Genomic DNA, 71,882 nt, shown 5'->3' on the forward strand with positions numbered 1-71,882 from the left:
ATTCACCGCTAGACCACACTGTAGTCTCAGTCATGATTTTGGGTAATAGCACAATATTACAATCTGGAACTGTTGGTGATTAATTAAAGCATTCATGGTGTCTGTACAGGTTCAGGAAGGCACCTAGGGCAAGAGGTAACAGGCATAATCTACACCAGGGGTCTGCAACCTGCGGCTCTGGAGCCCCATGCGGCTCTTTCAGCCTTATACTGTGGCTCCACGTAGCCTGGAGGTCAGAGGGTAGCGTGGGCATGTCCCTCCAGCCCTCCAGAGAAGTGCTGGAAGGAAAGGTGAGTGGAGGGGCCGAACCGGAGGCGGCTCCGTGCGTGAGGGTGCCGCTTTTCACATCCCCTCCACTCACTTCTCCTTCTAGCACTGCTCTGGAGGGCTGGAGGGACACGCCCATGATGCCCTCTGACCCCTGGAGGTCAGAGGGTAGCGTGGGCATGTCCCTCCAGAGCAGCTGCCATTCCCCTTCTGCCATCCCCACAGCCGCCATCCCCCCTCTGCCCCACGGAGCAGGTGGCTGCCTGCTCCATGGGCAGAGGGAGTTTCCCTGCCTGGTACCACTGCCTCCCAGCGCTGGAAGGAAAGGTGAGTGGAGGGGCTGAACCGGAGGCTCCGGCTCGGTAGATCTTCGGGGCCATGGAAAATGGGTCCAAATGGCTCTTTGGGTGGTAAAGGTTGCTGACCCCTCATCTACCCACAATCCAGGGTCAAAACATAGATATCTGACAGCCAAGCATCAAACCACAAGTGCAAATTTAAACAGTACAAGAAAAAGAAAGTAGTAGAGTTGTATTTATATCCCCGCTTTCTCTCCTGTAGGAGACTCAAAGGGGCTTACAAACTCCTTTTCCTCCCCCCACACCCACAACAAACACCCTGTGAGGTGTGTGGGGCTGAGAGAGCTCCGAAGAACTGTGACTAGCCCAAGGTCACTCAGCTGGCGTGTGTTGGAGTGAATCCCCCAGATAAGCCCCCACAGCTCAAGCGGCAGAGCGGGGAATCAAACCTGATTCCTCCAGATTAGAGTACACCTGCTCTTAACCACTATGCCACTGCTGCTCCCAGATCCCCATCCAAAATCCAGAGTGCTTCAAGTAAGCTGTGTCCAGATCCGGGCCAAGATCTAACAAACTGCAGTCTAAGGCAGTGGTGGGATCCAAAAATTTAAGTAACAGGTTCCCATGGTGGTGGGATTCAAACTGGCGTAGCACCAATGGGTCTGGGTGGGGGACGATGGGGGCGTGGCCGGGCAGTCAAGTTCTGCGCGCTACTGCTGAGAGGAGGGGCGTAACTAAGGCAAAAATCACGTGGCAAAATCACCAATTAGTAACCCCCGCTCGGCACACACAAATAATTAGTAACCTACTTTCGGGAACCTGTGAGAACCTGCTGGATCCCATCTCTGGTCTAAGGTCCCTGCAACCAGCAGATACACACCGGATGTAGACATATTGTTTCCATGCTGGTTCCTGCTTTTCTGGCAACCCTGATCGAGAACAGGTTGAGCTCCTCAACCTGCTGAGTCATCCACTGACAGGTGCTGCTCACTACTGGCTGGGCAGCCTCAATGTCTGCCGGCTCCGATCCTGTGATGCCTCAGGCCGAACCCAAATAAGAAACGCACCAAGCATATTGATGTGAAATACCACATAGTGGGAAAGCTGCAAAAGGATGGCGTAATTCAACTGATCTACTGCCCTACCACTGAGATGCTTGCAGATATTCTCACTGAGCCCCTACCAAGACCCTGCTTTGAAGAACTTAGAAAGAAGATAACCCTGATGACCTGAGCCATGACACATCGAGAGGGAGTGTTGGAAGAGAAGGGCTTTATGCCGTTTCCTGCCTCAACCACAGAGGGGTTTTCCTAGTTAGCCAGATGCTAGATAGGGACCTAGAGGTTGACACCTTTACTCTATCATGCTGGCACTATCCCTTTGATGTTAGACTGAGACTCTCAGGGACTTCCTTCCTTCTGGCTCTCACTCACTTTCCTTCTTGCTCTCTAACCTTCTACAGCACCATGTGCGTAGAGAGGATGGAGGCAAGGTTGGTAAAATGAGTACCCAGTTTGCTGGGGTAAAGTGTAGACCGGTGTTTCCCAACCTTTTCGACGTCCCGGTACCCTTGACCTCGCTCTTCATATCTCACGGTACCCCGTGGGTGGTACATCTCTGCCACCCCCACCCCAGGTTTTTTTTTTAATGTTTCTAAGAATAGGAAATGAAATCAAAAATAGACTTTACTTTGCTCTGTTGATAGAAGAAGACTGGGAATGCTTGCTGGCTCCCACAGACAGGCAAGCGGGCCTTCTGGAAATGGGGCAGCTCTTGACAATGGGGCAGGGCCGACTTTTTGCACACGTGCAGGGAACCACTGTGGTATTCATGGATCAAACTATGTTTTAACTCTGATTAGCGCAGTTTAACATATATTGTGCGCCCAGACCTATTTGCCTCCGAATGGTATCAATTTCTTAAATCAAAAATCTACTCTCTAGGTTTAACAATTGAAGATCTCTGTATGCTGTCACCCAGAGAGATTCTGCAAACCTTGAAAAGCAGACTTCTAGAACAGGAATACCATATCTTGTTCGGGCAAGCAAATAAATCATGCTCACCCCTTTCTGTCGGCATAGTACCAGAACAGGGGCACATAGCCAAATATCTTGAACTATTAACTGAACCCCAACAGAGATGGATTATTACAAGGGCCAGATGCAATACTTTTCCATCGGCCATTACAAAGGGTCGCTACCTATCTATCCCTCTCCAGGATCGGGTCTGTCCACACTGTAAAAACTAAGTGAAGACTCTTGCTCACATTATACTTGACTGTCCGAGATATGTGGGTTTTAGGAATTTCTCTCCTGGGCTGGTCTTAGACAAACCTGAAGGAGACTCTGACAACTCTGTTGTGGAGCTTTTGTTAAATAACACAGAACTCTTGGGAAAAGTAGCAAAATGTCTTTTACAAGTGACAGAACTTTCTAAGTAATGTCCAATGCTAGATACAGTTTCTCTGTCTGTGTTTTGAATGTACTTTTGATTTGCACCTCAGAAATGTCTGTAACGCTCTGGAGCCTATTTTAATATGCCTAATAAAGGTTGTTGTATTGTACTCATGGTCGAAGGCGGGCAGGATGAGCTGGTGCTGCTTGAACCAGCTCTGCTCCATGCATGTGAGAGCTGCAAGGGGGGGGGGGGTTATTGCCACTCTCCTCTCAGGGTGACGCGGGGTGAGGGGCCGGTAGCATTCTGGTGGTGCCCCAAGGTACCACGGAACCCTAGGCGGTTGGGGAAGGTGACAGCAAACCATCACATAAACAGTCTACCTAGTAAACATAGTGTGTTGACATCACCCATGGGTCAGTCATGAGTCATGACCCTGTGCTTGCACATGGGACTATCTTCACCTTTGTGTAGAAATGGGGTAAACATCTCTCCAGCACAAGCACCCGACAGCTTGCCAGTGAATAGTGAAATCATTCCACAAGTTTGGGAATATTTTAAACACCAAAATGAACAGGGAAGCGCTCCCAGTGATCCTGACAACGAGGGGTGGGGGTGAACTAAAGAGAGAGAAATGGTTTTCTGTCAGATTCACATTTACTATCCTTCTCCGTCACTTAATGGAGGCTCACGTGTCTAAACGACATGAAGAAGGGCTTGAGAAACACTTCTTCACGCAACGTGTGATTGGTGTTTGGAATATGCGGCCCAGGAGGTGGTGATGGCCACTAACCTGGATAGCTTTAAAAGGGGCTTGGGCAGATTTATGGAGGAGAAGTCGATGTATGGCTACCTCCTTGATCTGAGATTGCAAATGCTTTAACAGACCAGGTGCTCAGGAGCAGCAGCAGCAGAAGGCCATTGCTTTCACATCCTGCAGGTGAGCTCCCAAAGGCACCTGGTGGGCCACTGCGAGTAGCAGAGAGCTGGACTAGATGGACTCTGGTCTGATCCAGCTGGCTTGTTCTTATGTTCTTATGACAAATCCCAGCATGGCATCTAGAAATCTCATTGAGACATCTTGTTATTTGCTGCAGTGATTTGATCTTGGCTTTCCACAACAGTTCTCAGTGGGAGTACAGAAGGGTGATTCCGACCAATCTGTCTGTGGGTGAAAAGAAGTGACGGGGATCTCCCAAGACCATCCAATGGTTATATTTAGAATGATGGGATCGGTATGTGTGGGTAAAGTACCATCAAGTTGCAGCTAACTTATGCCAGCCCCATATGGGTGCTTTGCCAGTGGCTGCCTCTGCTTAGCGATCTTTGAAATTCCCATTCCTGTACTAAGCAGGATTCGGAGATCTGGCGAGATCAGGTTAACCTGGGCCCATAACCAGGTCAGAGCTGGGCATGTATGGGTCCCATTTAAAAATAAATGCATCCGACATTCTTGACATTACTTATTTGTATGTAAACTTAGGAGAGAGTCAGCATGATGTAGTAGTTAACGTGTCAGACTAATGCCTAGGAAACCCAGATTCAAATTCCCACACACTCCATGGAATTTGCTGGGTGACCTCAGGCCAGCTGCACCCTCTCTGCCTTGAGGCTGGCTAGGATTTAGATGAGAGACCTCCAAGGAATACCAGGGGTGTGACATGGAGGCAGGCAATGGCAAACCACCTCTGAAAGTCTTTTGCCTTGAAAACATAAGAACATAAAAACTAGCCTGCTGGATCAGACCAGAGTCCATCTAGTCCAGCACTCTGCTACTCGCAGTGGCCCACCAGGTGCCTTTGGGAGCTCACGTGCAGGATGTGAAAGCAATGGCTGTCCGCTGCTGCCGCTCCTGAGCAACTTGTCTGCTAAGACATTTGCAATCTCAGATCAAGGAGGATCAAGATTGGTAGCCATAGATCAACTTCTCCTCCATAAATCTGTCCAAGCCCCTTTTAAAGCTATCCAGGTTAGTGGCCATCACCACCTCCTGTGGCAGCATATTCCAAACACCAATCACACGTTGTGTGAAGAAGACACTCAATGGCAAAAAACAAACTTCTCTTGATACCATCCAGAGGCAGCGGATGAGTTCATTTCTTAACCAGTTACTCTAAAAATCGAACTCCAGTATACAATTAAATGGAGTGTTTTAAAAGCAATAATGGGGCGACAAGAAATTCTGCAGGTTGGCTAGGGTTCCGGATTTATTTATACACTACAATGCGTCCGTCACAATGTTAATAACATTATGAGAAAGATTGAAGAGGTTAGAATTCTGTCCTGTGGTAGCAATAATTAAAAAATCTGGCCATTAAAATGTGAAGCCGTGGTGTAAATTTTATGGGGCTGGTTCCTAGAGCCAAAGGAAACTTGTCAAAGCCTGCCCTTACAACCACAGCTGCTTTATGCTGGAATGGAACTCCCGAGGATTGCGAGAGGTCTGGAATCAGGCAGCGAGCGGAATTCTTCCCTGGATTCCTTCAGGGCTGTTGCATCGGTTGCTCTATGCAGCCCTTTCCCTGGGACCAAACGCAGTATGGAAATGCCACTGACGAAGCAGCTCCGACTTCTCCCTAACACAAGAACCCACGTGTGAACGGCTTACCGTAAAGGCACACAAAGGAGCTGAGTCAGTTCCAAGTTGGGGGTGGAAAGACTGAGCCCGAGCCCCCACATCTGCTCACCACAAGCCCCCCCACCTCACCCTTTTCCCCACCCCATATATAAACCTCACTTGTCCATGCATCCTTCTCTGGTTTGTAAGCCTTTCTCACTGTCCATGCTCAGTTGTCCGGACATGCTTTTCCTGACAGCCCTGGCCAGCATATACAGATGGGAGTGCTGCTGCTGTTACTCCCAGGAGTGCCACAACTATGTGTTGCCCACGTGCCCTTCCTCAATCACACTGGGCATTTAGGAACATGGGTACAGATGGGGGCAGAGGAGGTGTGTGGGTGGGGATCGGGGCAGTTGGCCCCACCTCAAGAGATGCTAGTCCCTGCCCTGCAAAGGGTATCTGTGTCATGATATATATATAAAAAAGAGTAAAGGTTCACAAAAGGGTCATCTTCCAAGTTAGCAGAAGTTTGCCAACCCCAGAGGCCGGAGACAGTCAGTCTAGGGGCAAAGGAGCAGTTAACCTTTAACATGATTGGTGGGTTCAACTGTAACTCTAGACCAGGGGTCTTCAAACTATGGCCCTCCAGATGTTCATAGACTACAATTCCCATGAGCCTTACCACTTGGCCATGCTGGCAGGGGCTGATGGGAATTGTAGTCCATGAACATCTGGAGGGCCATAGTTTGAAGACCCCTGCTCTAGACCAATGAGAGGCTGATGCCGCCCAGAGCCCTTCGGGGATGGGGCGGTATAAAAGTCTAATAAGTCTGCACCGCCCAGAGCCCTTCGGGGATGGGGCGATATAAAAGTCTAATAAAATAAAATAAAATAAATAAAATGCCAGGGCGGGGAAAAGTATCCAGTTGGATGTATAAGCAATGTATTGTACATGCTAAGTTCAGAGAGAGTCTGAGTTAAGTTCTGTGTGTGTTCAACTTTGTTATTGCTGAAGAGTTCTGTATAGTCTTATAGTTTTGCATAGAATAGACTTGCGTAACCTTGCAACTGCTAAAATAAAACCTTCCTATGGAAAGAACATCTTGCGTGGAGAGTATTCTTTTCCTAAGTGCTAGGAGGTTGCAGTGAGTGCAAGAAGACTAAAAACCTTCTCATACCAGAGTGACTCCACTTTAAACTCTGCTGATAATCTGTTCAGGACTTAAAGCAGTAGTTTCTCTCCTACAAGCCTTGCCTCCCTATACTTGCAGCAAAGAGTAAGTATTTGCCGGTTACATTATCCCACGGATAGAAGACCTGGTAGACGGTGAACTGCACCACTATCGTAGCCTTGATCATTTCAAAACCTGACAGATCCCATACCTTCATATTCATGACTATTATGCTGAGTTCAAACGTCGTTTCCTTTCCTGTTTGTTGGACAACTGCCTGGCACGCATCCATAGGAGACAAGCCCTGAAAGGTAAACAGCGGAGTCTGTTTCAAACCAGTCTTTCTCACCATCTGTTTGCATTCACGTTATCTAGATGAATTTTGCTGATCTCTCCTGGCTCCTGTAACCGCAACGTGGGTAGCAGACGACAGAGTTAAAGAACAAGTCCTTTGTGGTGCTGACAGTAATGCATGACTTCCTACAGTGGAGGACAGCACGTCAGAGCCGTAGCGAGGGGGAACTGCGCCCGGGGCACATGTGCGCCCTGAGCCCCATCACGCCCCTGCACCGGTGCGTGCTCTGTGCATCACGCCCCCCGTCCCCTTGGTGCTACGCCACTGCATCTTGTGTTGGATTTCCAGTAGAGGGCACCTCACGGTTCCATCTGAATGGCTCTCTCTGCTCAGTTCATTTCCCAGTGTTACTTGGGCAGGGCAGATTGTTATCTCAGAACACAACTGTGAACAAGCAACCTGTTAAAACCAATAGACAGTTTAACAGGGCTGACTGGTGCCACTGATCAGCCAGTGGGGAAGAGGCAGGACTCCTCCATCAAGTGCTGGGCTCTGGACCGGCCACTCTCTTCAGCTCTCCCTTCCTCTCCCCCTCAAGCCTGCCATCTTGGCTGCTGCTTCCTCCTGTTTCTGCTTAGTGTCCTGCCTAGCCTGCATCGGTATCCTCCTTTTTTTAACCCTTGTGCTGCAGTTGTTAATATTAGTCTCTGGTAAGAGATATCTTCTCATTACAGCAGAACGCATAGAGGCAAAATACAACAGAAGTATTATTATGCGCTGAGGACAAAATAGGTCCCTACCAGTTTGTAGTTTCAAATTCATAGAGGACTCTATTTGAAGTCATTACGGCGACGCAATGAAGAGACGAGACGCAGCGATATCAGGAAACTGGTGGAGAGAAGCCAGCGGCTCGTCCAGCTGAGCTAGTTAGTCTGCTAGTCTGGCCAATCTGCTGAGCTGGGGTCCCTGGCACCTTTATTAAGGGTTTAGGGAAGGCGGGAGAGCGGGAGAAAGTTGCGCAATTCATGACTCAGTGAAGGGCTGCGTACGTGCAGGGGGAAACGTTCCTGTCTGGGTCGAATCCACATTCAGGTATCTTGTGACCTGGGTGTCTGGGAGATCTCGTGATGTGCGTACGTGTGAGCCCAGGAGGGGACAGATGGCGCAGGCATTCCTGTGCACTTTCTGAGGCTCTACTGGGTTCGCTAATGCACCCCTACATCTATTCTAGATAGGAAAGTTAAGAGATAGGTCCTCTATTCTAACTAGCTGGATGTATACAGGGGCGTAGCAAGGGGGAACTGCGCACAGGGCACGTGTGTGCTCTGCACCCCTGCCACACACCTGCCCGCCCCCAGAACGCCTCCGGAATGCCCCTGCTCACACACGGTGCGTGCCCAGGGCAAGATACCCCGTTCCACCCCCTGGCAGCTGGATGTATACTCTGTTTTTGGAGGGTTTCTTTGTTTCTCCACTGCTTGTTTTATAAAACCATGTAAGTAAGGCCTTTGTTGGCATATACAAGATGACACAATAATACTTATAAAATACACAATGAGCTGAAACACATTTCTTCAGCTAAAACAGTCCACTGGCAATAGTAAAATATTAATAGCAATTATATAGTATTGCTAGCAATATTAATATAATCTTGCTAACCATTTAAAAGTTAGTATTTGTCTAGGCTTTTATCTATAACATTTAACAGAAATTTTGCTATATTCCCACAAACAATGGGATATAAAACCATGTATTAGTTTTATTTTATCCCAGTTGTACAGGTTCCCAGGTCACACTGAACAATTTTATATCTCCATGTTGCTTACAGACACCAGTCCTGATATAACTTATGAGTGTGGCCAAGTTCTGTGCATCCGCCCACGAAATACATCGCGTGTAATAAAGTAGGCTTAGTGACTTGACAGCTAAGACTCTCAGTTTGACAATTTTCATGTCTTTTTATATCTATCCCATTTTAAGTTTTTAAAAAATCCTTTTTAGTAGTTATACTTACTGTTTCAACATGTTTTTCGCTGGTCTAAGACTGTAATAAAGATCTGGCTGATCTGGTTTCTCTTCAGGTCATATAAATCTTTTGGATGGCGAGACACGCCGTCTGCATCTCTGAACACACGGGGCAAGATGGAGATGTTTGCGTGCAGGAATGGTGGTGGGTGAAGGAGAAGCAGGAAGGAAGGGAGTTCCCCAGGAGCAGCAATCTACATATCAGACATTCTCTACTACGCTGACACTATATGTGCTCAGTGCCTTGACTCCTCTAGGCTAACTGACTCACTGATCAGACAGGAGACCGCACAAAGTCCTTCTCTGTGATGGGTCACAAAGAAAAACGCCATATAAGTGCTCGGGGGAAAAGCGGGGGAGAAATGCAGAATGCTCAAACTCATTCCTGCAAAACGAAATTATGTTGCAGAATGGGGGGAAATGGCTTTACGCTGTGGCCCAACCTGTAGGAGTTTCCCGTGCGTAACATCCTCCAGTTGCATGGATACGTTTCGATTGGTAAGGCCCGACAAGGTGGACAAGTTATTGGAAAGCGCGGAACCCACCACTTCCTCTATGTCTCTCTGTGATGGGGTGAACCGAGAATCCAACCCGAAGGGAACACATGCTGAATGCGAAGGAGACTTAAAGTGCATAATGACCCCCTGGTCTGGTTTTTAGTGGCTGATTGTATGACTGTTCATTGTTGATTGTTTTTATCCTGATCACACTCTCTCTCTCCAAGCGGCGCCTTTAACCGGCGGTCCTCAACCCTTTTGAGCCCATGAGCAACTTTGGCACGCTGACACAAGGTGGTAGGCACAACCACAAAATGGCTACCACGGGAGATGGAGCATTCCAGAATTCTACCAGCATACCACACAACACCCCAGTGATTCTGGCAGTGAAAGCCTTTGACAATACAACACCAGATAAGTCTCCACAGTTCAAGTGGCAGAGCGAGGAATCAAACCTGGTTCTCCAGATTAGAGTGCACCTGCTCTTAACCACTACGCCATGCTGGCTCTCTCAAAGGCTCGAGGGCACAATCTACTGCTTTTCCTCTGTGACTGGAACGTGCGCCAATTGACCAGAGCAGCACACTGTTCCATCCTCTATTTCAGGGCCTGCAACCTGCGGCTCTCCAGGTGTTCATGGACTACAATTCTCTCTTTTTTTTTAATATAATCTTTATTCAAATTTTTGTTTTAAAAACAGACAAACAAATAATAACTACTAACTTCTGATATACTTCTACTCCATATCAATAACATATATTTCTTTTAAATTAATATACGTTACTTTCATAATTCATGACTTCACCTTGTCCTTAAATATACTAACTTAATATTTCATTTACTTATATACATTATTTATAACTTCAAAAAGAAAAATTTTAAAAATTATATTCTTCTTTTCTTTCTTTACTTCTAACTCTTAATTCCAAATTCCTTCCTAATGCATTGCTTCTAAACATTTTTTTTTTTTATATTAACATTCTGAAGATTTACTAAGATACATAACATAAATTATTCCTGTTTCAATGTTGGTATATCTCTGTCATATCTGTACAACTATTTTGTTTCATATAATTCAATAAAGGTTCCCAGTCTTGCAAATACTTTTCTATAGGTCTTTGCTTTATGATAGCTGATAACTTATCATGTCCCATAATTTCCATTATTCTGTTCATCCATTCTGTTATTTCCGGAGGTTCGCTGTTCTTCCATTTCCCTGCTATTATCGTCCTTGCTGCTGTAATCATATGGAAAAATAATTTTCTATGTTGTATTTGTATTACTGGGTCTATCATACTTAACAGAAAAGTTTCTTTTTTACTTTCAAATGAATACCCCAAAATTTCTTGCATTTTTTCATGCATTTTTCTCCAGAAGTCTTTTATCTTATAACACTCCCACCACATATGCTCATAGTCTCCTTTTTCTCGAAGACATCTCCAGCACAGTTCAGATGTATTTGGATACATCCTTGCTAGTTTTACTGGACTTAAATGCCACCTGTAGAACATTTTGATTACATTCTCTCTTAGGCTTATGTTTCTTGTGAATTTTAGATTTCTATTCCATACTTGGTCCCATTGTTCCAAACTTACATTATTCCCTATTGATTTTGCCCAGATGATCATACTCTTCTTTATCCTTTCTTTTTCCGTTTTTTGGGTTAATAATAAATTATAATTCCTCTTAATCATTCCTTTCTCTTCTTTACACAGATTCTCCCATAACAAATCTTTCTCTAAATTAAACCCCTTACTTTTATCTTGTTCAAATTTGTCTTTCATTTGAAGGTAAAGATACCATTGACATTGTTTTCCATTTATTGGTATTTCATGTCTTTCTTTTATTTTAATTATATTTCGTTCCTCTTTCAAAATATCCCAATATCTTTTATATTTTATACTTCCTGTATGTGGTCTTAACACACTTGCTTCGTGTGGTGAAATCCATCCTGGCGTCTTAATTAAGAATTTAGCTTTGTAATTTTCCCATATTTGTCTAACTGCTCTCCTAACAAAATGATCGTTAAATTGTTTGTTTACTTTGCACTTATTATGCCAGAGGTATGCATGCCAGCCATACACTAAATCATGACCCTCGATGTTTAGTATTTCTCTATTTTCTAAAATCATCCAGTCCTTAAACCAAACCAGTCCTGCCGCCTCGTAATAAAGTTGCAGGTCTGGCAGACCCAAACCCCCTCTTTCCATCCTATCGCAGGTATTTACATAATTAATTCGAGGTTTTTTCCCCAGCCAAATAAATTTTGTAATTTCTCGTTTCCAGATTTCAAAGTATTTCCTCTTAATAATTATTGGTAAAGTTTGGAATAGGAAGATCATTTTCGGTAGCACGTTTGTTTTTATTGCTGCAATTCTGCCCAGCAGTGATAACTGTAATTTTCTCCATTGTTCCATATCTTTTCTAATTTTATCCCAGATTTTTTCATAGTTATTTTGGAACAGTAAGGAATTTTGTTTCGTTAAATTGATCCCTAGATATTTTACTTAAGTTCCTTTTCTTTTTTTTAAACTGGGTCTTCAAAACTTATTATTACAGTCATATTGAAAACATTATTTTAGATTTATTTTCATTTATTTTTAAATTTGAATATTTTGCAAATTCTTCTAGATCTAATTTTTAACGATTTCATTGTTTTTGGTTCTTCTACTGATATTACTAAATCATCTGCGAATGATCTGAATTTATAATCGTAATTATTTATTTGAATTCCTTTTAGCTGCTTGTCCTTATTCATTTTCTTAGCCAAAGTCTCTATAGATAGGATAAAGAGTAGGGGTGACAGGGGACAGCCCTGCCTTGTCCCTTTCCTTATTTGAATCCATTCTGATAGCTCATCGTTCACTTTGATTTTAGCTCTTTGTTGTGTATATATTGTTGTTATCCAATTTTGAAATTTTCCCCACAATTTCAATAATTTCTAATGATTTCTTCATAAATGCCCAATTCAAATTATCAAATGCTTTTTCAATATCGATAAATATAAGTGCTGCTTGTTTGTCTGCTTTTTTGTTCAAATATTCGATAATATCTAATATTATTCTTACATTATTCCTTAAGTGTCTTTTTGGGAGGAAGCCGTTTTGTTCTTTACCTATTACCTTTTCTAATACTCCTTTCAGTCTAGTAGCTAGGATAGTTGCGTAAATTTTATAATCTGTGTTTAACAGAGAAATAGGTCGAGCAATTTCTACTTCAGTTCTGTCTTGATTTCATCTCTTTGTATCAATCTAAGTACGGTGGCTTCCTCCACTCCATTCTGATTTGTTTTGATTCTTTTATCTTATTAAATATTACCTGCAGAATATCAATTAATTGATCTTGGAATTTTTTGAAAAATATATTTGGTAGCCCATCCGGGCCTGGAGCTTTGTGTAGTTTTAATTTATTAATGGCTTCTTTAATTTCATTTTTGGATATCTCTTTGTTTAGCTGTTCTTTATCTTCCTCTGAAATTTGATTTGTAACATTTTGCTGTATATAATCCTGTATTTCTTCCTTCCCCACTCTATCTTTTATATAATGCTGTATAATAGTTCAAAATTTCTTTTATAATGTCTCTCTCTTTGTTTGTAAAGCTTTTTGCATTTCTTTTATTTCTGCTATTCTGCTTTTGATGTATTTTCCTTAGCCTATATGATAACCATTTTCCTGATTTATTTGCATTTTCAAAGTGGTACATTTTGGCATAGTTAATTTTTTTTTCCATTTCGCTAGTTGTTAATACATTTATCTGATTTTGTAAATTTTTCATTTCATTTTTTACCCCTTCCTGCTGCTGGTTTCTTTCTATTAACTCCTTTCATTTTGAATTTTTCCCATTAATTCAGTTTCATATTTCCCTTTTTCTTTTTTCCATATGTTATTTTCTTTGATAAATAGTCCTCTTACAAAGGCCTTTAATGCATCCCATACTACATTGGATATAATTTCTTTGAGTCCACTAATCTTAAGAAAAAATCTTTTCAGTTCTCTCTTATTTCTTTCATTATTTTCTTTTTCAGTAGGTACCTATTTAGTTCCAACCTCCTCCTTCCTGATTTAATCTGTCCATACTATTGTTTCTTTGTGATCCGTTAATATTTTTTGGCAAAATCTTAATCTCTTTTGTTTTTATACTCAAGTCCTGAGAGCAAAAAATCATATCGATTCTTGAGTTTGTCTTATAGAAGTCCGATCTGTAAGTATAATCTTTTTCCCCTTCATTATGCTTTCTCCACACATCAACAACTTTCAGCTCATCTATCATTTCAAAAAAACTATTTGGTAGTCTTCCATTACATTTCTCATTTACCCTTTCCGATTGTTTATCTACCTGTGTTGAAATTACACCATTCCAATCTCCCATTAAAATAATATGAGTATAACCCAAATTCATTATTACATCTTTCAGTTTTAGGAAAAAAAATACTCTTATTTTGATTTGGTGCATACACTCCTAACACAAGTGTTTTTCTATCTAACCAATTGACTTCAATTCCTATATAGCGTCCTTCTTCATCATTCACTATTTTGCTATATTTTCCTTTTACATATAACACCACTCCTGCTTTTTTATTTTTTTCCCTTGATGACTTAAAAATTTGACCCAGTTTTTTGTTATTCAGCAGTGACTCATCTTTTTTTATTATGTGAGTCTCCTGCAAGCAAATCAAATCATATTTGTTTTTCTCCAAAATATGGAATATTTTTTTCCTTTTTTGTGGGAGATTCATTCCATTTACATTCCATGAAAATAAATTCAAATCCATAACAAAAATAATTAATACAATCCAGAATAAATAATTAATAAGGTTTTTCATCATCATTATTAATATCTTATACTAATAGTTTTTTTATACCCAGATGTCTTGATTTTACTTAACTCATTTTCTAATTGTTCTACTAGGTCTTTTCCTTGCTGTATTGACATGATTTTCAATTTCTTTTCTTTATATGTCACTGAAAACCCCTCAATGTCTTCCCATTTATATCTGATGTTCTCTCTCCTTAATATGTTGGTCACAAAGTCATATTCTCTTCTTTTCTTCAAGATTTTATATGGTATTTCTTTCAGGATGAGAATTTCTTTCGAATTTATCTTCAGCTTGGATTTTGCATTTTTCTTAAGTATCTCCTCTCTTGTTTTCAGCCTTGAAAAGAAAATCAGGATATCTCTATCCCTTCTATTGTCACCTTGTTTGGTGTTTATCCTGAATATTTTTTCTATGTCTTCCTCTAAGACATCCTCTTCTGTGTCTATATATTTTGCCAAATTTGTAATCATTTCCTTCCTTATCTTTTCTCCTTCTTTCTCTGGCACTCCTCTGAATCTTAATATATTTTGCTTTTGATGTAATTCTGTTAGGAGCATTTGATTTTCCAGCTTTCTGAATTCTTCTTCCCAGCTAACCATCTTTTTCTCATTTTCCTTCTGATGGTTTTCAATTTGCAAGCATCGTTGTTCTACTTCTCCTAACTTCTGTCCCAGGTCTTTAATTATCTTCATTTCATTTTTAAGTTCATTTAATTCTGTACTTACTTTACTGAAATTATTGTCCATTTCATTTAATTTCCCTTCCAGTTCATTGAAACGTTTTGTGTTGTCTTTTTGCATGCCATTCATCATTTCAATCATATAGTCCAATTTCGACTCCATCTCCGTTTTTTCTGATTTTTCAATTAAGCTGGCTTTTCTCGTTTTATTCATTGCTCAACTGGCTTCTTTTATGGCTGCTCCCTCAGCTTGATTTTAATAACTTTGCACCAGTTCTTATCGTTGTTTCCCCTTTAAATACTTTTATATGGAGCTGGCTCTTTAAGACTCTCCGCTTTTTTCCTTTCAGTTCGACGTTTGCGTCTCCGCAATAGTTTGCAAAGGACAGCTCTATATCTTCAGTTCTCTATCACACCGCCCGCTATCAGTATGTATATATATATTTTATTTCTCTCATAGTCATTAGGAAGCTTAACAAGTTCCAGTTGGTAAGGAATATTGGGACCGGCACAGTCGCCGCTTACCCCGCCCTTGGATGAGGCTCGCCCCGGCTTTGCTGTTTCAGCCTTCGCTCCGGTTACTGCGGGCGCGTTCTCCGGAGTGGCGTACAGACACCTGGCGACTTTTTGAAACTCCCTTTAATCCAGGAGTAGTTGCTGAAGTTTTGAAGCTCACCCCCTTCACTTCGTTGCGGGGTGAGACCCTTCTTTCCCAGCACAAGAGACGGGGTTTACGGAGAGCGATTTTCTCGCCTCCGTCTGCTTGCCGTCCCAACCGGAAGTCGGACTACAATTCTCATCAGTCCTGCCACTTGGCCATGGTGGCAGAGGCTGATGGGAATTGTAGTCCATGAACACCTGGAGAGCGGCAGGTTGCAGACCCCTGCGTCTATTTCCTTCGGAGTGGATCTCAAGTTTTCCGTTTGGCTTTTGTGGAGCCACAGCGCCCTCTTGAGGTCTTCAAACAAAGAGCATAATAAATGAATCAAATCTTAGCTGCTGTTTTTAGAGTTTCAAGTGGGAAGCCGGGTTGGTCTGCATCACAAGAGAATGATTCAATGCCAGTAGCACCTTAAAGACCAACACCCAGCGGTGGAGTTCAGGAGGTTCGAACTACTTCGGCAGAACCGGTTGTTAAAATGGTGCTTGTGAACAATCAGTTGTTAAATTTATTGTTGAAGGCTTTCACGGCCGGATTCAACATGAAGATGCCAGCCACAGATGCAGGCAAAACGTTAGGAACAAAATCCACCAGACCACAGCCACACAGCCCGGAAAACCCACCAGAACCAGTTGTTAAATTTGAATTCCCACCACCAGAAGCGGTTGTTAAATAATTTGAATCCCACCACTGCCAACACCCTTCTCACCTTCTGCTTGGATTTATAGGTCCAGGCATCTCGCTTGTATCTGATGAAGGGAGCTTTGATTCTCAAAGAGCCAGTGTGGTGTAGCGGTTAAGAGCAGTGGACTCTAATCTGGAGAATTGGGTTTGATTCTCCTCCACACGAAGCCTGTTGGGTGACCTTGGGCCAGTCACAGCTCTCTCAGAACTCTCTCAGCCCCCACCTTCCTCACAAGGTGTCTGTTGTGGGGAGAAGATGAGAAGGAGCTGGATCAACTGCTTTGAGCCTCCTTTTGGTGGAAAAAGTGGGGCAACCATAAGTCAAGACTCTTCTTCAAAAGCTCATCACCTGAAAAATCTAGTTGGTCTGGACTCAAAATCTTGCTTTTAAAGTGGAAGCCCCAGGAAAAGCCCCAGTGAGCCCAATTCACGAGCACAGACCTTTTCCTGGATTATGCCAGGCTTTGGGAGGTCAAGCACGAAGTTAACCTTTGGTATATCGAGGCAGCAATAATAATAACAATAATGCATCACCTGCAGTACTACTAACAGTAATAAGAGGAGCAATAGTGAATAATAATAGTAACAACTTCCGAGGCCTCTGGGTGGTGAGGCTCGAATTGTAATGAAAGGCCAACAGCCGGCTAAAGAACTGGCAGGTGTGATATCGCACAGCAATAATAATGCACCTCCTGCCACAGCCTCCTGGAGGCAGGCAGTCGCCGCGGCCACCTGCAGCGACCAATACCTCATCCTCCCCACAGCGGGGAGGGGAGAAGGCCCACCCACGTGCCCGCGGCGGCTGCCATGGCGACGCGGGACCAGCCGGAAGTGGAGGGGGCGGTGGTGGAGCGGCGCGAGCCCGGCAAGGCCTGGGCAGCCGCCGGGCGCTGATTGGGCAGCGGAGGCGTGGCGGCGACGTCCGCTGCGGGAGGAGGCGGCCCTTAGCGGGGCGGGCCCCCGTTTCCTCCTGCTTCTCTTCCGGGGCATCTCCTTCTCTCCCTCTCTCGCCTTTTTCTCAGTCTCCCCCTCGGCGGGCGCCGCCTTCATTCCTGTCAGCCGAGATGGACGCGCTGGGGCGGAAGGTGGTGGTCTGCGACAACGGCACCGGGGTGAGGAGAGCGGGGCGCGGGGCCGGGCTGGTCTCCTCCCGTGGACCCCTTTCCAGGGGTAGCAGTCCTTGGGCTTACTCTCGAGTAGTCGTGCATGGGAAAGGCCGGGGGGGGGCTGTGTTTAAAAGCAGGGTAGGCACCCCCCCAGTCATTTCAGCACCTAAGCAGCATAGTGAGCTGTTTGTGTGTGTGTGTGTGTGTGTGTAAAATGTTTGAAAGCATTATTTATTCTATTAAATTTGTTACCCCGCCCTTTCCTATCCAGGGCGGCTCACCTACCTAATTTAGGAACAGTTATGAAACCAGTTAAAATGGCTTTTTTTGAATGTAAGCCTCTCTATGGGGGAGAGCGGCATATAAGTTTGATGAATAAATAAATATGAAATAAATGAACATCATAGTACGCATCCAGCAATCTTTAAAACACTATAAATATCAATGATGGCATAACCTGGGTGTCCATAAGGACCCTTGCATGGCTTGTGATACATTATCAACCCCGTCCCGGTCATGTCTCAAATTGTTAACTCTTGGGATGTGGGCAGAGAAGGTCAGACTGAATATGGAATGCAAGATTTATGAAAGCTTGACCTACCCATGGAAATCACAGTCTGTTGTGAAATGGGGAAAAAAATCCCAAAAATGCTTGACTGCACGATTTGTGTTAAAATTGGAGCATAAGGAATATGTGGAGAAATGCTTTAAGACTGCAAATGTTGAGTGCATTTATTAATGTATTGGAACATTTTTCACCCACCTTCTCCTGATGGCAGCTTATAACAACAGCTTTTGCTGGTGGCCCCGTAATTGTCACTGAAATTGTAATCATTCCTTCTAAAGAGACTGAAATTGATGAAGACTAATCTACCTGCAAGAATTTAGTACTGATTGTGCAGTTGGTAATGGATTTTTGAAGAGACTATTCATATTTTCCATTTCAAAGCATATTTATACACAGGCGTTTTCTTACCACAGGATGACTGAGTAGGAAGTGAGAGAGTCAGTCAGAAACCACAGTGTTGTGTAGAAAAAGCTATATATGGTAAAATATATGCTTGATTAATTTAGAAAATTTTACTACCCACTTGCGTTTTTTTTTTAAATTTAAGCAAGGTATTGTGTGTGTTCACACTTGTAAGCTTTGTGGTCCAACTTTAGAAAGGGTAACAACACTTAAATATGTATGTATGTGTATATAGGTGTGTGTGTATATATATATATATACACACACATATTTAAGTGTTGTTACCCTTTCTAAAGTTGGACCACAAAGCTTACAAGTGTGAACACACACAATACCATATACATATATTCTTTCAACTTTTATACCGCCCCATCCCCGAAGGGCTCTGGGCGGTGTACAACAGACAGTCGCATAAATAAAACAGCTAAAACCATTAAAAGCAGCGCAGCGATAAAAATAAAGGTTAAACATAACAACTAATTATTATGAATAAAAGTGGCGTCCAGCAACCCCATTTGTTTAAAAAATCCTCTCTCAGGAGGGAGGAGCGGCAAGTCCCAAGATGGCAAAAGGCCCAGATGTAAAGGGCCCGGGGGGGGGGGGGGCTGGTCCCATCAACAGCTGGTCTCTCCAAAGGCCCGGCGGAACAACTCCGTCTTACAGGCCCTGCGGAATTCAGTAAGGTCCCGCAGGGTCCGGACAGCTGGTGGGAGAGTGTATTTTATAAATACATATTTAAGTGTTGTTACCCTTTCTAAAGTTGGACCACAAAGCTTACAAGTGTGAACACACACAATACCTTGCTTATATATGTGTGTGTGTGTAATAAGCATATGTAGATAAAATACACTGAAAAATTAAAAATCACAATTCAGAACTCCTGGTAAACTTAACCAAATGCAGTCCTAAATAAAAATATCTTCAACTACCACCCAAACATTGAAATTCTTCAAGACTTTCTAATTCCTTAGCTCCATCAGCAGCCAAAAAAGAGACTGCAACCAGGAAATCAAAAGGAAATCGAGACTGGGAACGATAGCCATGAAGGAACTGGAAAAGATTCTTACATGTAAGGATATGTCAGTGGCATATTAACTCATGCCATAGTTTCCTTGATTACTACACCGCCCAGAGCCCTTCGGGGATGGGGCGGTATAAAAGTTTAAACAATAAATAAATAAATAAATAAATACGTATGGGTGTGAAAGCTGACAGGAAGAAAGATTCCTTTGAGATGTGGTGCTAGAGGAGAGCGTTGACAGGTTCTGTGGACTGCCAACCCCCTGCCTCCCAAATCGGCGGGTTCTAGATCAGATCAAGCCTTAACTGTCACTAGAAGCCACAACTGGGGTTGTTGTACTCTGGTCACATAATGAGAAGACAGGAGTCACTGGGAAAGACAATAGTGCTAGGAAAAGATGAAGGCAACAGGAAAACAGGAAGACCCAACATGAGTTGGATTCACTCAGTGAAGGATGCCGTGGCTCTCAGCTTACAAGACCTGAGCAAGGCTGTTAATGATGTGACATTTTTGGACGTCATTGATTCATAGGATCGCCATCAGCTGCATTGGCCACACTTAACACACACAAGCCTCCTAAAGGGCATAAGTGAAGGGGCCAGGCCAGGAATGCATCTCCTCTTCTGTCAGATCACAGAAGCTAAGCAGGGTCAGCTGTGGTTGGTATTTGGTGGGAGACCATCAAGGAAGTCCAAGGTTGCTATGCAGAGGCAGGCAATGGCCACTCACCTCTGCCAGTCCCTTGCCTTGAAAACCCCATAAATGGTCACCAGAAGTCAGCTGTGTCTTGATAGCACTTTACGCACACCAAGATCATGATAGAAGAGACAGTGCAGCCGCACTTGACCAAACATTTCAGTTTCCCCAGTAGCTACATGGGTATAATCCAGAGGTCCTCAACCTTTTAGCGCAGCCATTCTCAACCTGTGGGTTGCGACCCCTTTGGGGGTCAAATGACTCTTTCACAGGGGTCACCTAAGACTCTCTGCATCAGTGTTCTCCATCTGTAAAATGGATAAATGTTAGGGTTGGGGGTCACCACAACATGAGGAACTATATTAAAGGGTCGCGGCATTAGGAAGGTTGAGAACCATTGTTTTAGTGACTCCAGGCACCTTTGGATCTTTAGTGTGGTGTGGTGGGATCCTCTGAAGATGCCAGCCACAGATGCAGGTGAAACGTCAAGAGGAAATGATACTGGAACACGCCATGTTGCCTGGAAACCACACAGCACCCCTGTGCTTCCGGCTGTGAAAGCCTTTGACAAAACAACCACAAAATTGCTGCCTCAGGAGGCAAAATCAGTCACAAAATAAATGTTGCACCCTATCTTTGGTCACATGGTGCGAATCCTTGTGCTGTGGTGGCAGCGGCTCTCAAAGCTATGTTTTCGCAAATCTGCACAGCCACTCAAATCTCCAGTGGCCAATCGGAAGCCTTGCTGGGCCAACGCCCCACTTGACCCCGCCCAGACGGCATTTCGGAGGCATGGCTGACACCAGTTGGCATCCACCTGGACTTTGTCTGCCGGAACGCCAATGGCTTGGGCTTACTTCACCTGTAGATGCCCATGAAAGGCTTTTTGGTGATGGGAAGAGGTTTTCTGATTTTTGCCTCCCTCTGCCACTGAGAAGCCCTCTTGGAGGCAGCAGGGCAGCGCCGAAGCAATTCTGTGTCCCGCTGCTGGGAGCTCTGGATTTGGCTGCCCATCTTTAAAAAGCGGGGTGTAAATGTGGATCAGGGGGCATAGCATCTAACAAAAATGGTTTGCTGTCTTCAGATGAGAGACAGCGACGAGTAGTGGTTGAAGTGTTGGACTAGACTCTGGGAGACCCCAGTTCAAATCCCCACTCGTGTTGCGGAAGCTTGCCATGTGACCTTGGGTTTCCTGGATTTGTATGCTCATGAAGCTATGCAGCCTTAGGAAAAACTGTAATAGAACTTCATCTGAATAATTTTTTAAAAATCAAATATTTGCTTAATGGCGTTTGTGGAGCCAGGGAGGGAGCGGCGTATCTTGTTACCTGGCCAGCTCTTAGAGTGTCACAAAGCGCTTTCAAATCTGTATCCCAAAGACCGAGAAACTTGCTTTAGAGTGGGAGGAGAAGCTGTGGTTCTCCGAAGTTGTGGTTCTGTGACTGCAATCAATTGCTCTTAACATTTCGCAGGACCAGAAGTTATAAACTGTGCTGTTCCCTACAAATCATGCTTCCCACCACCCTCCTTCATTGTCCTGGTTCTTTCAGGGGGGCAAAGTAGATTTATTAGAGCCTGATAAAATGTTGGTGCACAGAGCAAGCAAGTACAGGATAGAGTCCAGTCCAGGGATTCCCAACCTTTTTGAGCCTGCCAGCACCTTTGGAGTTCTGACTCAGTGCCGTGTGCACATCAACAGAATGGCTGTCACAACTTCCGTCAGGCAGATTTTAGTGCTGCAGTGGCACCTGCTTCCAAAATGACATTTAAAAACTCTGTGCAGTCTGAATCTCCAACAGCTGATGAGAAACCTTGCTGGGCAAAAGCCCTGCCTGGTCACAACCACTGTTTGCAAACTCTTGGTGGGCACCGTGTTGCAGACTCCTGTTCTAATCTGATAGGACTGTAGGAAGGGGAGAGCAGTTTTTGACATCAAGGGAAACGGAGCTGTACTTATTTTGCTTGCAACTTTCTGAGACCCTTCTTGGCAAGAAGGAGTTGAAAACCTGGTAATTTGATCTGAGTGTTCTATTTCTTGCTACTTTTTTTGGTGTATCTTCAACAGCGAATTCTTCTGTAATTGTACAATGTTAAAGGCTGGATAAGTTGTCTTCTAATTGTCTCTCATCAGATCTCAGCAGCTAAGGAGCGTATTTAGATGGCAGACCTTCAAGGAATACCATGGTCATGATGGGGAGGCAGGCAATGGCAAACTATCTCTGAATGTCTCTTGCCTTGAAATCCCTACAGGGATAAGTCAGGTGTGCCTTAATGGTACATTCCACCACCACAGTTGTCTCTACAGATACCAACAGTAGTCAAATTAACCATGCTTTGCAAACCATTAAGGTTGGTTGCTGTATATTGGATCGTTCATGACACTGTTTAACATTACACCATGAATAATGATGTCCAGAAGAGGAGGAGTTTAGATTTATACCCTGTCTTTCTCCTGTAAGGAGTCTCAAGGAGGCTTACAAACACCTTTTTCCTTACTTTCCCCGTAACAGTCTCCTTGCGAGGCAGATGGGACTGAGAGAGTTCTCAAAGAATTGCGACTGGCCCAAGGTCACCCAGCAGACTTCAGGTGGAGGAGTGGGGAAAATAAACCCAGTTCGCCGCATAAGAGTCCGCCGCTCATGTGGAGGAATGAGGAGTCAAACCTGGTCCTCTAGATTAGAGTCTACCTGCCCTTAACTGCTATACCACGCTGCTATAACTGCTATACCACTGGAAGGCAGAGACGACACAAAAACATTCCTGATCCCGTGACCTGCTGTTGATCTCTTAAATAATTTTAAGAGATCAGAAACGTTACAGCTGGTCCACTGCTATTTCATCTCAATATAATTGTGTTAGCTGCAGCTTGAGTGAGGCCATTTACTTTTTAAAATAATGTCTTTATTAATTTTCAAGTAAGTTTACAAAATAGTTAAAATTATCAAAGCAAATGCCATTCATGTAAATGTCAGCATTGAATCCATTTGTATGTTCCTCAATAACAGGTGAGCGTTAGACCTTTCTTACTAGTGAAAACACAAAGACTTTCCTATCAAAACCTTAGGAGAGGCCTGCTCTTAGATCTGGCTCCTTTTGAAGTGTTGGACAGGCAGGACAATTTAATTCGTGTTGATAGTACTGAGTTTTTAATCTTCATTAAGATATTGCCTTGTTAACAGAATGCGGGTCCGACCCCCTCACTCTATTCCACAACGTTTCCCTCCAACAGAGACATGCTTACTTTAAGAAAGAGAGACTTGCCTCCATCAGGGGAAGTCCTTTTCTACTAGATGGAGTCTTTATTTCTTGAAGAAAGGCATGACAGAAGAGAGACGTGGGATCCATAGCTAAAACAACGGACTTGAATGTACTCAGTCAGATAAAATCATCTCATATCTTTCCAAAATTTCAAGTATTGTTGTTTTCCATTAAAAAAACACCTGGTAACTTAAAATATTGATCGTTGAGATTCATTTTCATATTATCAAATGATTTGGGAACATGGCTGGCTGATAACAACAATTTTTGTTGATTTTTAGATTTGCGTCGAAGTAACAAGCGCCACTAAGCATCTGGGATGCTCATCGTCAAATTATCTCCTTTCTTTTTCAGTTTGTGAAATGCGGATATGCAGGCTCCAATTTCCCAGAGCACATCTTCCCGGCTTTGGTTGGAAGGCCAATAATTCGATCGACTGCCAAAGTGGGAAACATTGAAATTAAGGTAATGTCAGAAATCTTTGCGGCATGGCGCTCTGCTGTGTGCCTCCCCTAAATAAAACCTTATGATGGTCAAAAGGCTTAAAGAGTGCAAATGGAAATTGAACAAAGGTGCCCAGGTGACACCCAATAGTTGTAAGTATGGTTTTATGTAAACTTGGGAACAGTTGTGTGACATCGCAGCAGTCTCTTAAACCCTTGTTTTCAAGTTGTTCAAATGAACAGAGCCGACGTCTGTGGAATCCCCTTCATGTGTCCTAAGCAAAACTTAACTGTCTAGTATGCAGTGCCTGAATCTGGGAGATTTTATTATGAACAAGTGATGAACATTAGAAAGGAGAAAGTAGGAATCTAAAAGCCCTGGCCTGGATGGCCTAGGCCAGTGATGGCGAACCTTTTCGAGACCAAGTGCCCAAATTGCAACCCAAAACGCACTTATTTATCACAAAGTGTCAACACGGCAATTTAACCTGAATACTGAGGTTTTCGTTTAGAAATAATGGTTGGCTCCGAGGCATGTGTTACTTAGGAGTAAGCTTGGTGGTAGTTGGTGGCTTTGCTTTGAAGCAACCATGCAACTCTTCCAACGACCCTAGGAGGGTTTATTCAGAAGCAAGCTCCATTGCCAGCAACCGAGCTTACTCCCAGATAAAGGATCACACTTTAGTTCTTTGTATGAAAATCAGTGGGGTTTAACAGCGCTTAACAGGGTTACCTACACTGCTTCCCCAAAACAGCATTAACTTCTCTCCTACATCTTGGCTCAACCACCTCAAACAAATTCCGTGCTCTCTCTCAGCAAAGCCATATGTTAGCCAAGGAAAAAAAGCACGTTTCTCATGAGAATGGGACTTCATTTCTTAGGAGACACAACAGCACCGCCCTGTGCATTTTTCAGAAATGCCGGGAAAAATGGTGCTCATATCACCTGTCAATAGAAGAGCACCTTTGTAGGACACCTACATCTGGATCAGAGGGCAACAAGCATCACAGTCCAAGTACGAGACTGCTAGTAACTTATTTTCCCTTTTCATGTTCCTTTCCCTGAGCCAAGATGTAGGAGAGAAGTTAATGCTGTGGGTAGGTTGGGCCCAAGCCCCTTTGAGATGTGAAGTGAGCCCCTCGAATTGCAAGAGAGTAGCTAACAGGACAGCAGCAGAGGTGTACGGCCTATAGGGAAATGGGGTCACCCGTGTCCCTGGGCGCATGCCACCAAGCCCCTCCTCTCTGCAAGTCAATTCAGAGGCCAGCTGGAGCTTTTGAAAGCCGGCTTTTGAATGCACGAAGGCCAGGACCCTACCCCTGAGCCCCCCCGGCCGTGCTTTCAAAAGCTGGCCCGCACAGAAGCCCGGGCGGGGGGAGGTGCCCAGAGAAGGAGTTGTCGCTGAGCGCCATTTCCTCCTGATATGCCTCTGGACAGCTGTGCCAAATGTGGGACCACAAACGTCCCATGGTGGTCCAGACCCCAACAGAAAGGCCGGTGTGTTTTATATTGGGTGTCTGTTGAGTCTCCCAAGCAAGGGGTGCTAGATGTTGGCTTTATTGACTTTGTTGCTAACTAAAGATGCTGTGTAAGGCAAATGTACTCTAAAGAATGGGTGCTCTTGAACTGTTTTACCACAGCCAGTGCACTGGCTAAATTGTGGAAGAGGACTTCACTTGTTCAAATCTCACCCTTGCCAGTAACTCATTGGGAGACCTTTAATGATCTCTTTTGGAGCATTGTCGACAATACTTGGATAACGCGTATCTTGCAAGTTGGTTGTAGCAATTGCAGGTTATTTATCAAAGCATTTATATTCCACCTTTCTTTGTGGTTCCACATAGCTTACAATTATACATACGAACATTTTCAGTTTTAGAAAAATATATTTATTTATAGTCCGCGTTTCCCACATGGACTCAAGGTGGATGGCACATAGCGAGTCCGAAGAATCAGTGACACAGAGACAGCGTGGCGTAGTGGTTAAGATCTGTGGACTCTGATTTGGAGAACTGGGTTTGATTCCCCACTTCTCTACGCGAAGACCTTGGGCCAGTCAGAGTTCTTGCAGAATTCTCTCAGGCCAGATGGAGGCTGGCAGTGGCAAACCACCTCCTAGCATCTCCTGCCTTGGAAACTTTACAGGATCGCCACAAATAAGCTACGTCTTGATGGCGTTCTCCACCAACACAGAAAGTATTGTGGACCAATGGTTAATAGCAGTGGAGTAATCTAGAGAATTGGGTTTGATTCCCCACTCCTCCACGTGGAGCCTGCTGGGTGACCTTGCGCCCATCACAGTTGTCTTAGAACTCTCTAAGCCTACATGGAGGCGGGCAAAGGCAAACAACCTCCAAACATTCCTTGCCTTGAACAGAAATCACTGTGGGGCCACCATAAATTGGTTGCAACACACAGACACAGGATCAAGAAAATGCATCGTGTGGGTAATGAAACTCTTTGAAGTTTAGATATCCTTTTTTTTTTCTTCATAAGAGGGAACAAAACGGCCAGGATCAATAGCTACTCTACTTGCTCTCAAAGCGCCCTATAAATAGGGGAGAGCAAAGGTTTGAAGCGGGTGTCCAGAGAGTCTTTTCTGGCTCTGCACGCTCTAGATCACAGCAGCTTTCTAAAATACAGTGTTTACTGGAAGCTAGAGGCTAATTTCAGTAACACCAGAGTGCGTAAAAATGTGCAGAAGTCGCATCCATGCATACCGGAATATTGCCTGAGACAAACACGTTAAATTAAGATTCCATTGGAGGATGCCAGCAATGAATCTGCTTGCTTTAATAATTCGGCTGTTATTAACAGCATGCTAGGGCACTGAAGTAACAACCTTGTATAAGTTCTCTGTCTCATTCTCCCCCCACCTCACCCCCCCAGCTGCTGAAAATCATCCCTGTTGTTTTCTCGGCATTTATAAAAGGGTGGTTCGGTCCTGTATTCCAAATACAGTGCAAGGAAGCTATTCAGTGAAACTGGTTTGTGCTGCTTTAGTTCCTTCTCATTGCAAAGAACTAGCTAAGCAATTCCAATACTATTTCCTGTTGCATGTAAACCTCCCTGCCCATGAAAACAAACTTTAAAAAAAAAGTAGCTGTAGAACTTTGATAAGGGGGGGAGGGAGTGGACTCTGATACTGTATGCATTTTTTTTCCTGACAGGATGGGAGAATATCTTCTTTCTTGGATTTTTCATTGAAGTATATCCAGGAATCAAACCTTACTTTTATGTAAACGGCTTTCTGCGTAATTGGAGACCTGATTTGCTCATAAATTAGCAAATTGAGGGCCAGTGGTTAAGAGCAGCAGACTCTAATCTGGGTCGATTCCTCACTGGTCAAAAAGCGCGTACTAAGGAAGCGAATAAACACGGTTTGGGGGCAGACTTACCCACGATGTTCCGGTTGAACCAGGTTTCGCCACTGCTTCTCCCCCTTAGCGTGCGCTTTTTCCGGACCTGGATGGAAGTAGACCTTTTGAAAAGACATACGGCGAATGTGGAGCAGAGGGGAAGAAGGCGGGGGGGTGAATCCAGATTTAAACTACCCACCCTTGCGAGTGACGTGGAGCCTCCCATCCAATCAAGACACAGTGGGTTGTGCGGGATGCTTTCGCAGCCCTTTTTTAAGAAAAAATTCTCGGAAGAAAGATCCACATCAATGTGAAGCGACGTGGGGCTGGTTTCCTCACTAAAGAAATACACAGCCACAGGGAGACCTAAGTAGGATTTTCCCCAGCTTTAAGCCAGCAGCGCTTCCATAGCATAGTGGTTTGAGTGTTCACCTGCTGAGCCTAAGGGTTGCTTGTTCAATTCCAGCCAGGAAAAAGTTGTTTTAATGAAATATGGAAGTGTATGCTTTTGTCTACCTTGCATTCACTGTCTTGAACGATTACAGATGAAGGCACGTGGGAATGGGGCTTTGTTCTAATTGCCTGTCCCCATGTAGTTCTTCTGCGCATGCTCGCAGAGATGTGGATCCGTCCTTTCAAAGAAAAAGAAAAATTCCCGCCCCAGCTGCCCCAGAAACTTTTTTTAAAAAAAATCTGCACAGCCAATCAGAGGCCCCTCTTGGCCCAGCTGATTTTCTAAAAGCACTTGGCACATGCCAGAAGAGTTTTGGTGGGCACTGCGTCGGAGACGCCGGAGATAGATGGAAAGCTTTCAAGAGTGTGTTTCGTTCGCCACCTTTTTGCTTCCTTCTAGTCCGATTTCTTCATTTTACAAACTGGAAGAAATGTTGAAAGCTGCCGAGCTTATCTGCATTATTTGAGTCACAATTTTAATATTCATTTCCCTGCTTTTAACATTCGTTTTCCTAAAGGATAGAGGGTGACACATGGCTGTTACAATAGATAAGACTGGTGAGAAGGCTGCTGTGGTAAGGTTCCTGGCTTAGCAGAACTGAGCCCCGTTCACAGCACATTGTCAATGCAGCCAATTGCTGACCTCTGCATGTGCAGAATTCGGTTCCTCCCGGAACTGTTTCCACGGGTTTGTTTTGCCAGAGCGTAGTTCGTGCTGGGCCATTCTGCCCTGAATCTATTCCTAACTTCTTGAGGGACCCCTTTCCACCAGAGGTGTGGATTCCAGCAGGTTCTCAACAGGTTCCTGAGAGAGTAGGTTACTTTACCATTTGTGTGTGGGGTTACTAATTGGTGATTTTGCCACGTGATTTTTGCCTTAGTTACGCCTCTCCTCTCAGCAGTAGCACGCAGAACTTGAAGCAGTCTAGCAGGAGGTGCAATCCGCGCAAGTATGTGGCAGCCTGCGCCTAAGCGCCAAGCATTCTGCTTCCCACCGCCCTTGCCATAGTCTCGCTTCAGGGACTGCTCCCCATTTGTAACTGCCTCCTGAATGCCTGCTGACCATCACTTCACAGCTGTGCCCCGCCCAGCCCCATTGGCGCTACACCACAGTTTGAATCCCACCACCATGGGAACCTGTTACTAAAATTTTTGGATCCCACCACTGCCTTCCACCTCCCCCTGCATCTGATTGTCTGCTTTATTTCTGCTGTGTATACTTAAATGATTTGAATTGAGGATTCCATTTAGACTATTTCTGATTCTCTTGCTTCTGCTTTTCCTTCATTTTTCTTGACCTGTTGAAGTAGAATATCACAAAGATGGTAAGTGAGGCATACACCCCTTCCATCACATGCTTGGTACCCATGTAGCCTTCATGGGGTGGGGGCAAGTTTGGTGCTTTTTTAATTTTACCATGTCATTGTCAATTTTGAGCGCATACCTCCTTCCTTCATTGCTTTGGTTTGTTGGCTCTTAAATTGTTGTACATTTCTTCCAATACGGCATTCCTCTGAACGAAGCCTGCTGGGTGACCTTGGGCCAGTCGCAGTTCTCTCCGATCTCTGTCAGCCCCACCTACCTCACAAGGCGTCTGCTGTGGGGAGAGGAAGTGAAGAAGTTCGTAAGCCGCTTTGAGACTCCTCGCAGTTAAGAAAAGCGGGGTACAAATCCAAACACTTCCTTGTCTTCTCCGTGTTCCGAATAAGGGCAGCTGCCTGCAGGCACGGGCTGTTTGGCCTAAATGTCAGTACTGAGTTTAGTACAATGCTCACACGCCATTTTATCCTCTAGGCCAGCAGTTCTCAACCTGTGGGTCGCGACCCCTTTGGGGGTCGAACGACCCTTTCACAGGGGTCACCTAAGACTCTCTGCATCAGTGTTTTCCATCTGTAAAATGGATAAATGTTAGGGTTGGGGGTCACCACAACATGAGGAACTGTAGTAAAGGGTTGCAGCATTAGGAAGGTTGAGAACTACTGCTCTAGGCCACAGATGTCAAACTCGCGGCCCTCCAGATGTTATGGACTACAGTTCCCATCATCCAGATGTTATGGACTACAGTTCCCAGCATTATGCTGGCATGGGATGATGGGAACTGTAGTTCATAACATCTGGAGGGCCGCGAGTTTGACACCTATGCTCTAGGCCAGTGTTTCCCAACCTTTTCGAGGTCAGGGTACCCTTGACCTCACTCTTCATATCTCACGGTACCCCTGCCGCCACCCTCCACCGTCCCCTCCCGTTGCCCCTGCTTGCCACACACCCCACCTTCCCCTCCCAGGGTGAAGGGAAGCACTGGGGGTGGTGGTGGCTGCTGACCTTGTGGCAGGCCCTGCCCCATGGGCCAGCTCCATGTCCTTGCTGGCGCCGGTGGGAGACACCACAAAAATGAGGGGGGGGGGTAGTGTTGCCGCGGTACCCCTGGGACATGCTCACGGCACCCCAGGGTACCACGGAACCCTGGTTGAGAATGGCTGCTCTAGGCATTAGTCAGGTTCAGAGGGGGCTGTTAAAATTATTGCAGCTGGTTCGCGCATCCAGACTAATGCTCAGTTTCCTTCACGGGATTCCTCCAGTAGTTCCTGGGAATAGGATTGCATGCTAAAATGTAGCATGAATGGGTGGCAAACCACCTCAGGGGTCACCGACCTTTTTGAGCCTGTGGGCACCTTTGGAACTTTTGGATAGCAGGTACAGCTAGAAAATGACTGCTAGAAGAGGTGGAGCCAGTCAGAAAAAGGCCTTCAGTCCCACAGTAATGATCCTTGTGCTGTGATAGAAGCAACAGTTTAAAACGTTTGCAGAGCCGATCACATCTCCAGCGACCAATCAAAAGCCCCTCTTGGCTTAGCCACTTTCTAAAAACACTTGGTGGAAAGCAGGCACCATGGGGACCCCGGTTGTCAATGGATTCATTGCTGTGACTTCTGAGATGGCAGCTTTTCCAAATGCAAAAATTGCTGCATTTCCCCCCTTTTCGTAGTGAAGTTCACACACTTTTTTTTATCACACAAGCTTATATCAAGGGATAGTTGGGAGGGCCGGGGGTGGGGGTGGGTGGGGGGTAAGATGGGACTGACTTGCATGTGTGATCCCGCACTTGATATATTCCGTGTTCTGTGGGGGAACATGAGATTACACCCAGCTTTTCCGTTTTTCTTGAAGCCCGTGTCTTCTAACGCTTTCCTGGTGCAAGTTCAGAAGCATGTCCTGTGGGCAGAACAGATTTTGGTTTCATTGCCTTTCTTTTAATTGGCAGGTGTAGGTGGTAAAACCAAGAATCTGCAGGGTGAAATATATGCAGTGTGTACTTAACCAGTGTAAATCTTTCCAAGGGTTTGCTTCTGAATTTGCTAATTGATAGACCTGCAGTATCCATTCCAACTAAATTTTAGATAGGTTTTTCTAACTAAAACCAACATGGAATGGTAAGTGTGAACTGCCTTAAGCCACATGAATGAAAATACAAGGTCTTTCTTTTAAAAAATAAAGGTCTTACAGGGGTATGACATGAACAGATTTCTTCTGATTTCTGCAGATAGTTTCAGAATTAGTAGTTTTGGTCTGCAGAAGAACAGCTGGATTCAAATAAAGCAGCCCTTTCGAGATCAATGAGATGGGGGGAAGGGTTTCCTGAGCATTTGAGAGTCAAAGCTTCCTTCATCAGATACAAGTCAGAACAGAGATCTCTGAGTCCTGTTATCCCAGTCTGGAAGTGGAAAGGATTTTGCAAAGAAAGTAGTCAGGACGCAGAGGAAAAAGGCACATTATAATCAGTTTGATAACAGCGGAGGAAGCCTAAGGAGCAGAAGGTTAGCAACTGTAGTCAATAACAATAATTATGTTTCAGTTCAGGCCTGGGGGGAGCATCATTCTGAATTTGTGAATGAACACATCTTTTAATCTGTTGTTGAAATCTCCCTTTGAAGCTTCTCTCTTGGAGGACTGCCGCTATTTCCATAATGCTGATTGTCTACCCCTAAACATTCCTCCCCTGTGCTGATCGAACTGTTTACATTGCAAATTGTACCTCTGCATCCCAATTCCTTTCTTTACAAAATCCCTCCCACATTCCGACTGGGATAAGAGGACCCAGTAAAACCTGTTCCAGTTTGTAGGAGGTTTGACTTTCAAAAACTGATACCCTGAAAATCTTGCTGGTCTCGAAGGTGCTGCTGGAGTAGAATCTAGTTCTTTTTTTCTGCACAAAACATGTTTCTCTGTCTATAGGGAAGTTTTGTGCTGAGGGAAGACGTAGATATCTGTGGTTTAGACACTATGTTGTGCTCATTTGCTGAAGATCATTTACACCCCCCTTATTTGTCCTGTGTGTGATAATTTAGAAACAATTCTTTTGGCAACTTAATTTACAGGCCTTGCTAATTTTAGTTTAAAAGCGTGAGGACGAACTGAACTTTCTTCATTTGGATTGCGTGCAAAGTTAGAACACTGGTGGACACAGAACAGAGGTCGCCTGTTTTATTCCCATATCGTGTAATAATATAAATAATAATTCAGCATCTATGGCACAAACCAGCTGAGGTCGTCTGTGGTAATTGGCACCCTGAGCGCCATTCCGAAAACGCCAGGGCAGCACTTGGAAAATCTTCAAATGACAAAATTAACATCTGTCAGATTCAGAAGGCAGCCCTGCTGGGATCTACACAAATACTACACTGATACATTACAACTCTGGATGAGGCTCGGATTGTAATGAATGGCCAACAGACAGCTAGAGAACAGACATATGTGAAATCAAAGAATAGTAATAACAGTGAAGGCCATAGAGAATTGCAGCACATATCAGTGTATGGCATTTTCTGCAACTTCTAAATAGATCACCAGACACACGGTCATGTTAAAAGAAAATTGCATGATTGAGAAACCACATATATCTTCCCCTTTCAGGGGAAATGTCAGGTTGCATAAGCTTCCAGGTGGGGTCTAGAGTTCTGAAATTCAAGCAGTGTCTGTCCTTCAGAGACCAACTCCCCTGTAGAAAATGGCGACTTTGGACGGTAGACTCTGAATGCAATCCATACAAGGTGTGGTGGGAGAGGAGTGCTGCAGTGGCCGGGGGTGGCGTGGCGAAGGCGGTGCCATGCTGCCTTCAAAGGGGCTCCAGGCAGCAGAGAAATCCAAAATCCCTCCAGCTGCCTGAAGAACTCCATTGAAGAAATAAACTTACACCACCGTGGCAAAGTGTGAGGGCTGCGCAAGGGGTATTCCTGGCACAAATGCCTTGTGGAAGCTGGCTAACATTGAGCCCACCCCTGGGAATGCCCCCAGCCGCACTGGTATTTACAAGGATACCAATGCAGCTGTGCAAGCCGGGGTCTCTCTTGGGTCCGCGGCGCCTGCCCACCTCCCAGTTTGCTCTCCCCGGTGGCATAAGTGCAGCTTGCCCCTGCAGGGTGGGCAAACTCACTGACTCCGAAATCCGCCCCTCCCTCCAAAATTGGGTTGTTGGCCTTATAAATCACTCAGATCCCACCTTCCCCAAGCTCCACTCAAAAATATCTAGGGAATTTCTCCACTTTTTCTATCTTCCAGTAATTGTGCAGGCCAAACCTATGCCTGCGTGCTTTGAATTTTCCCGTTGTGGCGAGCAGGTTAACCGGCCAAGGATTTCAGGTTTACGGTGCAACCTTCAGGAGAGTTACTCTCACCTAAGCCCATTCATTTCAGTGAGATTACACTGGAGTAACTTTCTTTAGGGTGAACTAGAGCTTCTGCCTCCACCACCCGTCTTCCCAGGGTGTGTGCAACCTGCCAGTCCCTGACTTGCTTCTGCTACATGTTCTCTCCGCTTCCGCAGCCCTTTGTGACTCCTGTTTGGTGCTGTGCGCAGAAACATGACAACGTGCATGGAAAGTGGATCCTGCTAAGCCCGCCTTCTTATGTGCAATTCCATATCACATACCCCTTTTCATACAAATGTGAGATGAAACAGTTCTGCCATGTTCGAGAAGCATTTCATGTAAAGCTAGCCCTTTTGGTGTCCTGGAGCTACGGTTGTCACTTTCTTCTGTGTGCAGGTGGTCGTGGAACCCGCTGCTCAAGCTGAAAGCCGGGCGATAGCTGCTCTTCTCCGCCGCTGTTCTGCATGGCTCCATGAGTGGAGCCAGTCTCGGAAGCCACTCTTCGCCTCTCGCCCTGCAGGAAGCAGGGCGGCACATCTTCTAGCCTGCGTGCCGGGTGGAGGCTTCAAGCGCTACGCAGGCTTTTTTAGCCTCCCGCTGCCTCGGCCCCTGGGCTGCTAGGCTTAAGGGCGGGCGCCTCCCGGGCTGGCCGGTAGCTGCCAAGCCGTCGGGCCCCACTTCTCGGGCCTCGGGCCTGGGCAGCATCTTCTCAGCCATCGGCTTTGGCTCTCCTGCCCCGCCCTGCTGCTTGCGGGGCGGGCGCTCTCCCGGCGGCCGGGCAGGCCGAGCCGCCGGGCCCCTCTTCACCCGCCCTGCAGGAAGCAGGGCGGGCACATCTCCAGCCCGCGCGCGGGCTTTGCCTCCTGCCCGCCCCGCTGCTTTCGGGGCGGGCGCTCTCCTGGTGGCCGGGTAGGCCGAGCCGCCGGGCTTCCACTTCGCCTCAGCTACTGGGCATCATCTCCAGCCCGCAAGACGGTTTTGCTTTTGCCTCCTGCCCGCCTTCTGGGCTGTTTATGCGGGCGGGAGCTCTCCTCATGGGCGTCGGCAGGCCGAGCCGCCATTGGGTTTCGCCTCGCCTCTGTGCAGGAAGCAGGGCGGGCACATCTCTAGCCCGCGGGGGGGTGGGGGGTGAGCGGGCGGGCGGGGGAGGGAGGGCGAGCAAGCAAGTCGGCGGGGGAGCGGACGGGGGGCGAGCGATTGGGTGGGGGGGGTGTGAGCCAAATGGCTCTTTGGTGGTGAGCCAAATTTGGTGGTGAGCCAAATGGCTCTTTGAGGGGAAAAGGTTCCCGACCCCTGCTTGTGTGCAACAGTGAACTGACATGCCTTCCAGAATGTGGGGCAGTGAGGCCTGGATTTGCTGTCACGGAACTGAAATCTGTGAGATTGACACAGATGTAGCAGATTGTACAACTGAGGCTATTTTCCTTCCACCCCTGAACTTCCTGACCTGGTCTTCAATTGAATACATTAACCTGTTGCTTTGCCCATCTGCTGTGCCCCAAAGACTGTTATCTGGGGATGCCGGCCTTCCAGTGGGACTCAGGGATCCCCTGGAATTACAGCACATCCCCAGACTCTAGAGACCAGTTTCCCTGGAGAAAAGGAAAGCTTTGGAGGTAGACTCTGTGGCATTATAAATCCCTGAAATCCCCGTCCTTCTTAAACTCCCATTCCCAACTATCCCAACCTGGATCTGTCGGGGGCACGTGACAACCCGTCACAAGCCTAAATTTAAAACAGCCATTTCTTTTGTATGTCTTTTTTTTTAAATCACAAAGCAGAATGAATTTTTTGGGGGAAAAATGTTGATTTACCAGTTTCCATTTATACCCTGTAGGATCTTATGGTAGGTGACGAAGCAAGTGAGCTGAGGTCCATGTTGGAAGTGAACTACCCGATGGAGAATGGCATCGTACGGAACTGGGACGACATGAAGCATCTTTGGGACTACACCTTTGGACCAGAAAAACTGAACATCGACACACAAAACTGTAAAATACTGCTGACAGAACCTCCCATGAACCCAACAAAGAACAGGGAGAAGATTGTGGAGGTAGGTACTTCATGCCTGACTGAAAAGGGATCATCCAGTGCTATAATACCCCTGTATAGATCTATGGCGTAGCCTCATTTGGAATAACTGCATGTGGTTCTGGTTACTGTTATCTAAAAAAGGACATTGCAGGGGGGGAAAGCACAGCAAAGGGCAACCAAGATTAGAGCGTCAAAGCACTTTCCCTGTGAGGCGAGGCTAGAGATTCTGGGACCTTTCAGTTTAGAAAGGGGGTGACTAAGGGGGTTCATGATAGAGGCTTATGAAGTTCTGCACAGGCTGGAGAGAGTTGACAGAGGCCGATTCTGCCCAAGGTGTCTGTTGCACGATAGAGGTGAATGTCCCTCGCAGCAAGATTTCTCATAGGGATGTATTTTCTTGAGCCCCACTTTCACTTTCCATTCCCTCCACTGCAAGCGAAACCTAGCACTACTTTTAATTGGTTTCACAGCCAAAAGCAGGCAGATTTGCCAGGGGTTTGTGCAGCTTGTGCTCCCCAGACATCTTCCCTCCAGCTCCAACATCCATCTAGAGCTCTGCCTGGCTCTCACCCTCCCGGCCCGCCTCCCTTCCAGACTGCTCGGCCCCACAATAGCCTTCTCTCCGTCAGCCTCCCTCTCCATGTTGTTAGCTCCTTCCTACTTCTCTAAAAGCTCATATCGAGATATCAATATCTCAGTATAATAACAACAACAGAGAGTTGGTTTTTCAAAGAAACAGTATAAGCACAGTCTCTTTTTGTTATTTCAGTAAGCTGTGTAAAGCTTGACTGAGTCTGTCAGCTGACGAGGGCTCCCTATTGACAGATTCTCCCAGCAAAAAGCAAAGCCTTCCCCGAAGGGTGCAACACTCTAGTTACCACCTTGAACAAATATATCGTTCCAAAACCAAAGGTCAGCCTCCTGGAAACATCTTTGGCTCTTTCTCAGAGAGTAGCGCTTAATGCCATGTCCAAGAGAGAGAATTCCCATACAGTTGTTCTTTTAATTTCCTTCCTTTTGTATAGGAGTTGCAGGGACATCTCACAGAGAAAACAAAGAATTTGCGCTGAATGTAGGCTCACCTGTAATGCATTAAACACAGCATCCAGGAAAAGTGTGATATGATTATATATGCATCCATGTGAAACTCAACAGCATGCACCGCCGTGCTATCAATGACAGAATTGATAATGGATAATGGAATTTCAAATACACACTCAGTGCAGTTCAACAGCATGCATTGAAACTAGTCCTTCGAAGGACTGGTTTGAGGAACGCTTGACAATTCGCCGTCCAGCTTGAAATTTTACTTGAACCAATTGTTATGTGACTTTCTACAAGAATATTCATTTGACATAACCAGAAGCCTTTGAAGTTTGTATTTGGGGTCAGATTTTATCCAGAGGACTGACTAACTCTATGGTTTTTTTGTTATTATCATTCCAATGTATGTTGTTGGACAACACTGAGTGTGTATTTGAAACTGTGCTCCATTATCAGTTTTGTCACTAAAAGCAGGGTGCATATTGTTGAGCTACATATTTATGAATATATAATCATTACACACTTTTCCTGGATGTTGCGATTGATGCAGGTGAGCTTACGTTCTTTCTCTTGCTACTGGTGCACTAACCCCCAAATTCGTTTACTGTGGTGTGTTCAGAGAACACTGCAGGTGTGAGGCTCTTGTTTACATTCTCCTACACGCATGGGTCTCCTCTGTCTCATTGCGACTGATGAAATGTTTGCATTACGAGACAGTGCTCTAAACTGTTCATATTAAACTGTTCATGCTCCTATATTAGTTGGGTTGGATCCCAACTATTCTGTTTGTGAAGAAGCATGCTGACATTCACTGATTTCCTTCTTGTTCCAGCTCATTTTCCCCTTGTAATTTACTTGGGGGAGGGGGGATCTTCTCATCCTCTGAGCAGCATGTCAAGGATATCAGTAGTGAGGGAAAGTAAGGAAGTTCTGTTCTTCTAACTGAAATGCTTTTTAATGGTCAAAGATAAGGCAAAGCAACTTTCAACACTCATCTTAGGCAAATATTGCTTTTTTTTTAAGTTGTGGGAACAGTTTTGGGATTTAAGCGATACCTGATCATCATAACCTGCTAGCAAATACAGAATTGCACTTGAGAAATTTTCAACAATATGTTAAATGTCTGCCACCTATCAGGTTTCACAGCACCAAAATGTCTTGTAATGAACTTTTGGCAGTGAGAAATTTGACCAGGGTGTGTGTGTGTGTGTTAAAAGAAACCTCTGGAAAGCTAGTGTATAGTGACTTGTTTATCAAACTGGAAGAATTGAGGAGACCTGGCTTCAATTCCACACTCTGGGCCAGCCACATGATTTTAGCCTAACTTACTCCATGAGGATTTAGGGATAAAACGGAGGAAAAGACCCATGTGTGTTGATCTCACCTTATTGAAGGAAAGGTGGGGTTTTAAAAAAAATGCATGTTTTTATTTTCCAGGTAATGTTTGAAACATACCAATTTTCTGGGGTCTATGTAGCCATTCAAGCGGTGCTGACTCTTTATGCTCAAGGTAAGTCAAATTCTGCTCTTAACTGAGTGCCTTAAAGAGACTTGGTGCAAATGTCCGTTTTTTTCTTTCCTCTGGCAGAAATTCCTGGCAGTTGGTGCCTCTCTTGGTTGCTTTTGTTTGCATTTCCTTAAGGAACATTGCTGGTAAAACTGGCATTTCCTCAAAGTTCAGTCTCTCTGTGTGTACAAGCATATTAAACTGTAACCATATTTTAACAGGCTTGTGTTAGATAGCAGCAGAAGTGGGGAGAGTTAGGTGGAAGGAAAGTCTGACTGCCTCAGATGGGTTTTGGAGAAGTGACGCGAAACAGGAACAAGCTACCAGAAGTATAATTAGATAGCCAGGTTTTGCCAGGTGAAGAAAAAGATCTCCGACAACTATAGTGTACGTACACATGTCTCAGTGGCCCATCTAGAGGCAGGAATAGAACAGGTGTCCTGTGTTACTACGATGGTTGTGCTTTTGTATCATTTTTCCCTCTTACCAACCACCACTAACAGTCCCGAGGGTTATGAATTGTCTGTTATTTTTTCTGTTTCACACTTAAAACTTTATAAAAGTCAGAAATATATGGCACGAAAGAGGCTTATTGAAATAGGGGTTTTTTTTCTCTCTTTTTGAGGAAATGGAAAAGTGAGGTTAGCAAGGAGGTTTGAGAAAATAATCTTGGCCGGTAACAAAACAACAGGAACAAGAAAACTTGGGTTGTGTATACACAAGAGATGTTTTGTAATCAGGATGTATTTCACAGACAAGTGTTGATACTTTCGATATGTACTGAGGTAGAGTTCCCTTGGCAGTCACCGCTTAGTTAATAACCATAAGCTTCTTGAAACAATGATTCTTAAGTTGGAGGAAGTAGGAACAAACATACAATTTCCCCTGGTTTTCTTCCTTAAAACTGGGTAGGGATCATCCCTTTTATTTATGAGCTGTTTCCTTTAGGAAAGGACCTCAGATCACTCACTTCACACCCAGGTACCTTCTTGATCTGATACAGGTATGTTCCTCTCACTCCAACCTCAACTGTCAGATTCAGCCGTTAGTTCTGAACTATCCATTTCTAATAGTCTCTCAACTGCCTTTTGTAGAATTCTCAGTTGTTTTTTTCTCTTTGAACTTCCTGTCATATAAGGTTCCATGATCAGCACAATTCATCCTTGTGCAGCTGACCATCACAGTTACCTCATGGAAATAGTGGGTTAGTTATTCGTGGGGTGGAGGGTGGGGGGATTGAGGGAGATGTTCCCAGAAACAAGCTAACACTAATGTCAAGGCTGAGATTCTTGGTCCTTCTCGTACCTCCAACAGGAATAACCTGTTATTTATGTAAAGCCATGTTCTAGAGCAGAACTTCTGCCCTCGCTTATCACAAAGGGTTGATGCCTTGTTACATTCCTTCACTTATCCAGCAAACTGCTGAGTGCTGAGCACAAGCCCTTCTGAAGAAGAGAAAAACTTATTTTTGAATTGGGAAAATAAGGTGTGGGTGAGTGTATGAGCCTGTGATGTTGTTCTGGCCTCTCGGTAGCTTTGCATGCCAGATAACAAACGGCTTGCTGACTTCTCTAGCAAGCTTTCTCCCAGGCTTCCAAAGAAATAATCTCTTCTGTAGGAGTTTCCTCCTCCAGACAGAATAAAACAACACAAGAAAGCTCCCGGCTTCAAGATGTTAAGAAAGTCCAATAGCTTTTTTATTCAGGAACCAAAGGAAGTCTCTTTAGGTCAGTGGTGGCGAACCTTTGGCACTCCAGATGTTATGGACTACAATTCCCATCAGCCCCTTCCAGCATGGCCAATTGGGGCTGATGGGAATTGTAGTCCATAACATCTGGAGTGCCAAAGGTTCTCCATCACTGCTTTAGGTGATCAAGAGAAACTGGATAATAGTCCTCAAGAAGCCAAACCTCTGAGCACATTTTAGCAAAGATGACCCCAAGCCTTGATGTCCTCCTCAGTTATCTGATCTTCCTAGCCCACAGCTGGTGCTTGTTATATCAGCCATTAATCACCCTCAGGTGTTTGCATACTAGGAGATAGCCTCCATTCCTACAGGCAGAGCCCCAACTGGTAGTGATCGAGGCTGCCGTGCAACTCCTACATGCAGTGAGGATCAATGCAAGAGAACAGGGGTGGGGGGAACCAACAGAAATTACCTCAGATTCCTATTCTGCCTCCCCAGTCCTCCTCTGCCATCGCAGCATGTACCCCAGCCTAGTTATTTATTCACATTGCATTCAAGGAGCAGCAGTGGCACAGGAGGTTAAGAGCTCATGTATCTAATCTGGAGGAACCGGGTTTGATTCCCAGCTCTGCCGCCTGAGCTGTGGAGGCTTTTCTGGGGAATTCAGATTAGCCTGTACACTCCCACACGCGCCAGCTGGGTGACCTTGGGCTAGTCACAGCTCTTCTGAGCTCTCTCAGCCCCACCTACCTCACAGGGTGTTTGTTGTGAGGGGGGAAGGAGATTGTCAGCCCCTTTGAGTCTCCTGCAGGAGCGAAAGGGGGGATATAAATCCAAACTCTTCTTCTTCTTCTTCTTCTTCTTCTTCATTCCTAACCAATTGCAAACCCACACCGTAATTAAAAGCAATTTGACCTCTTCTTATAGGAAGGTATGATGTGTATGGGTGGGGAACCAAGAAAAAACGCATGGCTGTCACACTGTGACCATGTTTTATAACAAACTAGGGCCAAGTAGTTGGATAAATTCATATGTAAGAAGGTGGCCCTCGTCCTGCTATTTTTAAAAAAAAGTTAGCAAAGGCATTTTTGTCTTGCCCTGCTCACATGGAGTATTACAGCATATTGTCTAAACCAGTGATGGTGAACCTTTTCGAGACCGAGTGCCCAAATTGCATCCCAAAACCCACTTATTTATCGCAAAGTGCCAACACGGCAATTTAACCTGAATGCTGAGGTTTTAGTTTAGAAAAAATGGCTGGCTCCGAGGCGTGCATTACTCAGGAGTAAGCTTGGTGGTGGTTGGTGGCTTTGCTTTGAAGCAATCGTGCAACTCTTCCAATGGGTGAATCATGACCCTAGGAGGGTTTACTCAGAAGCAAGCCCCATTGCCAGCAACCGAGCTTACTCCCAGGTAAAGGATCGCGCTTTACTCCCAGGTAAAGGATTTAGTTCTTCGTGATAAAAAAATCAAACCATGGGTTTTTAACAGGTTACTCTTCTAATCTGCTTCCCCAAAACTAGGTCTTAGGTTTAATGCTAATAATTCCGGTTTCTCCAGCCGCCAGCCCAGATATGTAGGGGACTTCTGTTTTATGGCGCGTGTGCCCACAGAGAGGGCTCTGAATGCCACCTCTGGCACCCGTGCCACAGGTTCGCTATCACTGGTCTAAACTTTACTGTATGTCAGGTTGTGGATGTAAGTACTCCCTGGGAAATGGTCGGTGTCTATTTCTTTTATTCCCACTCCGCTTCACAAGCGTGGAAGTGGTTTTTTGTTGACTTGAGAAAAAGGGACCAATGCAAACCATCTTCAACAACAGAGAGCCCATAAAGGAAAGGACGGCTGTAAAAGAGGACATCAAGATTCAGCTGCGACACATTTACTGGAACAGTAAAGATTCTTTCCAAACGGCCGCACGGAAGCCTTGAAGTGTCCCGGTCGCTTGCCCCTCCCTTTCTGCTCGGAAGCGTGGGAAACCGCACTTCTTGAGGGCGGGTTTTACAAAGATGGATTCCAGGTTCCTCTCCAGTGTTCAGCATTGAGCTGGATATTTCATAAGAACATAAGAACTAGCCTGCTGGATCAGACCAGAGTCCATCTAGTCCAGCACTCTGCTACTCGCAGTGGCCCACCAGGTGCCTTTGGGAGCTCACCTGCAGGATGTGAAAGCAATGGCCTTCTACGGCTGCTGCTGCTCCCGAGCACCTGGTCTGCTAAGGCATTTGCAATCTGAGATCAAGGAGGATCAAGATTGGTAGCCATAGATCGACTTCATAAATCTGTCCAAGCATCTTTTAAAGCTATCCAGGCTAGTGGCCATCACTACCTCCTGTGGCAGCATATTCCAAACACCAATCACACGTTGCGTGAAGAAGTGTTTCCTTTTATTAGTCCTAATTCTTCCCCCCAGCATTTTCAATGAATGCCCCCTGGTTCTAGTATTGTGAGATTTCCTAGGTCTGTCACTGTGATATCAGAAGCAGAATGCCTGTTTTCCATCTAAAGCTCCTTGCAAGAGGGATCATGGGCCAAAGCAATTCCTGCAGGATCCCGGCTTCATGGGTTATTAATGAAAGGTCACTGGGGACAGTTCCCACTTCCCATTTCCTCCCAAACATTTGATTGCTATACTTTGTCTCAGAAAAAGATGTAAGTATGGTCAGTTCAGGTGCAGCGTTTGAGAAAATGGTATGCTTCCGCATTAGATTATATTCCCAAACAAATATGAGAATTATCATTCATTTTTACATGCTGCCTTTGCCAGAACCATTATATTGTGCATTATTGAACATGGTATTTTGATACAATCAAACTGAACCAAAACTTTTTTTTAACTTTCAAACTTTTCAATTTAATTTTATTACATTTATATTCTCCCCCACCCCCCGGCCAAAGTCGGGCTCAGGGCAACATACAAACATTTTTAAAACAGTTTTACAAATACATAAAATTCACTATGCCTGTCATTAAACTCACTAAAAGCACAAGATGGCAAACAAACGAATTTCAGTTTATTGTCAACGGCTTCCACGGCTGGACTCAACTGGTTGTTGTGGGCTTTCCGGGCTGTGTGGCTGTGGTGTGGTAGATCTTGTTCCTAACGTTTCGCCTGCATCTGTGGCTGGCATCTTCAGAGGTGTATCACAGAGAGAGGTGTGTTACACACAGTGTCAGTCAGAATATTTAGTGGGGTATATATTGTCCGTGTCCCGGGGTGGGGAACCAATCAGTAAGTGGGTGGAACTTACTATGCAAAGTTGTGGTTGACTGCATTGTATTGCAGGTGGGGTTTCATTTTCAGCCCATGAAAATCATCTGGCCCAGCTCAGGTACAAAGTCTCCTACAAGCTACCTGAGCATGGGCCGAATCAAGAAGGGGCTTTGCTGCGTTAACTGCACATTGATTATTGTAGGATTAGCCGGCTGGCTCTGGTCAAGGCCAATGGCACGTCCCTGGGGCCAGGGACTACCAGAAGGTTTTTATCTGAGGACTGGAGTGACCTCCACAGGCATAAAAACATAAGAACAAGCCAGCTGGATCAGACCAGAGTCCAACTAGTCCAGCTCTCTGCTACTCGCAGTGGCCCACCAGGTGCCATTGGGAGCTCACATGCAGGATGTGAAAGCAATGGCCTTCCATGGCTGTTTTTTTTTTTTCGCTCCCGAAAGCACCTGGTCTGTTAAGGCATCTGCAGTCCTCAGATCAAAAGAGAGGATCAAGATTGGCAGCCACAGGTCGCACTCTCTCCCCCATAAATCTTGTCCAAGCCCCTTTGGAAAGCTGCTATCCAGGTTAGGTGGCCATCACCACACTCTTCTGTGGTAGCATATGGTCCAACACCAATCACACGCTAAGTGCAAGAAGTGTTTCCTTTATTAGTCCCCTAATTCTCTTCCCCCAGACATTTCTAGCTTAAATGTACGCTTCTGGTTCTAGTAGTGCATTGTGGAGAAAGAGAGAAAAATGTCTCTCTGTCAACATTTTCTACCCCATGCATAATTTTGTAGACATCAATCATATCCCCCCTCAGCCGCCTCCTCTCCAAACTAAAGAGTCCCAAACGCTGCAGCCTCTCCTCATAAGGAAGGTGCTCCAGTCCCTCAACCATCCTCATTGCCCTTCTCTGCACTTTTTCTATCTCTTCGATATCCTTTTTGAGATGTGGCGACCAGAACTGAACATAGTACTCCAAGTGCGGTCGCACCACTTCTTTATATAAGGGCATGACAATCTTTGCAGTTTTATTCTCGATTCCTTTCCTAATGATCCCCAGCATAGAGTTTGCCTTTTTCACAGCTGCCATGCATTGAGTTGACATTCCCATGGAACTATCAACTAAGACGCCCAAATCCAATATGGGGTAACACGGTTGCACAGGTTTGATGGTCCCAGGCTGCTCAGGTTCCTTATTTTTTTTCTTTAGCTTTTTGAGACTCGGGCTGCTTTCTGTGATTTATAGCCCCATTCTCATTTGGGGGGATGATGTGGAGGTGGCCGTCCCTTGGACCTAATTCAGAATTCCACTGGCAACCAGTGCAGCTGCTGAAGCACAGGTGTTATATGCTCTCTCCCCAATGTACCGGTGAAGAGTCTTTCAAACGGAAGCAGGACCCAGACTGAACGTTCTACAACAAAGGAGGTCTGGCATGTTGAGTTCTGTGGCGGAGGAGCGTACAACCCTGCTAACATATTTTTCTGAGACAGACTATAGAACTGTGGTGGCGAACCTATGGCACTCCAGATGTTCATGAACTACAATTCCCATCCCAATTGGCCATGCTGGCAAGGGCTGATAGGAATTGTAGTCCATGAACATCTGGAGTTCCATAGGTTCGCCCCCACGGCGATCGAAGATCTGTGTATCAATTAGGTATCTTGACTTTTTTTTTTGGTATGGGGCCTGCGAACCTCCAGTGTGATAAAGTGGTTAGAGCAGAGATGTCCAACTCTGGTGCTTCAAGATGTTCATGGACTACAATTCCCATCAGCCCCTGCTGGCATCATGCTCTCATCATGCATGATGCCAGCAGGGGCTGATGGGAATTGTAGTCCATGAACATCTGAAGCACCAGAGTTGGACACCTCCGGGTTAGTGTGTCAGGCTGGGATCTGAGAGTCCCAGGTTTGAATTCCCATGGAAGCTTGCTGGGTGTCCTTGGGTCAGTCATAGCCTCTCAGCCTAATGTACCTCACAGGGTCGTTGTGAGAATAAAATGGAGGAGAGAAGAATGGGGGTCCCCATTGGGCGGAAAGGTGGAGTACCAATGAATTAAATAACAGGGAAGGAGGAAAACAGAGGAGAAGAGGAAATGTTTCTTACTCATGCTCCTCCCCCCATATCCTTCAGAAGTGCCCCCGCACAGGAGCATATTTTGTCTACTTCCTGTTCCTGTGGGTGCCTGCGTGCATAACTCCATTTCACTAAAAGGTGAAATGACTAACATTTTTAGAATAGTCACGGATAAATCATGAGGCTGAAGATAAACACAACGGATACAGAATACACGGAAGTCTAGGATCTGTTCCATATCGATCCTTCCTATAACGTCAAGGAAATGCGTGTGCCGGTTTATTTTAAAAACTGGTTCCTCTTGCTGAAACACAGTCAACTCATACCAGCGAGGAAAGTCAAACCAGGTGAAGTTTTAAAACCTCATCACCGCCTTCCAATATGATCTCAAGTTATTCCAGTTATGCCACTTCCGTTCTCATTAAGTGATTCCCCCCCCCCTTTTGCTCTTCCTGTCTAGGGTTACTGACAGGTGTTGTTGTGGATTCTGGAGACGGAGTGACCCATATCTGTCCAGTTTATGAAGGTTTCTCCCTTCCTCATCTCACCAGAAGGCTAGACATCGCCGGCAGAGACATCACCAGATACCTAATCAAGGTAATTAAATCCACGTTGAAGTCCACGTCATCCAAATACAGCTTTGTGCTTTTGTTTGCTCAAAAGACTGTTTAAGAACAAAACAGAAACCATGCCAAGGAAGTCGTTATTCTACAGAAGATTAAAATCTGTCAGGGAAGAAAGAGGGATTCCAAGATACCCAGAGGCTGGGACTGAACTTAGTTTCTTCTGGAACTTCTTGAGTTCCAAGCTGTCTCTATATATCTTTTTTTTTTACCCTTGACCCTTCAGTTTGCATGGGCCACCAATATGCGATTAGAGCAGAGGTCTGCAACCTGCGGCTCTCCAGATGTTCATGGACTACAAATCCCATCAGCCCCTGCCAGCATGGCCAATTGGTCTGATGGGAATTGTAGTCCATAAACATCTGGAGAGCCGCAGGTTGCAGTCCCCTGGATTAGAGCCAGTGTTTCTATAGAAATTCACTGGCCTCCTCTGCATCAGGTGTCAAATACTCACCTTCCACGAGAGGAACTATCCTTTTTTGTGTGACTTTCTTCCAGAAATGCCTATAACATTCTTTTAAATAGTTGGCCAAAGCTTTGAACACAGCAGCATAGCTCCTCAAAGCCGCATTGCACCTGCGGCTTAAAGTAAAGCTATAGGTCCGCACAAAGTTCGAAACATCAGTGGGGAAGGGGGCATTACAGCAAGATGCTACAGAGAACCAAGTGAGTCGCTAATCGTGGCTTACAGTTCAGAAGATGTTTGGTGCTAGTTATTGGGAGGGACGCTTGGTAAACCAAGGGCCACAACCAAGAAGGCCCTGACTACTTTAGACACCTGCCTGGCTTCGGAGGGTTGAGAATTAGGGGCTGCAAAGGAGACCCCCCCCCCTCAAAAAAAAAATTAGCAGGCAGTTGTAGAAGCGAGGAGACGTTACCTGCAACCAAACACCACACTTTCAAGCTGGGAAGGCGTTTCTAGTGCTAGTCAGCTGCCTTTTATCTCCGTTGAAGCTTCTGACTGGTTTCAAAGGCAGCTGTTTGCAGAGTGCCTCTTAGTCATTGTATCTGGAAGCGGTCAGAGCAGGGATAACCATGGCCAGACCTTGTAATCATTAAGAAAAGGTGCAGCCTTCGAGCTGGCAAAAGGTGTTACACAAGCAGAGGAAATCAGTGTTTTCATCTGTGGGCACAATTCTTCACAGCCCCTTCCTCTCAAAGCATTATTGGCACGAACTGGTCCTTGAAGGGCATATCTACGGGTTGGCATTTTGCATTAGTGTGAGTTCCTCCTTTTTTAAACTTTTTTTTAAAAAAGGAAACTTGCACCATCCTGCCGTACTCAGTACGCAGCTGATGTACATTTTGCGCTCAGATACTCCCGAGTACAAAATGAGATGTGAGGCTCAGCCTTTGCACAAATGTACATTGTAACTGACAATGTATTGTCGAAGGCTTTCACGGCCGGAATCACTGGGGTTAGGTACTTCGGTTGTATGGTTACAGAAATCTTCTAGCAGCATTCTTCTCTGCCGATTTTCAGGGAGCTGAGGCATCTTCAGGAGGATCTCGGATAGGATGCCAGCCACAGATCCTTCTGAAGATGCTTTTGCAGCCCCAGATGCAGGTATGTAAACGGCCAGGAGGAGAGAGTGCTGCTAAAACACAGCCATGAAGCCCGGAAACCACACAGCACCCCATTGTAACTGACAGCTAGTGCCATAACGAGAAACTACAGAACGTAAATATTCTGGTAACAAGGAGGCTGAATGAATTTGTGCGATATTTCTCCACAGCATCCTTGGTGCCCCAACTTCTGTTGTGTACTTCACCTCATGCGCTGAGCTGGGTCACCATGTAGTGGAGTCTAGAGCTTGGATAATGTCTGCCAAATTTTGGTTGTGCCTTTGTTTTTAATCCCAACCCCATAGTCTAATAGCTTGTTTGCTTGCTGATTCATATCACTCTAAATGGTCCCTCGCAGTTCAACATAACATTAACACCCTAGGCCAGTGATGGCGAACCTATGGCACGGGTGCCAGAGGTGGCACTTGGAGCCCTCTCTGTGGGCACGCACACACAGAGTTCATCAAGTGGGGGGCAGAAAATCACACACACCCCGCACACACACACATCTAGGCTGATCTGGGCCACTGAGCATGACGTGCGTGCACCGCGGTGAGCAGGGAGGACTTGGCTGGCGGGCCTGGTGCCTGTGCTCCGGGTGTCTGCTGCCTGAGGGGGGTGGGGGGGCACAGAGGAAGCAGAGATGCTAGAGAGGCACAGAGCGGTGCACGTGGGACTTGCTGGAGGCTAGGGCAGGCTGACCCCTTCTCGAGCGGGTGGGGTGGAGGAAGAGGGAGGCAACCTTTTTTTTCTAAACTAAAACCTCAGCATTCAGGTTAAATTGCTGGGTTGGCACTTTGCGACAAATAAGTGGGGTTTGGGTTGCAATTTGGGCACTCGGTCTCAAAAAGGTTCGCTATCACTGCCCTAGGCATTGACTTAGAAGTCCTTGTCAGCTATTTATTCCGGACGATGAAAAGAATCTGGGACGTTGAAAAACAATATTAGATGTTGGAACGAATAAGATTTGCTCCTCGTACGCTCATGGTCTGTCCTTCTCACAGAGGGCTATGGCCCAGTATTTCATGAATTTAATAATCCTCTCTTGGCATCAAGCCCTCATGCTGGCCAGATTGAATATTCTCTCCCAAATCTTGCAGTGGTTAAGTTATAGGCAGATATTTGGAATATTCCTCAACGGAGAAAAGAATTTGCATGTGGGACCCAACTTTAAAGAACCTTGAAATCCTATTGAAGCATATTGGTCCCTCTTGCATGCTGTCCGGGTTGCAAGTGACTCCGGGAACCTGTGTTCTCAACTGATTTATTCCTTCAAGTCTCAACGAGAGTGGATGACCGAAGTATTGAATTTCTTGTCACTGATAATGATCTTGAGGTTACTGCGAAAGTAGCGGAATTTTTAGCAATTATGTCTTCAAAAAGAGTTCCTCGGGACAAGTGTGATGTTAATTAACTCATTAATTTTACAGCGAAAACTTTTTAATATCCTTTTTTGAATGCCAGTAGAGCTTGTGTGTGAATACTCTGGTGTCTTTGCCACATAAATTGCTATTTAGATTCATTGACTTAGGGGGCCATTTTCCTTTGATTATATGTGAAAGTGCAGTGGTTTCCCGATCTATCACTAACGATCTGCCCCTTCAACCCCAGCTGCTGTTGCTCCGAGGTTATGCCTTCAACCATTCCGCTGATTTTGAGACAGTGCGTATGATTAAAGAAAAGCTCTGCTATGTGGGCTACAATATCGAACAGGAGCAGAAGCTGGCTTTGGAGACGACTGTGCTGGTGGAGTCCTACACTGTAAGTAGTGTCCCGGCTGCTGGCTATATCGCTGCCGCCTTATCGTCTCTAGGGCTAATTAGAACACTGCCCACAGAGATTTGAGCTTTCCGAGAAGGATTTGGTTGTATTGTCGAAGGCTTTCGTGGCTGGAATCAACTCGCTGTTATAGGTTTTCTGGGTGTGTGGCCATGGTCTGGTAGCTTTTACTCCGAACATTTTGCCTGTCTCTAGAGCTGGCATCTGCAGAGCGCGTCACGGGGTGAGATGTGTTTCTCTCCACAGTACATCTTACCATGACATGCCCCGAGGAGGCCAGCCATAGATGCAGGTAGAATGTTAGGAGCAAAAACTACCAGACTGTGGCCACGCATCCCAGAAACCCCACAACAGCCAAGGATGTGGCGCTTGTTATATTTCAAATTGGCTGTGTAGGAGTCGCCCTCTCTCAAATCACTTAGTAAACAAGACATATCCAGTCTCCAGCACAGAAATTTGGCTGGATATTGGAAAGCCTTCTTGAGTTGTACTTCAGGGTACTTTATCAAGCAGGAAGTTACCTATTCACAATTGTTTCCCAGTCCTTCCTTCAGCGTTCTGTGGGGAGGAATGCTGGCATTGCCTCAGTCCCATCGTTTGGGTTAGCCAGTTCATCCTTGTAATACTGTGACTAAACAAACCAGCCAGTTAGCTGCCCTAAACAGAATCAGCCTATTACCTTAAAAGGTAAAGTTTCCCTTTCAGACGTATCCGACCCTGGGGTACCACTGCGAGCAGTGATTTTATAGGCAAGCCGTTTTTGTGGGGTAGTTTGCCATTGCTTTCCCTGGCTATTCTTTACCCCCTAGCTGTATGCTAGGTACTCATTTACCGACCAAGGAATGGATGGACGGTTGGGTTGACCATGAACCAGCTGCCAGGATAACTGACCCACAGAGGGCTCGAACTCCTGACCATGTAAGTGGCAGCGCAAGCACTTAACCACTACGCCACGCGGCTCTTGCCTGTTACCTTACTTAGCTGGCAAACCCCAAAATGGATAAACTGGCCTGATAGGTTGTGAGAGCAGGAAAAGCCGAGGACACAAGAGCCAGCATTTCCAACAGTGCCGCCACCTTCCGAAAAGAAATGTGCCACTTGGAGTGAAACATGTTTTGCGGCTAGATTCTGGTGGGGACGTTACAAATTTTAATTGGGTCCAAAGCAGGGGTCTAAATCACTCTGAAGAACTAGAGTAGCGAGGAAAGTATCGGTTCTGAAGGAAGTTCAAGAGGCTGACATCTTTATGGGCAAAAGCGAAAGCATACATAGGCAAATCGACAGCAAGATCTTGCAGAACTTTTGCAGCAAATACACAAGGACTAATTATGCATACACTACTTACCACTACGGCTGTTTGCTTTGCAGTGGATTTTTCCCAGTTTTTGTTTGTTTGTTTGTTTATTATTTAGATTTGTAGACCGCCCCATCCCCAAGGGGCTCTGGGCGGTGCACAACAGTGTCAATATACATACAAGATATAACAAGGATCACAATAGTGACCACATTTAGGGGTTCTCCCCCTGCGAAGTGTCCCTAGTTGAGCCAATCCGCCATTTTGCCCATCCCCCACTTGCTCACTGTTTCTGTGCAACCACCATTAGGAGAAGTTGCCTTCCGCCTTTTCTTTCCCTGTCATCTTTGGTCTACTGCAGTGGTGGCGAACCTTTGGCACTCCAGATGTTATGGACTACAATTCCCATCAGCCCCTGCCAGCATGGCCAATTGGCCCTGCTGGCAGGGGCTGATGGGAATTGTAGTCCATAACATCTGGAGTGCCAAAGGTTCGCCACCATGGGTCTAGTGTTAGTTTGCTAGACCATGTCAATTTCACTGGGTGAAAATTTGTTCAAAACTGAAAATTTTGAAAAAAATTAAATTCAAAATTAAAAAATTAAATTCAAAAACTTTTAATCCTTTTGAAAAAGTGGCTGAAAGACAGGGAGGAACTTCTGCGGTGTGGTTGAGGAAAGGCAGGGCAGAGCGAGAAAACCCAAAGAATGCTAAGCGCATGCTGATCGCCTTCATTTTCCCTGTGAAGGGAGAGGAAAAGTTGCACTTTCAGAGTTTTCACACGCCTCAGGGATTCTCTGATCTGAGGGTGACTGCTGAAGAGGGAGAAACGTCTGTGTAATCGAGAATCAAACCTGAAAGGAATGTGTGCTCAATGCGAAGGAAACCGAGATCAAGACTTTGCTGTAAACTTCACTCCTTTACTGCCGTTTAATTTAGCTGCTGCCATATAACCATCTATGTTTCTCTAGACCAGTGGTTCTCAACCTTCCTAATGCTGCGACCCTTTAATACAGTTCCTCATGTTGTGGTGACCCCCAACCATAAAATTATTCGTGTCTCTGTTCCTAAGACCATCAGAAATATGTGTTTTCCGATGGTCTTAGGGCTACTCCTGTGTAGGGGCAAGGGTCGCTCGACTCCCCAAAGGGGTACAATACGCACTCCACAGGTTGAGAATCGCTGCGCTTTTAGACTAGTGGCAGTGGTGGAACCTTTGGCACTCCATGATGACTTAAGAGCATCAGCCAGCCCCGCGCAGCATGGCCAATTGGCCCTCGCTGGCAGGGGGGCTGGGCTGATGGGAATTGTAGTCTGGCATGAGCATCTGGAGTGCGCTAAAGGCTCCTCGCCACCACTGCCTCTAGGACAGTGCAAGCTATGACCCCATGGAATGATTGAGTAATATGATTTCGAGGGATTCGGATGACTTGTTCCAAGAGGTCATCTCCACTGTCTCTCTGCTCCGGAAGTGATTTGAGTTGGAACTTTGGAGAGCCAGGGGGAGTCCAGTCTAGTTACTGACCTCTGTGACTCCTTAGTCTTTGGGGAGAAAAAGTTCCTGAAACATTTCTCAGGATCATGTTTTCCATTAGTCACATTTTATGCAATCTCCCTGGTGGGAAGAAAGGGATCGAACCTCATCCGTTTCTCCACTTTGTTGGATTTGTGGATCTCAGTTTCATTACCAGGACTCGTCACGGTTCGTCTCCTGCTTCTGGTGGCGTTTTTGAGCCGTAAAGACTGAACCAGAAGAGGTAAGACCGGCCATAAATCAGGAACTTATTTCGGGAGCTGCTAGTCCGTGGCCATCTTGGTTCTCCTCTCCCATAAGCATATAAATGGCCGTGGACAACTCAATACTGCACCAAACTGTAACCAGTAGAAAAATGAATCTATACTTCTTAACATACTTTTAAGAACACTGCTACTTTAATTTACTTGCCTAAGAGGAATCACTGACTTTTAAGCAAACAGGATATGTGTTAAAGGTTAGTTTGTCCTGTGAGGCAAGAAAAGCCAATTTTTAGAGGTGCTTCCCCGAAAATACGACCTACTCAGAAAATGATTTTTCAGGATTTTTGGAGGAGGCTTAAAATATAAGCCCTACTCCAAAAATAAGCCCTACCGGTAGTTACATCTCAGGATGGTGTGATCCAGCAGGGCGCTCCCTGCCAATGAGGATGCAGCTTGCATCACACGTGACTGGGAAGCAGGGGCTGCTGAGAGCCCGCCTTAATGAATTGTGAAGGTACCGTATTTCCCCTAAAATAAACCCTATCCCGAAAATAAGCCCTAATTCATCTTTTGGTGATGCATTACCAAATGTCTTATTTTCGGGGAAGCACGATAGGTAATACCTTCCAATCTCATATTATCAAAAAACCATGCAGTTAGCTATTTGCCCGATACAAACAGGCTGGACTCAGCCAATCGGTGTGCTTTGTCCGCTGTTCAACACCCCCTCCCCCCCCCCCCCCCGTGGCCAGTAGCTTGCTAATAACATTGTTTAGTCTGTTGCACCGTAAGCATCATTAATTAGCAACAATAAATATATGCTTTCCACAGGCACAGATAATTAGTGGAGTCTTAAAACAGACTATCTTCCTCTTTTCAAACAACGCACGTGAACTTTGCCCTACCGACTCAATCTACACTTTATACAGAGTAGGGCAGTGGTGGCGAACCTTTGGCACTCCAGATGTTATGGACTACAATTCCCATCAGTCCCTGCCAGCACGGCCAATTTGCCATGATGGCAGGGGCTGATGGGAATTGTAGTCCATAACATCTGGAGTGCCAAAGGTTCGCCACCACGGGAGTAGGGGGTCCCCAACCTATTTGAGCGGGTGGACACAAAATGACTGCTGCAGGAGAAAGAGCCGGCCACAAAATGACTGTCAAAGCTTCCTTTTAGCCACATGGTGAAGAAGAAGAGTTTAGATTTATACCCCCCTTTTCTCTTCTCAGAGTGGCTTATAAACTCCTTTCCCTTCCTCTCCCCACAATAAACACCTTGTGATGTAGGTGGGGCTGAGAGAGTTCTGAGAGAACTGCGGCTAGCCCAAGGTTACCCAGAAGGCTTCCTGTGGTGGCAGGGGGAAACAAATCGAATTCACCAGATAAGATTCTGCCGCTCATGTAGAGGAGTGGGGAATCAAACCCGGTTCAGCACATTAGAGTCCACCTGCTCTTAACCACTACGCCATGCTGGCTCTCCTTTTGCAGCTGTGTCAGCTTCCAGAGCAATGTATTTTTTTAAAAAATACACACAGCCAATCAAAAGCCCACCCCTTCCTGAAAGCCCTTGCCAGGCACCAAGGGAAGTGTCGCCATGTTTGGCATCCGTACCATAGAGCAGGCCAAGCTAATGCATGACGTGACCCATTGGAGTATGTTTTGGAGATTCCCACTGAGAAGCTTGAACCAGCCTTGGGTTGCTGGGTAGGGGGCGGGGGGCGTGTCCAGTAGCAACCAGGTGCTTGCACGATGCAGCCTGCGTTTGGTAGATTTCATAATTTAGGGGGTGCCTTCTGTCGTTCAGCTCCCAGATGGCCGGATTATCAAAGTGGGCGGCGAACGGTTTGAGGCCCCGGAAGCCCTGTTCCAGCCTCACCTGATTAACGTGGAGGGGGTCGGCGTGGCCGAGCTGCTCTTCAACACCATCCAGGCTGCAGATATTGACACCAGGTAAGTGTCTGTCCCCTATCTGTGACAGGTGGGGTGGGCCAGGGGCACATCTGGAAATTGCAGCGAGGCTTTCGGGCGAGGGATGAAGCCAATGTCCAGGGGCACCATCATGACTTAACATTAACTTCGGTGTGAGATTTTGTGGGTCATAACCTGAGAGCTAGCAATGCAGTTGCACTAACTAAGCTAAGCATGTTATCGATGTTGTAGCTGGTTTCTCAGAGCCTGTGCAGAGTTCCTTGTGGTACCTTTATACATATGATTGTACTCCTGTCTATCATAGTAACACCATTACCAAATTTGCCGATGACACAACAGTGGTGGGGCTCATCTCTGGAGGGGATGAGTCTGCCTATCCGAGTGAGGTGGACCGATTGCTCTCATGGTGCAGGGAAAATAACCTGGTTCTTAATACTAACAAGACAAAGGAGCGTATAGTGGACTATAGAAGGAATAGCTCAGAAATTCAGCCCTTGACTATAAATGGAGATCAAGTAGAACGGGTGGCTAGTTTTAAATTTCTGGGCGTTATGATTAAAGAGGACTTGACCTAGGGCGTACAGTACAGGTGGTTAAGAAGGCCCAGCAAAGACTGTACTATCTGAGACTGTTAAGGAAACAACAACTGAATGGAAAACTCCTGGTGTCCTTTTACCGCTGTGCTATAGAGAGTGTCTTAACCTACTGCATCTGTGTATGGTTCTCCAGTTGCACAGTGGCAGATAGGAAGGCGCTCCAAAGGGTGATCACTACTGCACAGAGGATTATTGGCTGCCCTCTCCCCTCCTTGGAAGAACGCTATAATTCCCGAAGCCTAAAGAAAGCCCAAAATATTCTGAGAGACCTGTCTCATCCAGCACACTCTCTTTTTGAACTGTTACCATCTGGCAGACGATACAGGTCTATCAAAACTAGGACAAAGAGGCTTAGAGACAGCTTCTACTCTAGAGCTGTGGCTATGCTGAATTCCGTGGCTTCGTGTTGATGTGTTTGGGGCTGTGTAGTTTTGTGTAGTTAGCAAGTTTTAGAATTCGTCACAGTGAACCACAGCCCCTCTCAAAGGCCAAGTGCAAGCCCAACCATGAATCGACAGAATTAGGTGTTATCCCGGTTGGTGAGAGAGGTCAGAGGTTTAAACAGACATGGAAATATTTGGGTGCTGTGTGATTTCCGGGCTGTATGGCCGTGTTCTAGCAGCATTCTCTCCTAGCGTTTCGCCTGCATCTGTGGCTGGCATCTTCAGAGGATCTGAAGCTAAGAAATGCCAGGCACAGATGCAGGTGAAACGTCAGGAGAGAATGCTGCTAGAACACGGCCATACAGCCCGGAAACCACACAGCACCCCAGTGATTCCAGCCGTGAAAGCCTTCGACAATACATTAGACATGGAAATAGTTTACATGAAAAGCAACGGGCACAGGTTTGTCTGTTATTTACTGACAAACTGTTAAGAACAGCCAATTAAGAAGAAGAAGAAGAGTTTTGATTTATATCCCCCCTTTCTCTCCTGCAAGGAGATTCAAAGGTTCTTACAATCTCCTTTCCCTAAACACCCTGTGAGGTGAGTGGGGCTGAGAGAGCTCCGAAGAACTGTGTCGAGCCCAAGGTCACCCAGTTGGCATGTGTTGGAGTGCACAGGCTAATCTAGTTCACCAGATAAGCCTCTACAGTTCAAGTGGCAGAGCAGGGAATCAAACCTGGTTCTGCAGATTAGAGTGCACCTGCTCTTAACCACTACACCATGCTATCCAGCACATCGAATTGACATTCAGAATCTGATTTGAAAATGGCCTCAGAGAATATTGGAGGGGGGGGGGCTATAGCCAATTCAGCCTTCATTGAGGGGTTGCTTACTCAATGATGGCTTCGGTTGCTTTTTATGGAAGCAGAAACATCCTTGAGGATTCTGTGTTTGTATCATTTATGGTCTAAAAATGGCACGTCTGTATTTTAGGTCAGAGTTCTACAAGCACATCGTGTTGTCCGGAGGTTCCACAATGTACCCAGGGCTGCCTTCCCGACTGGAACGCGAGCTGAAACAGCTTTACTTGGAACGGGTCCTGAAAGGTGATGTGGAGAAACTCTCTGTAAGTAGTCCTTAAACTTACTGATCTTTTAACTTTTGGATATGCAGGACCGTCACTAGAGGGAGCACAGGGATTGGCGAGAGACTCAGGACAGTCTTCATTGAGTTTCTAGCTTACAAATGGCTAGCTTTGCATAGTTTAGTTATTTAGATGCACTCAGAATTGCGTTATGCTGCACATTGTCTTGGATTGAATTAGGATTTCAGGTAAATGTGTTTAGGGACGTGCAACTTCTGTGCTATTACTGACCTGATCTCATCAGACCTCAGAAATTAACCAGGGTCAGGCCCAGTTTGGACCTGGATGGGAGATCGTCAAGAAATACCACAGTTGTTATGCAGATGGCAATGACAAACTATCTCTGATAGTCTCTTACCTTGAGAACCTTACTGGGTTACCATACGTTGACTGTGAGTTTCTGGCTCCTTGCACACACAGCACACATACCAATTGCTCTATTATTCTCGTTTATTCTCTCCTCTCTTCCTTTTCTTGATGCAAATGAAAACCTATGTTCTTTTGGCTCCAAATCAGAATTCCGAACCGTGGTTAATCCTGGTTTGGGGAGCCAGAGAACGAACCATAATTTGTAATTTGAACATAACAAACCAAGGTTTGTGAAAGCAGAAAAATCTTAACTGCCCAGTCCCACACAAGAGAAGGGAAAGATCATGTGACGTGCAGGAATTGCCTTCTCGTAACTGTGGTTTTTCATTCCACATGGATCATGGGTGTTGGAGAACTTTCCTCATTTTGCCAACTGTTTATCTGTAATATTATAGCAAATTAAACAATTGAAGAAGATGGACTGCTTTTTGAAAAAAAACATTTTAAAAAACCCATATTAGAGAAGGACAGGAGCGAAAGGAGATTCTTATGGAATTGTTTTCAGCAAGAGACCTCCTGAATTTAATGGGATAACCTTCCAGAAGAAGTCAATAAATCAGTGCTATGTTTGTGCCAGCTAAGTTATTTAAGTAAATTTTTCTTAGATCAGAGTGGACAGTAGAAGGTTTTAGTTGAACTGACAGAGTATATATATACAACCCCAGAGAGTTTTATCGTTTGTTTAACACCTTCCCTTATATATTTCATTGAAGGTAAAGCCAGAAAAGTTATTTAGGTTCTAGGTTATGAATGCAGTTTAATATTTTGTGTCCAATATTTAACATTTGTGCAGATGGAAATGTTGGTATTGGTGATGGCAATGTATCCCTTGATTGGATTTTTGTTCGAAGTAGCCGTACCAACTCTCCCGGATTTTATATCAACCTCTGAATAAATATTTTTATCGTAAAACAAACAAACAAAAAAACCTGGCCCTAAGAGGGGAGTTAAACACAACAATATCTTCAAGTTACTGAAAAGAAGAAGAAGAAGAAGAGTTTGGATTTATATCCCCCCTTTCTCTCCTGCAGGAGACTCAAAGGGGCTTACAATCTCCTTGCCCTTCCCCCCTCACAACAAACACCCTGTGAGGTGGGTGGGGCTGAGAGAGCTCCGAGAAGCTGTGACTAGCCCAAGGTCACCCAGCTGGTGTGTGTGGGAGTGTACAGGCTAATCTGAATTCCCCAGATAAGCCTCCAGAACTCAAGCAGCAGAGCTGGGAATCAAACCCGGTTCCTCCAGATTAGATACACGAGCTCTTAACCTCCTACGCCACTGCTGCTCTTACAGAGATGTCATAGAATAGAATACAGGCGAGAGCAGGGGTCTGCAATCTGCGCTCTCCAGTTGGCCATGCTGGCAGGGGCTCTCCAATTGGCCACGTTGACAGGGGCTGATGGGAATTGTAGTCCATGAACATCTGGAGAGCCGCAGGTTGCAGACCCCTGGGCTAGAGATTTGCAGGAGGTGCCGTGGCTCAGTGGTAGAGCCTTTGCTTGGTGCATAGAAGGTCTCCAGTTAAAAAGATCAGTTCGTAGCTGATGTGAGACGCCTCTGCATGGAGAGCAGCTGCCAGTCTGAGTAGGCGGTTCTGACACTGGTGGACTAATGTTTCCGCAGAAGGCAACGTCAGACATTCCAAGTCCTGCAAGATAAAACTCCCTAACAAGATCATCCCCTCTGCCAGCTCTCTTAAATAGCGTTGCCAGTGCCTGCCCACCTCCCCGAAAGAGCAGTTTGAATTTCAGTCCTGCGACCCTAGTTTTGGGGGGCCTTCTTCCAGTAACACCGTTCTCCTTCTTGTCCCTGCAAGAAATTCAAAATCCGCATAGAAGACCCGCCCCGTCGGAAGCACATGGTGTTCCTGGGGGGCGCCGTGCTGGCAGACATCATGAAGGACAAAGACAACTTCTGGATGACCCGGCAGGAATACCAAGAGAAGGGCGTGCGTGTCCTGGAGAAGTTGGGTGTGACGGTTCGATAAATGCGGGCAGCATCCTCCCGGCTCAGATGTTCGCATTCCTTCTCCCGGCAGTCTTTGAGAACGCCTTTGGTTTTACACTAATGGGACAGGCCTGTGCCTCTTCGACCCGAAGGCCAGGTTTTGGGTTCTAGTACTTTCTTTTTTTTTGTCTGTTTTGGTATTGGATCACGTGGTTGTATTTTGATGACTTAATTGGACCACTTCTCTGCAAGTAAAGCCAGGGCGGGTGAAGCCTGGCTTTTCCGTCTGGTTGGTTTTTCCCTGTGGCAGCTGGGTTAATTACAGTAGACTTGTTTTCACAATATTATAGTGCCCCTCTTCAGCTTTTGTGTGTTTCTCATCGTGGGTGAGAATCCATTGAGCGGGAGAGAGGTTTTTTTTGTTTGCTGCTAGGTACCTGCCACCGTTTTAGCAGGACAGAATTTTTTACTTTGCTATCAGATAACCTGCCTTCATTTTTAGCAAGGGAGAATTTCTGCATTGCTAACGGGTACCTAACATCATTTGTTCACAGGAAAATGGTTCTACCTGCCGCTGTTTTTTAGCAGGACAGAATTTTTGCTTGGCTGCCAGGTAACCTGCCTTCATTTTTTACCAGGAGAGAATGTTTGCTTTGCTCTCAGATAACCTGCCATCATTTTATACTGTTCCATCGGGGTCGGGGAACGTTGGTGACTGTATCGTACCTTGCTTAGGGAGTGTGTAGGCAGGTGAAGCTTTCAGCCAATAGCCAATCTTTAATACTCTCCCAGAGTACTTTGGACACTGTGGACGTAAGGGATCAGATCCCGTGGATTGGTTCCACGTGTAGAGGAACTTTCCTTTGTCAGAAAGGGGGTTTCCTGAGCCTCTTGTGTCAGAACGTGGCTCCTTCCACCGGAGGAAAAGGCCTCCTCCAATAGAACAGATCTGCGGGAATGACCACAGAGCTTCTGAAATGAAGTAACACAGAAAACTGTTAGTGTCTAAAACTGGGCAGGAATGCAGAGGGGGAAACACAAACAGCCTTTTAAAGTTTCCTCAAAAGAGTTAGCAGTTCCAGTTACAAAACAACAGTAACAAACCAGAAACTCTCTTGTATTATTCTGTCAAATAAATTTCTAGTGGCTATGACTTGGCTCTAGATAGCTTTTCCCCCTATAGGATGTATACGGTTTATTTCCTTTACTGTTTTCTCCCCTCCTCTTGTTTTGGTACTACAGTATCTTTTTCATTACCAAAATGGGCTTAATGGTGTGTTTGCTTCTTCTTTTTTTAAAAAATGGGAAATGTTAATTATGTCATCTGGGACTGGATTCCCTGCATATAATCTATAGAAAGAGTAATATGTTCAGGAAAAGTCTGTGAATATTCTAATTTACTGGTACAATATTACAAAATACGAGAAGCAGAATTGTATTAAATTTCAGACGCAAACTCAGTGCCAAGAAATTGCTAATTGGTTTTTTTTTTAAAAAAAAAATAACTGTTAAATGTTATTTAAAATCACCCAGATATTTATATAAGAACCTGTCGGTAGGTTATGAACAATGACCTATATTTGTAGCAGTTAAAAAATAATAATCTTGGAATGCTGATCTTGTAGTAAGCAGGTAGATTCTGAACATTGACCAGTTCCGTTCTTGACTCGGGGAGGGAGGTGAAATAAAACGAGTATTTGCAATACTGTTTCATTAAAGACACACACGCTGTTGGAACCGATGTGTAGTGATCCTTGTCTTTCATAGTTGTACCCGCCGGACAATACTGCGGAGGAAAGAAGCCAATCTTTACTTGAACACACTTCCTGAATTCTCCCGTGTTCCTCCTTTGTCCATCCCTGTGTGCCAGGAGGAAGCAGCCAGCAGGGGGGAAACTGAGGCAGGAAGACCTCCTGTCAGAACAACTAGGAAGCACAGCACCCACAGCACGGTCACCCCAGGTGAATAAGACTGCTTGCAGAGGAAAAACTTACATTTGAAGTGACACTTATGGTTTCTCCCCACGTCTTCCTGGGTGTAAGCAACAAAAGAGCAACAGCCCTCATAGACCAGCCCAGGACCAAGACCAGCCCAATCTTGTCCAAGCTCAGAGGCTAAGCAGGGTCAGTACTTGGATGGAAGACCACCAAGGAAGGCTGAGGCTGCTGTGCAGAGAAAGGCAGTGGGAGATTTGAATGGGAAATCATCACGGAAGACTGGGGATGCTGTGCAGAGGAAGAACGTGAGAGCTTGGATGAGGGACCCACAAGGAAGACTGAGACTGCTATGCAGAGGGAGTTAATGGAAGACTAGGATGGGAGACTACCAAGGAAGGCTGGGGCTGGTATGCAGATGAAGGCAGTGGGAGACGACTAAGGAAGACAGGTTGCTATGCAGAGGAAGGCAATGAGAGACCATCAAGAATGAATGTAGAGGGAGGCAATAGGAGATTACCAAGAAAGATAGGTTGCTATGCAGATGAAGACAATGGGAGACCACCAAGAAAGACAGGTTGCTATGCAGAGGAAGGCAATGAGAGACCATCAAAAATGAATGTAGAGGGAGGCAATGGGAGATTACCAAGAAAGACAGGTTGCTATGCAGAGGAAGACAATGGGAGACCGCCAAGGAAGACAAGTTGCTATGCAGAGGAAGGCAATGAGAGACCATCAAGAATGAATGTAGAGGGAGGCAATGGGAGATTACCAAGAAAGACAGGTTGCTATGCAGGGGAAGACAATGGGAGACCACCAAGGAAGACAGGCTGCTATGCAGAGGAAAGCAATGAGAGACTATCAAGAATGAATGTAGAGGGAGGCAATGGGAGATTACCAAGAAAGACAGGTTGCTGTGCAGATGAAGACAATGGGAGACCACCAAGGAAGACAGGTTGCTATGCAGAGGGAGGCAATGAGAGACCATCAAGAATGAATGTAGAGGGAGGCAATGGGAGCTTACCAAGAAAGACAGGTTGCTATGCAGATGAAGACAATGGGAGACCACCAAGGAAGACAGGCTGCTATGCAGAGGAAGGCATTGGGGGGATCATAAAAAATGAGTGGGGCTCCTAGGTAGAGGGAGGCAAATGGGAGCTTACCAAGAAAGACAGGTTGCTATGCAGATGAAGACAATGGGAGACCACCAAGGAAGACAGGTTGCTATGCAGAGGAAGGCATTGGGGGATCATAAAAAATGAGTGGGGCTCCTAGGTAGAGGGAGGCAATGGGAGACTTGGGTGGCACACCATCAAGGAAGATGGGCTGCTATGCAGAGGAAGGCAAGGTGAACCATTTCTGCTGATTTCTTGCCTTCAAAATTCTATGAGGTTGAACTTCAGGGGGTCACCAGGAGTCAATTACACTTTACCTTACCTTACACTTTACCTTACTGCGAGAAAGAAGGCCCTAACCAAGGAAGACATTTTAATGTCATACATGACGGTGGGCTGGATGTCCATCATCTGAATTGTACGTTGTACGTTGACTATTCTTCGTGTTTCCAATCATTTTTGTTACCATTTCTGCTTCATTTGCTATCTTTGCCATGCTATTCCTCTCGTATGGAAATTCCCAGTAGCCATTAAATAGTATTTCTCTGCAAATGGCAAAGTGTGCCTCACTAAAGAATGCAAAGTGAGCCTCACTGCCTGTTATGGCTTTAGATAGATAGATATTTATTATTACGGCCTTTTGGCCAGCCAAAGCCTGTTATGGCAATTTCCCTCCCCACTAAAAACTGCTGTTTAATTTCAAGTACTCCTAAGTCAGGGAAAAAAACCCTTTGCATTTGTATCAAATGCTTGTGGTTGTCCTCCGGTTTCCCACAAATCCATGGCTTGCCCTCTTTTCCTGTGACTTCTTGTGGGGCTCTTCACCAAATTCTCCAGCCTACTTCACCGTGGAGGGATGCGTGTGTTGGAATTCTCTAACAAAAGGGGTTCTGTAGTCTCGTCTCGTTCCTTTTTGGGAGTCCAGCAGGGTGTGTGTGTTCGTATTAATAGAATGCTTAATTGGATTGTAAATACTTTGCACGTTTTCATGCTGCCAGCTGGATACTGGAGTTTGAAGAAGAGTTGGTTTTTATACCCCGCTTTTCTCGACCTTTAAGTCTCCTAACAGCTTCCAAACTTCATAAGAACAAGCCAGAACATAAGAACAAGCCAGAGTCCATCTAGTCCAGCTCTCTGCTACTCGCAGTGGCCCACCAGGTGCCTTTGGGAGCTCACATGCAGGATGTGAAAGCAACGGCCTTCTGCGGCTGATGCTCCCGAGCACCTGGTCTGTTAAGGCATTTGCAATCTTAGATCAAGGAGGATCAAGATTGGTAGCCATAGATCGACTTCTCCTCCATAAATCTGTCCAAGCCCCTTTTAAAGCTATCCAGGTGAGTGGCCATCACCACCTCCTGTGGCAGCATATTCCAAACACCAATCACACGTTGCGTGTAGAAGTGTTTCCTTTTATTAGTCCTAATTCTTCCCGCCAGCATTTTCAATGTATGCCCCCTGGTTCTAGTATTGTGAGAAAGAGAGAGAAATTTTTCTCTGTCAACATTTTCTACCCCATGCATAATTTTATAGACTTCAATCATATCCCCCCTCAGATGTCTCCTCTCCAAACTAAAGAGTCCCAAACGCTGCAGCCTCTCTTCATAAGGAAGGTGTTCCAGTCCCTCAATCATCCTCGTTGCCCTTCTCTGCACTTTTTCTATCACTTCGATATTCTTTTTGAGATGTGGCGACCAGAACTGAACATAGTACTCCAAGTGCGGTCGCACCACTGCTTTATATAAGGGCATGACAATCTTTGCAGTTTTATTATCAATTTCCCTTCCTCTCCCCCCAACAGACACCTTGTGAGGTAGGTGGGACTGAGAGAGTTCTGAGAGAACTGTGACAGGACCAGGGTTACCCAGCAGGTGGTGAAACGGGGAAACAAACCTGGTTTTCCAGATTAGAGTCCGCAGCTCTAATCCACGCCACGCTGGTTAATCTAGAAAGCGACTAACAAACGACGATGTAATGGTCTCTCTCTTCCCAGGTGCTAAAGCACTGACACTCGTGAAATGTAGGTGCCTTCACAGGGTGCATGGTTATACAGAGCCCAGTATAGGTGAGAGATGTAGGGGAAGGGATTGTGGCTTAGGGGTTGCGCTTCTGCTTTGTATGTGTAAGGAACTTGCAAAGTCCAGGCCAAAAGTAATGTTTTAGTTCTTTATTGATCTGGCATTCTAAGTCAAACACACGCAATGCGGGAACTGGCCTCCCAACGCAAGAGCAGCTGCTTTTACGGGCTCACCTCCCAGTTCCCGCCAAAGTTAGATAAGCACCTGCAGTTCCCATCCGAAAACTACATCAAGACAGTTTCACACAGACAGGCAAGAGAAACACAGAAAATACCACAGCTAGAAATTGCAGATACTGAGAGCACTCCCCAAATCTGGGCTGCGCACCAACCTTGGCAGACGAGAACTCTCCAAGGTTTAGACAGCAGCCTTACAGTATGCACAAGGCCCTGGGTTCAATGTAAGCAGATCTGCTCCCTAAAATGTTGAAGAGTTTCTATGAGTTTTACATAATCTCATTCCTGGACACTTTGTGCTTTGCTCTGCCTCATGTGGTGACCATTTTTGTGGTTGCCCACATCATCCTGTGTCAAAATTCCAAAGGTGCCCATGGGCTCGAAAAATGGCTGGGGATTCCCTGCTGTTATTTCAATTGGTCCTAACGAAAGCTATTGTACATATCTTTTGTTTTTGGATCTGATTAGCAAGAGAGCAATTCTAAGTAGGTCTACTCCGAATCCTGCTCAGGTCTCTGCTGTGGTGCTTACTTCCAGGTAGGAGCTCTGCAAACCTACAACAGTGTCTCTTTCTCTTTTGGGTTGAGCACTGGGGTGGGATGAGGGTAGAGGTGGGATCCAGCAGGTTCTCACAGGTTCCCGAGAGTAGGTTACTAATTATTTGTGTGGGCCGAGGGGGGGTTACTAATTGGTGATTTTGCCACGTGATTTTTGCCTTAGTTACGCCCCTCCTCTCAGCAGTAGCGCGCAGAACTTGAAGCAGTCTAGCAGGAGGTGCACCGGAGTGCGTGGCAGCCTGCACCATTTGTTTCTCTCCCAAGGACCGGCGCAGCGGCTGCATCCTTGTCACAGCCCTGACCAGGAATGCCCCGCACTCGGAATGCCTGACCACACCCACGTCGTGCCCCGCCCAGCCCCATTGGCGCTACGCCACAGTTTGAATCCCACCACCATGGGAACCTGTGACTAAAATTTTTGGATCCCACCACTGGGCGAGGGGAGAAGTTTTGCAAGTTTGCAGCAGAATCCTGTTCAGTAAACTGAGGCCCTTTCCACAATAATGTTTTGAGACAGGAAATAAAAATGTTTCCTCCAAGGATTTCTGCATTGTTTCCCCCCACCACCACCACCCCAAAAATGTTTTATTTCCAGCCTCAAGATGTTTTTCATTGATCTATGACAACATAGAGTCACTGCATGGAGGCGATGGCAAAATGCTAACGGGATGGAGAAAATGCAGAACTACTCAACACCTTCTTTGCTTCAGTCTTTTCCCAAAAAGGAAACGGTGCTCATCCAGGAGAAAATGAAATAAGATACAGTAGGGGAAATTCAGCACAAAATAAATAAAGAGGTAGTGCAGGAATACCTGGCTACTTTAAATGAATTCAAATCTCCAAAGCCTGATGAACTGCATCCCAGGATATTAAAAGAACTGGCAGAAGTAATCTCAGAACCACTTGCTATAATCTTTGAGAACTCCTGGAGACGTCCCAGTGGACTGGAGGAGGCCTAATGTTATCCCCATCTTCAAAAGGGGAAAAGGAGGACCCTAATAATTACCGTCCAGTCAGCCTGACATCAATACCAGGGAAGATTCTGGAGCAGATCATTAGACAGTCTGTCCAGCACTTAGAATGGAATACTGTGATCACAAAAAGTCAGCATGGGTTTCTGAAAAAACGCCAGACCAATCTAATCTCTTTTTTTGACAGAGTGACAAGCTTGGTAGATGAAGGGAATGCTGTGGACGTCCCATACCTTGATTTTAGTAAAGCTTTTGACAAGGTGCCTCATAATATCCTAGCAAGTAAGCTGGCGAAATGTGGACTAGACAATGCTAATATTAGATGGATTTCTAATTGGCTGACTGATCGAACTCAAAGGGTGCTCATTAATGGCTCATCTTCATCCTGTAACTAGTGGGGTGCCGCAGGGTTCTATCCTGGGCCCAGTTCTATTCAATATTTTTTATCAATGACTTGGATGATGGAATAGAGGGCATGCTAATCAAATTTGCCGATGACACCAAATGAGGAGGGGTAGCTCCTAATTCAAGATGCACAGAAAAACCATTCAAAGCAATGGGGTTAGGGCTCCAGGTTGATTATGGGAGAATTAGATCAAATTTGGATAGATTGTTGGTAAAATCAGTATCCCTGAGATGTCTAGACCATCCCGCCACGTTCCACGAGAGACATTTCAGTATGGGAGTGCAGGAAGATGATAGTCTATATCAGCGATTCCCAACCAGGGTTCCGTGGTACCCTGGGGGGCTGTGAGCATGTCCCAGGGGTACCGCGGCAATGCCCCCCTCACTTTTGTGGTGTCTACTGCCGGCACCAGCAAGGGTATGGAGCTGGCCCAGGGGGCAGTCACTTCCCACCCCCCACCCCGTGCTTCCCTTCACCCTGGGAGGGGAAGGTGGGGGTGGCAAGCAGAGGAACTGGAAGGGGGGAGGATGGCAGGAGTACCATGAGATATGAAGAGTGAGGTCAAGGGTACCGTGACGTCGAAAAGGTTGGAAAACACTGGTCTATATGAATAATTTTGTTGAGGTTTCCAGCAGTGTCGTGGTAAATGCTCCCACTCAGCATGATGGAATATAAGCGTTTCTGAACTATGGTGTTAGATTCAGCCCTTGGTTTGGCTGAGATAGAGGGGGGTGTTTGATCCCGAGAGACTTCTGGTTGTTCTTCGTGCAGTACTAAATTGCCCTTTCCAAGGCTAGATCGCTCAAGAGGCAGTAGTTCAGGAATCAAAATGGGATTAGCAATTTGTTCAACACCTGCAGTATTGTTTGACGGATCAATTTCCATATCTAGATCAATTAAATCCTCCTGTTGATTGTGATGATTGGATTTAGGTCCCTGCCGTGTTTGAAGTCATGCCACGTTGATTCAAGGGGGACAGAATTGTTAGCTGATTTGTAATCAATGATTTAATTATGATGTTGTTAAAAAGGAATTGGGGATAAACATTATAACTGTGAAGTTGTCTTTTCCAGTTCATTAAAAAAATTGGTGCAGGAGAAGTTGCAAATCGTAGTAAGTATCTTACAAAATTTGGTGTGCGATTTAAAATAGACACTGAAAGGACTTTAAAATAAAAAGCTCCCTTTAAAAATCTGGTTAAGATTTGATACGGAAGGAAAAAACACGCATTGTACCTGCCGCTATTTATTGTCTTATATTACTTGTCTTATATTACTTGTCTTATATTACTGCCGCTATTTATTGTCTTATATTACTCTTATATTACTCTTATATTACTCTTAATTGTCTTATATTACATAAGCAATTCACAAAACATATTAACAATAGTGCAATATTATTAGTGACAATCCTAACACATCAATACTCTATAGCATATATATACACAATCAAGACGTCCTGTATAGTATTGCAGAATTCGGCAAAGCAAATGAAACGTCCTGCACGTGACGCGACACGCGTCAATAATGATGATGAATGGTAAGTTCAAAGGTACTGATATCCGTTTGGTGTGCGATGTAAAATAGATACTGAAAGGACTTTAAAATAAAAAGCTCCCTTAAAAAATCTGGTTAAGATTTGATATGACTGCTGAATCGTGTTCCACGCAATAGGTCAACCTTTGTGTGGATGTACTTCTAGCACTAATTGGGAGTGTTGAAGTGTTAGACTTTGAGAGTTATTTTGAGAAGTTTGGTTGCTCTTGCAATTCTTGCAGTAGTTAGAAAAGGTTGAGGTTGCAAGACTCATCTCAGAAATGATTGCGTTGGGCTTGGCTAAAGCGCCCATAGGCAAGGAGTTGTCTCTGGAAGAATTTATATCTCTTGGCATACAATTAGATTCTCTTAACTTGCTGTTATCATTTGTCTTGCCTGTCTTGTAGTCCAAAGCATTAGGAGGGAACGATGCAAGCAGGCTGTCAAACTTTTTAATTGGACAATCCAATTTCTCAAAGTTGAAAAGATCGTGCAGAGAGTAAAGACTGATCAGCTAGTTCAAGACGTATCTTGGTCAGGAGTCTCTCTTCCGAGGGGGAGCAGTTCACGTCTGCTTGCCCTGAGCTAGAAGCATTATGATCAGCACTAAGGGTTAAGTCTGTAGAAACTTCTGCGGCTCTGCTAGCTCATTATTGCTATCACTCTCCTCAAGAGGAGCAAAGCAATTCTGAGTAGAAACAACAGCCGGGAAAGTTACTTCAGGTTGAGAGGCAGATGGCATGATATAGTTTGCTTTGCTTCAACTTAGGCTGCTCAGAAGCATTTGGCGAGTCTAGTCTTTTCTTCTCTCTGGCCATCTGGCTCTTATTTTTATTAGGCATTAGGGTTAATTGCTTAAGAGGCTCGCGGTGTGATAGTAGCAGGCTTATCAGCAATAAGTTCCGTTTAGTTGCCAGAGCCAGAGGAGAATTTAAAAAAACCAAGATAATCCCAATAGGAGAGAACCAGACTGCTCTGTGCAGGTTAAAAACAGAGAAATATTGTGAGTGAAGTTCGTAAATAAAGGTGATAGTTTAGCAATCCACAGAGACAACGCTCCCTGCCGTCGGTCCGCCATCTTGTCTTTCAAATCCCCGACAATAGTACATAGAGAGCTCTAACCAAAAGCCCTAACCTTTGGGCTTGTTTTCTGTTAAATAATACAATCACAATAACCTTTATTGGCATAAAGTATAACAATGTGGTTCTGTTAAATAATAGCTCATCCAGGATATTGGAGATGGTTGCAGATTTCTTGGAGAGCTCCTGATACGTCGACATGCTGTATTTCAGATCCCTGCACTGATTTTTTTCTTTCAATTTTGTTTGTTTTTATTAATGCCTATTAAAGATCTATTATCATCATTATCGTCATCATCAAAAGAGATAGCAAGTGGGAACAGGATAGGGGAAAGGAAACGGAGAAGACAGAAAGAGGCAAACTTTCGGAGCTTGAAGGAATTGGGAAACTGAAGAAGGTATCAGCTAGTTCTGCCAGCAGTGGCGTAGTGGCTAAGAGCAGTGGCTAAGAGCAGGTGCACTCTGATCTGGAGGAACCGGGTTTGATTCCCAGCTCTGCCAGCAGGTGCCAGGGAGGTTTATCTGAGAATTCAGATTAGTTTACATCCTCACTTCACACACATATTGTTGGAGACCTTGGGCTGAGATCACAGCTTTCGAGTTTTTCAGCTCAATTCACCTCACAGGGTGTTTGTTGTGAGGAGGGAAGGGCAAGGAGATTGTAAGCCCCTTTGAGTCTCCTACAGGAGAGAAAGGGGGGATATAAATCCAAACTCTTCTTCTTCTTCTTCTTTTGTTGTCCTGTCTGCTTCAGCCCAGCATCTGTAGGACTGCAGACTGCCTCCTGCAATCAGTTCTATGATTCCACATTAATCTCCTTTTAAAACAATTTTCTGATTGAAACGTTTTGAAAACGTCTTTAGAAAAGAAGAAGAGGAGTTGGATTTATATCCCCCCTTTCTCTCCTGTAAGGTGACTCAAAGGGGCTTACAAACTCCTTTCCTTTCCCCCCTCACAACAAACACCTGTGAGGTGGGTGGGGCTGAAAGAGCTGAGAAGAACTGTGACTAGCCCAAGGTCACCCAGCTGGCGTGTGTTGGAGTGCACAGGCTAACCTGAATTCCCCAGATAAGCCTCCCCAGCTCAAGCAGCAGAGCGGGGAATCAAACCCGGTTCCTCCAGATTAGAGTGCACCTGCTCTTAACCACCACGCCACTGCTGCTCCTTTAGTTGCTGTTAGTACATTTCCCACACTTCTCTACTTTCCTGAACTTTCTTCTCAACACATTTTCTGAGCTCACTCCATTAGACATTACTGTGTGCTTTTTTTGGGGGGGGGGGAGGGGTTAAATATTCAAAGCGTCGATTATACCAGCTATGGAAATCACAGCAAGAAGCTTTACGGCACACACTCAACCCACAACTCAAAAAAAAGGGGGGGGAAACCCCACACATTATGGCAGCCATGAATCATTTTGAGGGGGTGAGTATGAACTAACATTGTGGTAAGAAGGGAAGGGGGTTGAAAATGTTTTACAAACATTTAGGCATTTTGTGCGGAAAGGGCCTGAACGTCCATCCCCGAGAAACCTCCCATTTCTCCCAGAACAGTTTTGCATTTCAAAAAAGTCTCTGGAGGGTGAATTTCATGGCATCACATTCCCACTGAGGTTCCTTCCCTTCAAACCTTTCAGGCCTGCGCCATGCTTGGCCTGGCAGCTCGCATGTTCACACCAAGGTCATAGATGGCTTGGCTATTCTCCTCACCCGAGGCTAAGATGACCTCACCCTGCTTGCATGTAACTAGAAGAAGAAGAAGAGTTTGGATTTATATCCCCCCTTTCTCTCCTGCAGGAGACTCAAAGGCTTACACCTCTTGCCCCTTCCCCTGGCCAAACAAACACCCCTGTGAGGTGGGTGGGGCTGAGAGAGCTCCGAGAAGCTGTGACTCGCCCAAGGTCACCCAGCTGGCATGTGTGGGAGTGGACAGGCTAATCTGAATTCCCCAGATAAGCCTCCACAGATCAGGTGGCAGAGCTGGGAATCAAACCCGGTTCCTCCAGATTAGATACATGAGCTCTTAACCTCCTACGCCACTGCTGCTCCTCCTACGCCACTGCTGCTAGAAGAAGAAAGAAGAGTTTGGTTATATCCCCCTTTCTCTCCTGCAGGGAGACTCAAGAGTCCTCATGCCCTTCCCCTCACAACAAACACCCTGTGAAGTGGGTGGGAGCTGAGGAAAAGCTCGAGAAGCTGTGAGCCTTCGCCAAGGTCACCCAGCTGGCATGTGTGGGAGTGGACAGGCTAATCTGATTCTAGATAAGCCTCCACAGATCAGGTGGCAGAGCTGGGAATCAAACCCGGTTCCTCCAGATTAGATACATGAGCTCTTAACCTCCTACGCCACTGCTGCTCCTCCTACGCCACTGCTGCTAGTCAATAGAGCTTAAAAGTTCATTCTTATCTGCCTTTCTCCGAAGGAGTGAACTGTCTGTCCTAAACAATGCCTCCGTTCCCACCATCCTTTCTAATGCTGATATTATGGGAATGCGAGAGCGGGGGGGGATTATGGGTTGAACTGTACTGTAACTTACAGGTATATACCGAGGCCAGAGAGCCAAACTTTAGTTTCGGCTATCTGAACCTTAGACTGACGCGATTCCAATAAAGCTCTTGAAACCTTCTTGAGTCTTGCTTGATGACCGGAGTAACAGACCCTTGTCAAACCCAGTCTTCCCCCAGGCTCTGCCCCTGACCTCCTGGTTCTTGACCGTCCCAGGACAAGCCAGGCAGTCGGACAGAAGCACGGATCAAGAAAGCGGATGGTTCCCAGCTGTGATGCACTGTTCTTCAGTGGCAAAGCCGTATCTGCCTGCCAGCTGCCAGTGAAGATATTTGTATCGCCCTTAACCAGAGGTGGGATCCAGCAGGTTCTCACCAGTTCCCGAGAGTGGGTTACTAATTATTTGCGTGTGCCGAGAGGGGGTTACTAATTGGGTCCGCTTTTCCGTCTCCACGCCCTCGCCTCCCCGAGAGGCATCCTGCCTTTGAACGTGAAGGTTCCATATAGCAATTGCGACTGATAATGTTACTCCCTGAACTGGGTTAATCCCTTTCAGGTACTGCAATTCATTGATTCTCAGCCTTTCGTACCTTTTATCTCACCAGTCTCTATCAAAGAACCTGTGTGTTTCACCATTGCTGTGCTCAGATTTGTGAGTTGGGGCATTTTCTATAATGTGATGATGATTTAGAAATGACCTGGTGCAAAAAAAAAATTGGGGGGTCGTGGTGGGGTGGCTGCCCATGAGGGGGGCATCCAACTCAGGTTTTGCCCAGGGCTCAGCTTTGCCTAGGTACGCCTCTGCCCCCTTTGCTGAGAGGGGGGGGGCTGGCGAGGGAATCTGTTACTAAAATTTTTGGATCCCACCACTGCCCTTAACATCTCGACCCGAAAACATTCATCGTGATGTGCAGACCCACGCACCTGCACCTCTGGCCCACTGACCCATGAGCTAGGTTTTGTTTGTTTTCTTTTAGCAAAAGCCAAGAAGTTGAAGACCGCTGTGAATATTGTTCTTTGCAGCTGGGAAACTGCATTCGGCAGCATTCTTTTCCTGCGTTGCTTTGGCAGGGGTGAGATCCTCACGATGCTGGATGCCTGTTGAAGCACTGGGTATCTCGCTCAATGAATGTGGAAATACAGGGCTGAGTCTGAGACAAAGAGCTATTTCCAGGTACAATGCAAAGTGCTGGGGTGTACCGTCTGGCCCTAAAATGCCTGGGGGGTAGGGGTGCACGAAGGACGATTCTGCTCCTTCTAGGGTTGGCAGGTTCCTCTTGGCATCTGGCAGAG

At 45.5% G+C, this 71,882-nt stretch overlaps 1 protein-coding gene across 1 annotated transcript; it reads left to right on the forward strand.

The window, feature by feature from the left end:
• Positions 1 to 17,296: 17,296 nt before the first annotated feature.
• Positions 17,297 to 59,974, forward strand: ACTR2 (actin related protein 2). The gene is made up of 9 exons (XM_048501548.1): positions 17,297 to 17,462; positions 23,756 to 23,866; positions 35,140 to 35,355; positions 37,818 to 37,890; positions 45,329 to 45,465; positions 48,669 to 48,818; positions 53,674 to 53,819; positions 55,774 to 55,906; positions 58,107 to 59,974. Exons 1-9 carry the CDS (start codon positions 17,415 to 17,417, stop codon positions 58,275 to 58,277), a joined length of 1,185 nt encoding a protein of 394 aa, XP_048357505.1. The 5' UTR covers positions 17,297 to 17,414; the 3' UTR covers positions 58,278 to 59,974.
• Positions 59,975 to 71,882: the final 11,908 nt, after the last annotated feature.

The sequence above is a fragment of the Sphaerodactylus townsendi genome, linkage group LG01 (assembly GCF_021028975.2).
Source record: "Sphaerodactylus townsendi isolate TG3544 linkage group LG01, MPM_Stown_v2.3, whole genome shotgun sequence".
NCBI lineage: Eukaryota > Metazoa > Chordata > Lepidosauria > Squamata > Sphaerodactylidae > Sphaerodactylus > Sphaerodactylus townsendi.

What these genes read in the sequence shown, in the direction of transcription:
- ACTR2 (XM_048501548.1), top strand. Translation starts at nt 17,415, where the DNA reads ATGGACGCGCTGGGGCGGAAGGTGGTGGTCTGCGACAACGGCACCGGG. An exon ending in ACAGGGAGAAGATTGTGGAG is followed by an intron (nt 35,356 to 37,817) that starts GTAGGTACTTCA and finishes TTTATTTTCCAG; the next exon opens with GTAATGTTTGAAACATACCA. An exon ending in GCTGACTCTTTATGCTCAAG is followed by an intron (nt 37,891 to 45,328) that starts GTAAGTCAAATT and finishes CTTCCTGTCTAG; the next exon opens with GGTTACTGACAGGTGTTGTT.